Source organism: Phoenix dactylifera, chromosome 13 (genome assembly GCF_051530095.1).
Source record: "Phoenix dactylifera cultivar Ajwa chromosome 13, Ajwa_hap1_PhDact_Kaust_v1.1, whole genome shotgun sequence".
NCBI lineage: Eukaryota > Viridiplantae > Streptophyta > Magnoliopsida > Arecales > Arecaceae > Phoenix > Phoenix dactylifera.
The window spans coordinates 25,816,132-25,886,927 of NC_143202.1; the positions used below are offsets into that span (position 1 = coordinate 25,816,132).

The 70,796-nt window shown below is 41.2% G+C and overlaps 6 protein-coding genes across 9 annotated transcripts in view; all 6 read left to right on the forward strand.

Moving 5' to 3' along the window:
- The first annotated feature begins 5,726 nt into the window (after positions 1–5,726).
- Positions 5,727–7,421, forward strand: LOC120112129 (1-aminocyclopropane-1-carboxylate oxidase-like). Its single transcript, XM_088709953.2, has 3 exons — positions 5,727–5,938; positions 6,031–6,266; positions 6,350–7,421. Exons 1-3 carry the CDS (start codon positions 5,735–5,737, stop codon positions 6,930–6,932), a joined length of 1,023 nt encoding a protein of 340 aa, XP_088566079.1. The 5' UTR covers positions 5,727–5,734; the 3' UTR covers positions 6,933–7,421.
- An 11,460-nt stretch (positions 7,422–18,881) lies between these two features.
- Positions 18,882–26,395, forward strand: LOC120112251 (1-aminocyclopropane-1-carboxylate oxidase-like). The gene is made up of 5 exons (XM_089926944.1): positions 18,882–19,104; positions 19,677–19,766; positions 24,030–24,285; positions 24,418–24,653; positions 25,484–26,395. The coding sequence occupies exons 3-5, from the start codon at positions 24,184–24,186 to the stop codon at positions 26,064–26,066; spliced, it is 921 nt and encodes a 306-aa protein (XP_089783070.1). The 5' UTR covers positions 18,882–19,104; positions 19,677–19,766; positions 24,030–24,183; the 3' UTR covers positions 26,067–26,395.
- Positions 26,396–40,163: 13,768 nt separating this feature from the next.
- Positions 40,164–43,280, forward strand: LOC120112128 (uncharacterized). 2 transcript variants are annotated; one of them, XM_089927013.1, is made up of 5 exons: positions 40,164–41,762; positions 41,854–41,946; positions 42,175–42,283; positions 42,375–42,808; positions 42,953–43,280. In XM_089927013.1, exons 1-4 carry the CDS (start codon positions 41,634–41,636, stop codon positions 42,443–42,445), a joined length of 402 nt encoding a protein of 133 aa, XP_089783139.1. In that variant the 5' UTR covers positions 40,164–41,633; the 3' UTR covers positions 42,446–42,808; positions 42,953–43,280. The 2 variants fall into 2 exon arrangements, with proteins under 2 accessions (XP_089783139.1, XP_088564672.2); XM_088708546.2 differs by having other exon boundaries at positions 41,193–41,762; positions 42,175–42,279.
- A 1,033-nt stretch (positions 43,281–44,313) lies between these two features.
- On the forward strand, positions 44,314–46,008 carry LOC149751477 (1-aminocyclopropane-1-carboxylate oxidase-like). The gene is made up of 3 exons (XM_089926979.1): positions 44,314–44,525; positions 44,618–44,853; positions 44,937–46,008. The coding sequence occupies exons 1-3, from the start codon at positions 44,322–44,324 to the stop codon at positions 45,517–45,519; spliced, it is 1,023 nt and encodes a 340-aa protein (XP_089783105.1). The 5' UTR covers positions 44,314–44,321; the 3' UTR covers positions 45,520–46,008.
- Positions 46,009–53,593: 7,585 nt separating this feature from the next.
- LOC149751478 (1-aminocyclopropane-1-carboxylate oxidase-like) lies at positions 53,594–55,886 on the forward strand. Its single transcript, XM_089927000.1, has 3 exons — positions 53,594–53,776; positions 53,909–54,144; positions 54,975–55,886. Exons 1-3 carry the CDS (start codon positions 53,675–53,677, stop codon positions 55,555–55,557), a joined length of 921 nt encoding a protein of 306 aa, XP_089783126.1. The 5' UTR covers positions 53,594–53,674; the 3' UTR covers positions 55,558–55,886.
- Positions 55,887–69,455: 13,569 nt separating this feature from the next.
- LOC149751479 (uncharacterized) overlaps positions 69,456–70,796 on the forward strand; it is a 3,288-nt gene continuing 1,947 nt past the window's right edge. Inside the window, exons 1-2 of one of the 3 annotated variants that reach the window (XM_089927015.1) lie at positions 69,456–69,791; positions 70,781–70,796. The exon at positions 70,781–70,796 is cut by the window's right edge and continues 429 nt beyond it. The gene's annotated coding sequence lies outside the window, so the exon portion shown is untranslated. The other 2 variants (XM_089927016.1, XR_016398252.1) reach the window with 2 other exon arrangements.

Consider the following 70,796-nt stretch of genomic DNA (forward strand, 5'->3'; position numbering starts at 1 on the left):
ACACAGGACACTAGCACTCATGTTTCAGCACCCGGCACACCCACTAGCATACCTAATGGCACACTCAAAACCACCTCTCATCCTTCAATTCCTCTTTCACACTCTCCTACCATAATGCTGCCCACAAATTAGCCACCAATTCAACCTTATGATCAGCCTTCAAGCCAGATTCCTAGAAGGTCTTCTAGACTCAACATTTCATTAGTGCAACCAGCCATTCCTTCTCCCAATCAGCAAGTTAGAAAATCCTTTAGACTAAAACATCCTCCTACCTACCTCAAGGGGTACCATTGTAGTTTGGCATTGTCTACTTCCCACTCTCAATCATTTATTTAACAGCCCCATACAAAATCAAGAAAGGCTCATGACATCTCAGAATTTCTGAATTATGAAAGGCTCTCTTCACCACATCGGAGCTTTGCTTGTTCATTTCATCCTTAACTGATCCAAAAGGTTATGCTGAAGCCTCCATGTTCCCTGAATGGTGTGAAGCCATGGATGCTGAATTAAAGGCACTCATTGCCAATAACACTTGGACCATCACTGAATTACCAGAAGGAAAAGAGTCGGTTGATTGTAAATGGGTTTACAAGCAAAAATTCAAAGCTGATGGCACTAAAGAAAGGAAGAAAGCAAGGTTAGTTGCAAAGGGATATACTCAACAAGCTGGAATTGATTATCATGACATGTTCTCCCCAGTTGCCAAGTTAGTCACTGTGAAAACACTTTTAGCAATTGCAGCAGTTAAGAATTGACATTTGTACCAACTCGATTTTAACAATGCCTTTCTACATGGTGATTTGAAAGAGGAGGTTTACATGAATCTGCCTCCTGGTTATGAGCAGCAGGGGGAGAAAGGAAAGCGAATGGTTTGTCGACTAAATAAGTCCATATACAGATTAAAGCAAGCTTCAAGACAATAGTTTGCAAAATTATCCTCATTCATCACATCCCATGGTTTCACTTAGTCTAAAGCTGATTACTCTTTGTTTATAAAGAGAAATGGCTGCTCATACACTGCCATACTCGTGTATATGGATGACATAATAATTGACGGCAGTGACATTGTTTATACAAATCATCTTAAGCAGGTCCTTGATGCACAATTCAAACTCAAAGATTTGGGGACTTCAAAATTCTTCCTTGGACTTGAGATTGCTAGAAGCTCATATGGAATATCCATTTGTCAACGGAAGTATGCATTGGAAGTCTTAGAAGATGCAGGATACCTCGGTTCGAAACCAACAAGATGCCCAATGATGCAAAACTTGAAGTTGAGTCAGTTTGAAGGGGAATCGATTGAAGATCCTGCTGTTTATAGAAGATTGATAGGACGACTGTTATATCTCACCATAACAAGATCGGATTTGAATTATTCTGTGCAAGTATTGAGCCAATTTCTAGATTCACCTAAACAGCCACACTTAGAAGCTGCTTATCCTGTATTGAGATATTTAAAAGCCACACCGGGACAGTGGCTGTTCTTCCCATCAAAGTCTGAACTCTATTTAAAGGCATTCTGTGATGCAGATTGGGCAGCCTGCTCGGATACACGTAGGTCTGTCATAGGCTTCTGTGTCTTTCTTGGTGAATTGCTCATCTCATGGAGATCAAAGAAGCAACGCATAGTTTCAAGATCTCCAGCTGAAGCAGAGTATCGCTCCATGGCATCTACCTGCTATGAAATTACATGACTGTTGAATCTTCTCAAAGACTTGGATGTGGAACATATGAAGCCGGCGTTGATGTTTTGTGACAATCAAGTAGTGATCCATATAGCCGCCAATCCAGTGTTTCACGAGAGGACGAAGCACATTGAGATCGACTGCCATACTGAAAGGGATAAGTTTCAATTAGGAACAATTCAAACTTTTCATGTATCCGGCACAGTTCAACTTGCAGACCTACTTACAAAGCCACTTGGAGCTGCCAGATTCCACAACTTGATTCGCAAGATGGGTGTCCATAATTTGTATGCTCCATCTTGAGGGGGTGTGCTGTGACTCAAGCTTCAAAAATCAGCTAAGTTCATAACTCTGCTGAACTGAGCTTCGGCTGATAATTAACTGGGTTTTCTGATTTTAGTTAATACTATTCATCATAATTAGTTGGTTAGTAATTCCGTTATACGGTTGTAACAGAACGTCGTTATATATATTGTGACTGGTGTCATGTAAGGGGATTCATTCAAGCAGTAAAGAGTAGTCGGAAGTGTTTCTTCCGTTCTCCCCTAGTTCCAAGCGCTTTTCATCTGCCATTTTCTACAGTTGTGTAAGGTTAGTTATGATGACTAAACCACATCATCGAATGGCTTCAATCTATTGGGGCCTCTGGACCAAAATAGCTAATGCAGGTCTTGATCTTGGCTCCATATTGCTCATAGAAAGAAATGCCTAAAAATAATTTCGTTTTGTACTTTTCTTCGATAATGGAGATTATGTATGCTTGATTCTCTGTGAAGTAGCTGTAAAGAAATTTTTCTTCCATGGGGCAACCAATGGCAACCCAAGACAGCCACCACGCAAACCTGCTTTTAATTTAAGTGTGAAAGTGGATCGGGCAATATTTGTTTGGATCCATTTCTGTATCCAAATCTATCCAAATATAGATAGAAATTTGAGCATCTAAGTGATATAGATAAACAACTATCCGATCCACATCTAAATATCCGATTTCATTTATAATCTGATTTAATATTATATAGCACTCATAAACTTTTAAGGCAAATAAACAATTATATTAATATACTATTAACATGATGTATCATACATTTAGCAATATCTTTAACTATGTGACCATAAAGTTTAATTATCCAATTTATATCCGTATTTATATTTGTACTTTTAATATACGATTTATTTTTGTATCCATTTAAAACTGATATACACATGAATTTCAGCATCCGATTAATAACAGTATTTGTATTTGTATTTTTTTTTTGTTAAGACAGGTGGATCATACCAGACGAGTATGAACGCACCCAATAAAATATATAAACAAAATATCTCGGAGTGCCAGGGGCAACTTCTCATCTCTAGCCCATAGAGTACTATCTGAGTGACTGGCTAAATAAGCAGCCATCCAGTCTGTGGCCGCATTAGCTTTAGGGAAGATATGCTTGGCCTGGAAGGCTCCTCCATCCCTCACCATTGCCCAGATATCTTATAGCAAAGGGTGGACACAACCGTTACCCCTTGGACCTCCCGGATCCAAATCCGTATCTATATTTTCGTCAAATAAAATAAATATAAATATGAATATACTATTTTTTGTTCCGTATCCGATCCGATTTTAATTTTATTTTAATTATAAAAATCTGCTTTTATCCCACTTTCACATAGCATCAAAATGTAAATATGACACAAGAAAAACTAAGAAATCACATGCGAGTTGAACAGGACGTGGGGACGACGATCCTACCTCACAGATACGGACCACGTGGACATGTCGTGGATGTCGGCCATCCACTTTTTTCTCATGTCAATTGCTTCCCAAATTCACCCCGTCCAAAAGATGGCATTGTTCAAACTGGGGTTGTGGGTGGGAGAAACAAGCGACCACACAAATCTTCCTCGTGGACCGACAAGTTCTAGGACTCGTACAATATTTTGAACTTGGGGGGACCAAAACTTCTCACACCAGTTTTAACATAGTAGTTTATAGTAATTCTGGACATTATATATATCTCGGTTGAAATGGCTATTTGTCGCTGTCCAAGAAATCCTTAAATTAGTCATATGATAGAGAAGAAAGAGCTGCACAACCGTATTTTTCTCATGTTGAAGCTACTCAGACAGCAAAGTACACGCCATTATAATGCAAAACTATAGTTTTGCAACTAAATCATTTAACACTATAAACTTTTGCAAGAAAATAGCAATAGAATCAGTGGAAGGGATGCTGAGCACGTCTCTATATAGCCCACATGTATCAGATAACTTTGAGTGATCGATAATTACCTACTATCTCTAGTTATACTTATAGATAGTTTTTTAATAAAAAAAACTTGCGAGGTTTTAATCATCTGATAAGAGTTTCTTGCCTAGTCTATTTTTGAGCCTATGATATTCTATCAATTTTTTTGGCTTTTACGGATGCATAGGTTAGAAAGCCCCTTATTAAAATTTTATTGTGGATATGTTTTAATTAAATACTTGAACAATTATGGCTGGAGATATGCATCACCAATATTGTCGCTGCATAAAATTATTTTACTTAAGATAGTTTCTCATGTTGTGGTATCAGAGCATTCTTTTAACCTTATTGCGTGTTTAGTACTTAGATGATAACCGTTTGTGATGTTAACATCACATGAATAAGTTTTATATACCATATTTGTATGTTTATTCTCGCATAATAGAGATTTTACAAACAATGTTGAGGGATATCCTTCGAGTATGATTTTTGTTTTGGTTATATTAAAAGAAAAAAAAATGGGTAACGGACGATGGGGAGCCACCAATAATCTATCGTGTCCGCCCATCGATCTACCAGTCGGAGACTCACGGCTGGTTGCTTCGTATCCATTGATTATTTGAAATAATCAAATAAAAGTCTTTAGCCTACCTAATGCAGGGCAATTATTCTTCATCAACTACAATTATCCATATTATCTATATATGTATGTATGAGGCAATAATTTATTTGTTATCATATAACAAATCATGATTAACATAAGAAAAAAAGAGGGCTGCATTGCCCCATGCCCCAGCTCAGCTATTGGTGCATATTCTAGCTACCTGATAATTTTCTAGTTTTACCATACTAGCATTTTGGATATGATAGCGTCCAAAAACTTGCACTTCACGAAGAAAGACTCGAAACAGAAGTGTCCAAAAACTTGCACTTCACGAAGAAAGAAGTTAGCGTGAACAAAACAAACATAATGAAACCATGTCAGCCCAAGGGTGGAAAGCTTATCGACGCCTGGCAAGCTTCCTCAAAGTACAGTGGTCCACGTGTACAGGAGCGGGCAAGCGGTAGAAAAGTTTGACTGGGACCTTGTTACCATCCCTTTAGACCTGAAAAGGTTTATTCCAATTCCAATTTTGCCTCAGAGCATGTGTGACATCAGAAATGATCCCTCAGAAAATTTCATGATCTCAGAATATGATGTGATCAAAGATATTAAAAAGTCCCACCAAACATGTACATCTAATTTAAGTACATATAAGATATCCCATCATCCTCGCTTTACGATTATCATCAATTATTGATTAAGTCCAGCGTGGTGCAACAAAGATCTAGCAGAACTAGATAAGAACCCAGTAAAATTAGGCAACATATGCATGCATACACATAGAGATTGATATCTATATAGATAGATAGATAGATAGGCAGACAGGTAGGTAGGTAGATAAATATGGTCTAATTTTATTAACACATGGTAGTCTGTAAAATTAGACCATATATATATATATATATATATATATATATATATATATATATATATATATATATATATATATATATATATATATATTGGAAGGCATGGCCTACCTACATAGAATTTAAGATCATTCAGGTCAAACTTAATTAGCTTGGAAGTTGAAAAGAAGGCTCTTGCGTATCCCAGTCAATGGAAAGAAGGCTGCGGACAAAGCTGTCACCCAAGATGACCTTTGGACCAAGCTTAGCCACCAACACCTGATTAATGTGATTAATGTCATTAATTACTATCCTTCCTGTTTTCTTGTCTAAATACACCGAGACGGTGCATTATAAAAGGCCAACCATGCCACCAATTCCACTCACAGCAGAAGAGAGACTTCCGAAACTTGCCATAAAGCTTCTGAGTTCTCATCTTCCCTCTCTAGAACTACCTTTGCTATTAGACATGGCAATTCCGGTCATCGACTTCTCGAAGTTGGATGGCAAGGAAAGGGCCGAAACTTTGGCTAAGATCGCCAATGGATGCGAAGAGTGGGGATTCTTTCAGGTCAGTCAGTAACACTGCCGCAACCCATTTAGGCCATGAACATATTAAATGTTGTCATTTATTCTCAACGATCTTGTTGTTGCTGTTGTCAGCTGGTGAACCATGGGATTCCGGTGGAGCTTCTGGAGCGCGTGAAGAAGGTCAGCTCTGAATGCTACAAACTGAGAGCTGAAGCCTTCAAGAAATCCAACCCTGTCCAGTTGTTGAACAAATTGGAGGATAAAGAAGGCGAGAACAGTAACGTTCAGCGGTTGGACGACGTGGATTGGGAGGATGTGTTTGTTCTCCAAGACGACAATGAATGGCCATCCAACCCCCCAGAGTTCAAGTAAGATCCTACACTTCCCGGCCAGGTCAACCGAAGACATATACGGTTGCTTCATTAAAACCCTTCTCTTCCTTAACTTGCAGGGAAACCATGAAGGAATACAGGAGAGAGCTCAAGAAGCTGGCGGAGAAACTAATGGAAATAATGGATGAAAACTTGGGTTTACAGAAGGGCTGCATAAAGAATGCTTTCTCCGGCAATGGCGAACACGAGCCCTTCTTCGGGACCAAGGTGAGCCACTACCCGCCATGCCCTCGCCTAGACCTCGTTCAAGGCCTTCGTGCCCACACCGACGCCGGCGGCGTCATCCTGCTCTTCCAAGACGATCATGTAGGTGGACTCCAGATGCTTAAAGATGGCCAGTGGATCGACGTCCAGCCTGTAGCCAATGCCATCGTGATCAACACCGGAGATCAGATAGAGGTGCTCAGCAATGGGCGATACAAAAGCGTGTGGCACCGTGTGCTCGCCACCAGCAATGGCAACCGCCGCTCCATTGCGTCCTTCTACAACCCCTCCCCCAAGGCCACGATAGCTCCAGCAACCCCCGGAGAAGTGGCTCAACCTTTGTACCCCAAGTTTGTCTTCGGGGACTACATGGATGTGTATGTCAAGCAGAAGTTTCAGCCCAAGGAGCCTAGGTTTGAAGCGGTCGCAGCCATTTGAAGGCAAAACTGAAGCTAGAAATGATGAAAACGAGAAACAAGGTTACATGGATTCTTTTTTTTTTTTTAATGAAGAAGAATAAAATGAATGCAAGACGAGGACTTCCCAGGGGGTTCTTATGGTGCATTAGTGCTGGTATGATTGCACCCTAAAATAAGGTTACATAGATTTAGTTTTTGTTTCAACCAGTGTAAGTCAGAATGTTGAGACGTCCTACAATGAGTGGTCCTGTGTTGGTTAATTAATTTGCAAGAGTTGATTGTTTGTAACATGGTACTGGACGGACGGGTCATAAAATTTGGTGGTGTTGTTCAGTCAGTGTTCACTTAATTTATAGTTTGTAGGTGTTGTTGAGTCAGTGTTCACTTAATTTGTAGTTTGTACTCTTGAGATCATGGGCTAATTCAGTTGTGACTGCTGTAACTTATTTTACCATGTAATTCTTTTTACCATCAATGTGTGAGGCTATAAATAATTCTTTCTGCATTAAAGATGGACTCTTTTTACCATGTCACATTGCGTTGTCTTGTCTTTGATTGCTATCTTCATTCTTCTAGTCTGGGTACCCTAGCCTTTGGAATCTTTGGATTGCATTAACCAAGCAAGAAGACTCTAAGAGGTGTTAAATTATCATCTATCTTTCTGTAGCAAGAAATTAGGAGCGAGGAAAGTGAATCCAATCCCATTTCTTTTTTTTTTAAAAAAAAAGAGAGAGAGAAAAGAATGCAATCAAAAAGAAAGAAAGAATTTATCTCTAATGCAGAAAGAACTATTTATAGCCCCAAACTTAGATGGTAAAAGAATTATCTCCAACACAGGACCGTTCATTGTAGGACTCAGCATTCCCACTTACATAGGTTGAAACAAAAACTAAATCCATGTAACCTTGTTTCTCATGTTCATTTCTAGCTTCTGCTTTGCCTTCACATGGTTGCCACAGCTTCAAACCTTGGCTCCTTGGGCTGAAACTTTGTAACATGTGGTACTAACACACTATAGATTGGATTCTTAAATATTTTTTAATTTTGGTGATCCAATGGATACGAAGTCGCAAAGCTAAACTCGCGAGAGGGAAAAAAAAAGTCGGTGTAGGAAGTTGCAGGGCTACTCGAATTTGGAATGCATGGACTTGATCTGAGGAAACTACGCTCATTATGTCAGCGTTTCAGAACCGTTTGGAAATTAAATACTCAAAAATTAGTTGAATAAGGGAGTGTAGAGGGTAATTCCCAATGCTGCGATTCATTCTCAAATGAAGGATGAGCACAATGTCACAGTGATTGCAACACTTGGGAAAGATAAACCATCAGAACTGTCACGCCCCCGCCTCCGCGAGGCACGTGAGGCACCTAGTGCCCACGTGGGGGCCACATGAGGGGGGAACACGGGGCTCCCCTGCCAGATATTGTCCGGTTCTGGGGCTTCACGCAAACGTCCTTCACCCCTCCCCGGTTTTGTTTTCTTCCCAAAATGCGTCTGCAGGATTTGGAGACACCCGCCTCATATGCCCAGGCTCTGGAACGAGTCTTTCCGATGTGGGACTATTGGGCCTCACACCCTTCCCACCATCGGACAAGAGTCGTCCTCGGCTCTGATACCAAATGTCACGCCCCCGCCTCTGCGAGGCACGTGAGGCACCTAGTGCTCACGTGGGGGCCACATGAGGGGGGAACACGGGGCTCCCCTGCCAGATATTGTCCGATTCTGGGGCTTCACGCAAGCGTCCTTCACCCCTCCCCGGTTTTGTTTTCCTCCCAAAACGCGTCTGCAGGATTTGGAGACACCCGCCTCATATGCCCAGGCTCTGGAACGAGTCTTTCCGATGTGGGACTATTGGGCCTCACAAGAACAACATAAATTCAGGAGATCCCAATTAAGTGACAAAAAATGTAAAGATTGAAGAATCTTCAAGCTCCAATTCTTCTTTTTGCTTTTGGTTGAGTAAGCTTAGTTATGATGCCTAAACCACATCATCACATAGCTTCAATATGTTGGGGCCTCTGGATATCTGATTTGTATCTGCATCTGTTTAAAACAGATATATATGGATATAAATTTTTGCATCCGACTAACATCGGTATTCGTATCTGTATTCGTTAAATAAAATAAATATGCATATGGATATGTTAGTATCAGATCTGTAATCCGATTTTAACCTATTTTAATTACAAATATCTGTTTTTATCCCACTTTTATATAGCATCAAAAATATAAATATTACACAAGAAAAACTAAGAAATCACATCCGAGTTGAAGAGGAGGTGGGGACGACGATCCTACCTCACATGTCGGGGATGCCGGCCGCCCACTTTTTTCTCATGTCAATTGCTTCCTAAATTTACCCCGTCCAAAAGATGGCATTGTTCAAAGTGGGGATGTGTGTGGGGAGAAACAGGAAGCGACCACACAAATCTTTCTCGTGGGCCAACAAGTTCTAGGACTTGTGCAATATTTTGAGCTTGGGGGGACCAAAACTTCTCACACCAGTTTTAACATAGCATTATTATATTAATTCTGGAGATTATATCTTGCTTCTGGACACCAGTTTTAACATAGCATTATTATAGTAATTCTAGACATTATATATATGACAGAGAAAAAAGAGCTGCACAACCGTATTTTTCCCATACTGAAGCTATCCAAACAACAAAGTACACGCCATTATAATGCAAAACTTTAGTTTTGCAACTAAATCATTTAACACTATAAAGTTATGCAAGGAAGATGTTGGGCACGTCTCTACATAGCCCACATATATAGTTTAGTTTTCGGATAACTTTGAGTGATAGGTAATTACCTATTATCTCTGGTTATATTTGAAGATAGTTTTTTTTAATGGAAGAAAACTGATGAAGTTTTGATCATCTGATAAGAATTTCTAACCTAGCCTGTTTTTGAGCCTATGACATTCTATAATTTTATGGCTTTTACGGAGGCATAGGTTAGAAGACTCATTCTTCTTAAAGTTTTCTCATGAATAGGTTCTAATCAAATACTTGAATAATTATGACTAGAGGTATGCATCACTAAAATTATCGCTGCATGAAATTATTTTACTTGAGAGTCTCTCACGTTGTGGTATCAGAGCATCCTTTTAGCCTTATTGTTTAGCATTTAGATCATAGTCGTACATTTGTGTGTTATGAATCTTGTTTTATTAAACTCCTAATAAAAGCTACTACAAGTTATATTTCTAATAATGTGCAGAATTTTCTAAACCTAAGAAAACTAGTGGAAAGTGAATAAGATATCTATTCAGAAAGCTAGATGCGTTCACATGTGAAAACAGTGGAGACTTATAGATTAGTTTTAAAAACTGATTTTCAATTAGACCTTAAAACACCTTTTATGTTCCATCATTTTCAAGAAATTTGGTTTCTACTTCAAGCTTGATTTGTATTGGATTTAAATTCAATTTAATTTTCATGGTTCAGTTGTGAATCTTTTGAAAGATAAGAAAATTGTTGGTTTTGGAATTTTAATTGATAATTTATTTAAATTTTTTTATTAGACCCCACTTATGATCAGTTTAGTCTTTTAACCCTGCATGAGAATGAAGTTGGCATTAAATATGGTATTATTAATGAATTAATGCTTCTCTAAACTTTGGCACAAGAGATTGGGATATATCTCCATAGAGAGAATTAAAAAGTTAGTAGATGATGGAGTTTGAAAGGCTCTTAACATTATAGACTTTGGTACTTGTGTAGACTGCATAAATGAAAGGTAGACCAACAAGACCATTTTGGCTGCCAAAAGAAGTAGTGAGCTTCTAAAGATCATACACACATATATCTATGGATCATTTCTTACCCCACATCTAAATGGTCAGAAATATTTTATTTTATTTATTAATGCCCATTCAAGATATATGTATCTCTATCTCTGAATTGATAAAGCAAAAGCACTTGATGCCTTTAAAATTTTGAAGCAAAGGTGGAGAAACAAAAGGAAAAAAAAATAAAAACTGTAAAATTAGACAAGGATGGAGAATATTATGAAAGTTACATAGAAAAAGGACAAGTGTCGGGTCCATTTGCAAAGTTCCTTGAAAAAAAGGATATTACTGCCCAATACTCAATGCCCGGTACAACACAACAAAATGGTGTGGCTGAAAGGAGCAGCACGCTTATGTACATAGTTAGGAGCATCATAATTAATTCAAGTTTACCTTTATATTTATCGAGTGAAGCCTTAAAAATCGTTGTGTATATGTATCTTAAACAGGATTCCATCTAGGATGTTTCTAAAACACCTTTGAAATATGGAATAGATAAAAAGCAAGTTTAAGATATTTACACACATGGGGTTGTCTAGCTGAAATGAGAGTTTATAATTCACACCTAAAAGAATCGGATGCTAGGATAATAAATAGTTTTTTATTGGCTATGTAGTTAATTCCAAGAATATAGGTTTTATCATCTCTCGCATACTCGAAGAATTGTTGAGGCTAGAAATGCAAAATTTCTTGAGGATCATGAATTTAATGGGATTAAATTTCCTTGTTGGGTGAAATTTAAGGAAATAAGGGAACCACTTATGGTACCCTGAAATACACAAGAGTTGGTAGATTTTCCAAGTAATACTCTGATTTTTATTGAATAGCAACCAATTCAACAACAATCATATCAGGAGGAGCCACCTTATGAAAGAATTAGTAATATGGAAACCACTATTCAAGATATGCATGAAACAATGGAAGTAAGGAGATCCTCAAAAATTAGAAGACTAGCAATTTCTAGTGATTATATTGTATATCTTCAAGAGTTTGGCTATGATGTTGGATCTAAAGATGATCCGAATTTATTTTCACAAACCATTAGTGGAGAAATTTCCACACTTTAGCATGATGCTATGAAGGAAGATATAGAATCCATGGCTAAAAACGAAGTCCGAGATTACATTGAATTACTAGAAAGAGCATCAGTCATTGGATATAAATAATTCAACAAGACCAAACGAGACTCATCTTGTAATATTAAACAATATAAGGCTCAACTTGTAGCTAAGAGTTTCACTTAAAAAGAAGGCATTGGTTATCATGAAACTTTCTCTCCAATTTCAAAGAAGGATTCATTTAGAATTATCATGGCAATAGTAGCTCATTTTGATTTAGAACTACATCAAATGGACGTGAAAACAATATTTTTAAATGGGGATCTTGAAGAAGAGGCATACATGTATCAACCTGAAGATTTTTATAGTGAGAAGGGTAGTTACTTAGTTTGCAAACTAAAGAATTCTATATATGGATTAAAACAGGCTTTTTGTTAATGGTATATAAAGTTTCATAACATTGTTTCTTCATATGGTTTCATAGAAAACATTGTTAATCAATGTACATACCTTAATATAGTGGGAGAAAATATATTTTCTTAGTTTTATATGTAGATGATATTTTATTTGCAAGTAATAACTTGGGCTTATTGCATGAGACCAAATAATTTCTTATCTAGAACTTTCAAATAAAGAATATGGGTGAATCCTCTTATGTCATTAGTATAGAGATTCAAAAATGTAGAGTCAAAAGAACCTTAGGACTATCTCAAAAAGCTTACATTAAAAAAGTTCTAGAAAGGTTTAAGTTAAAGGATTGCTCATCTATTGCAGGACCATTATCAAAAGGGACAAATTCAATTTGAATCAATGTCCCCAAAATATATTGGAACGAGAATAGATAAAAAACATCCCTTATAGTTTTGCAGTAGCGAGTCTCATGTATGTGCAGGTCTGCACTAGATCTGATACTAGAAATGCAATAGAAATGTTAGGTAGATACAAAAGTAACCTAGATATAGAGTATTGAAAAGCAGCCAAAAGGGTTATAAGTGTAATAACCCCAAAAAATTTTTTTTTTTTAAAAAGGGATAGAATAGTCCTTTAAAATTGATATAAGGGGTAAAATTGGAAGGAATCAAAAGTTAATGGCATAACTGTAGATTCGTTGAAGTGGCAAGGGCAAAATGGAAATTTTTAGAGTTTGATTTGACTTAAATGGGGGTTGTCTGGCGGTGGGTTGGCTGAGAAGAGGAAATTGAGACAGAGAGGGAGAGGAGGTCTCAGGCGTGGAAACAGAGAGAGGGAAAAAGAGAAGAAGAAGAAAAAGAAGAAGAAGAAGAAGAAAGAGGGAGGGGATTCGAGGTGCAAGGAAGCTCCGGTTGCGCTGCCTGCTGAAGGAAAAAGTGTAGATCTCCTTCCCTTCTATGCAAGGACCCAAGTTTCACAAGAAGAAAAAGGTAAATACCCATCCCTACCTAGTATTCTAAAGAATTTATGCTATAGAAAGGGTAGATGATAGTTGTAAAAGGTGTTAAAAGGGGAAGAATCGGATTTCGACAAATTTTTCCGGCACTACGGAAAAATCGTGTCAAAGTCCCAACTTTGGCAAATTATTTAGGGGGTCAAACGGCCTCCGATAGTGATGCATGTTACCTTTTTGGAATCCCCTATGAGTGTAGAATGTTAGGTAAAAATTTCATCAAATTTAGAGTCTGGAAAGTGGATCAAACCCGGGATGAAGTAACCGGCTGTCGGTCCGGGTTACTGTTCATCCGGGTGGAAAATAGGGGATTTCATGCTATAATAGGGTATTAAGCCTAGATCAAGCTAAAAGGGACCTTGTACTCGTGCAAGGGAGTCCCTAATACACATAAATGATGAGTTAATTAATAGAAAAAGAAAAAGAAAAAGAAAAGAAAAGATTTAGGGAACGGGAGAGTTGAATCAATTAAAGTTTCCTATATTATAATTGGCACGTAGATTATAGCCCTTGATACAAAACTAAATGTATTGTAAATGCATGTCACAGTTGGGCAAGAAGCTAGGGAACAAGAGGAAGAAGTCCCCTGCTGCCTACTGTAAAATTCTAGAGGCGTATCGAGGCCGTGCCGGATTGGCAGGTGAGTGGGAGTCATGTACTTTGCACCATGAGCATTCCTTATTCATTTTCATGAATGTTGCCAAGTGTGACTTGATTCCACCTGAGCCTATTGATTAATTGTTGTTGTAGATTCCTCTATATTTTGTTCTCCATACTTGATTATTCTGTACATGCATTCGAGGGAACATTGAGAGGAATTACGATGGATCTGAATTGGGAAATGACATCTTTTGTAAAGTGATTTCATTTCATCTATTTCAAAGACTTGTGAGTGGGAGTCATGTACTTTGCACTATGAGCATCCTTAATTCATTTTCATGAATGTTGCCAAGTGTGACTTGATTCCACCTGAGCTTATTGATTAATTGTTGTAGTAGATTCCTCTATAATCTTGATTCTCTATCCTTGATTATTCTGTACATGCATTTGAGGGAACATTGAGAGGAATTACGAGGGGTTGATGAGTAATCAAATTGATTCCGAATTGTGAAATAACTTCTTTTGTAAATTGATTTCATTTTCTCTATTTCAAAGACTTGTAGAGCCCTTCTCATGGTATATTGAGTTGCATTGTACTCCCGTGATTCCTCACTCCCAACCCTGATGTTAGTTATAATTGGGTCGTGGCCGAGTGAGTGGTAGTCTTGACTATGCTCCTTTTTAGTAGAGTATTGGGAGGGTGCATTATGGCATTTATGCATGGCTTGGCAGTATCTGCAGGACACCTATAGTCGATGGGGTTGAACATCGGCCTTTGTGCACATAGTAGCCTTCTGGGTGGGCGGAGCCCAGTCCCTTCCTAGGGGGGACACGGCCCTAGGCGTAGGATCGGCCGGTCCTACGACTTATATTCTGCTTGCCGCCGGGCATAGTAAGACCCCGCGAGGTGCAGTATGGCTTTCCGCGGATGTAGAATTCCCGCGAGGTGCCGTTTAGTATGTAGATGTGAGATGGATTTCTGTTCTGGATACTGGCCAGCATTTATATGATCAGTGTGGTGTCTTATCCTGCATATGCATGTGACAGTAGGGAGTTGTTGCTGGTTCGCCTGGGGCGTAAAACCCACCTTCCGATAGCTGTCTAGCATTTATGTTATCGGTATGGTGTCTTATCCTGCATATGCATGTGACAGTAGGGAGTTGTTGCTGGTTCGCCTGGGGCGTAAAACCCACCTTCCGACAGCTGTCTAGTGATGATTTACATATTGGTGTGGTGTCATATTCGATGTATGCATATGGCAGTAGGGAGTTGTTGCTGGTTCGCCTGGGGCGTAAAACCCACCTCCCGATAGCTGTCTTGTTGATGATTCAGCCTATTGACACCTGATTTATATGATTCAGTACTATGACCTGTTGAACATATTCATGAGTAGCATATATGTTGACTTGATTATTCCATATATGCTTCAGATGAGTTGATATTGATTGTGGTGATATTGATGATTTACTCCATATTCTTTATGTTGAGTTCATGTTCATCTTGTTATTGATCTTGAGATTTTACCTCGAGCCATGATTATATCTTGTCTCATGTGCATAGTACTCTCTACTCCACTCACTGAGTATTTATATACTCACTCCCCAGTTTGATGTTTTTGATTGCAGGAAAGGTATTGTATAGAGAGGAGCAGGATTAGTGGTTGCCTGCTAGCTGTGCCGCTCCATAGTATAGTATAGTATAATGTAGATAGAGGTTTATCCCCTTTTGGTGTATTATAAACCTTCTATTATATATAGTGCATAGTTACAGTCATAGATCCTGTTGTGGATATGGGTTTGACCATGGATGGATTGGGAAGCAGGTATATATATGTGTGCAGATCAGTTGTGTGCCTGTGATAATGTATTGCTATATATTGTCCAGGTTTATATGTGACAGATTATGTGATTGCTGCTCTGACAGGTAGTGTGTTGTATGTATTGAGATAATCCTGACAGGTCACTATAGGAAAAGTGATCATTTTGTGCATGCATCATGCCAAATTTTTCAAGATTTATTGATGATTGATAGGTAGTAGGGTTCTACGCGGTGGCTGGTGGCCTTATGCCTACCCGCACCCTAGGACCGTCGCGGCGGCCCGCCGGGAACGGGGCGGGGGTCGTGACAAAGCTTGGTATCAGAGCAAAGGTTAAGAAGAGTCCTGTCGGAGCAATAGGGTGAGTCAGGATTAAGTATAGGATTATACTATGGAGCATAGAGTTTTTCTATATGTTATTTTATGAGTCATATACAATTCTGTAAAATATATTTGGGGATGAGACTTAAGAGTTCTTTTTGGCTCTACTTGAGAAAAATAATTGTATATCATTCAGTTTACAATCAAGATTTATATTTTGACAGAAAGTCAATTAATAAATTCGGAGGATATTGATCAGAGTTGTGTAGTGAAAGTATAGTGGATCGAATCAATTTAAATTGGTCAAAAATATTGACTGTGATGGGAGACTAGATTTTTCAATAATGAAGATTTGTGTTAATAAGAGAAGGTGAATATTGTAGATTCTCAGATTTATTATGATATGACTATGTGATCTCTTTGATGGTTTTTGCTATTTTACTATGTTAAGAGATAATTTATGTAAACTCATCATAAATTCTTGACTGCTAGGTAGCCGTAAGCAACATGGAGGATGAAAGAGAAATAAGGGCACCTTCTCCGGACCCTGATAGCCAATCAATTTCACAAACTACTCCACACTCCATAGCAACCCAGGCAGATTTAGCAGGAGTGTACCAGTTAATAGCACAACTGCTTGAGCAACAGCAGCAGATGCAGTTAGCTGCCCAACCTGTACAGCCGATAGAATCCTATTACGAGAGGTTCCGTAGGCTGAATCCACCGATGTTTAATGGTGGGTCCGATCCCATGATAGCTGAGGCCTGGATCCGGGAACTGGAGAAGATGTATGAGTTACTCCAATTTCCCGAGGAGGTAAAAGTCAAATTAGCTATCTCCATGCTAAGGGGGAGTGCTGACTCTTGGTGGACTGCTATGGAGACAGCATATGAGGTCAACGGAACGGCCTGGGGAGATTTTAAGAGAATATTTTATGCTAAGTACTTTTCGGACTCAGTTAGGCAAATGAAGCAGAATGAGTTTTTATCGCTGACTCAGTCCGAGCATATGACTGTTTCGGATTACGTCAATAGGTTCGATGAGCTGGGTCGATTCTGCCCCCAGTTTATGGAGGATGATATGAGTAGAGCCAACCGGTTCGAACAAGGGCTTAGACATGAGATCAGGTCCCGGACATCTTCACAGTTAATTACCAGCTATATGGATATTTTGGATAGAGCCTTGAGAGTAGAGGCTGAATTGAAAAGATCTGATAGAGAAAGGGCTGACCTGATGAGATCCAGATCAGATAGAAGTCAGAGTGGCAGGCCATGGGATTTCAGGGGCACTCCAATTCAAGAGAAGCCCAGGGTCCGCAATTACTCTAGCAGATCCCATAGTGGAATCATCAATATCACCATAGCAGATCCCAGAGCCCGCACTTACTCTAGCAGATCCCATAGTGGGCCCTATATGAGGAGAGCGAGGGCATGTTATAGTTGTGGGCGGACTGGACACCTGGTACGTGATTGCCCATACAAGAGGAGGAATGAGCTCAGACCTCCTGTACCTGGTGACCAGAGGCCAAGAGGTAATGCTCGAGTTTTACACTGACCTACCAAGATGCTAGTGCCAATGACCGGGTGGTAACAGGTATATTACCAGTCAGCTTGATTGATCCCTCTATTTTGTTCGATTCTGGCACTATGCATTCCTTTATTTCAGTTAGTTTATCTAGATAACTACACTGCATACTCGAGGAACTAGAAGAATCACTGTGTGTTCCTACACCCCTATAGAACAGTAATTGTTGACATTAGTGCAAGAATTGCATAATTCAAATAGGGGTAGGAGAGTTAGTGACAAATCTTATATAACTTGACATGCAAGATTTTGACATCATTTTGGGAATAGCTTGGAGGTCTCAGTACCACACTCATATTGACTACTACAGTAAAAGAGTGATATTCTGGATACCTGAAGAACCAGGGTTCTTCTTTCAAAGCGATGCACCCGTGTAATGTAATTCATCATAACATTAATTTCTGCCCTGAAAGCTAGGAAGGCATTAGAAAAGGAGTATAAGACTTATTTAGTCTGTGTAATGGATACCTGAAAGGAGACCAAATTAGAGGATATTCCAGTAATGAATGAACACCCTGATGTTTTTTTTTTTCAGAAGATCTTCCTGGTTTGCCACCAGAGAGAGAGATTGAATTTGCAATTGATTTGATTCCCACTACCATACCAATCTTCAAAAACCCCCTATAGAATGGCTCCAACTGAAATAAAAGAATTAAAGAAAAAGTTGCAAGAATCGCTTGATAAAGGCTTCATCCGACTTAGTGTGTCATCTTAGGGAACTCTAGTATTGTTTGTAAAGAAGGAAGATGGAAGTTTGAGGTTATGTATTGGTTATCAAGGATTGGACAAGGTAACAATACAGAACAAATATCTTCGGCCATGTATTAATGAATCTTGTAAGGTGTATACTGATCATAAGAGTTTAAAATACCTTCTTACCTAGAAGCTACTCAATATGAGACAGGAAAGATGATTGGAATTAATAAAAATCATGCCTTGTCTATACACTACTCTCTGGAAATAGATACACCGAGTTGAAAAACTTCTGGTAGTATTGCTGCTCTACTCACATCCGAGAAAAGCTAATGTTGTGGTAGATGCACTGATCAGAAAAGGTGTTAGTGATACAGGAAAGGTTGAGGACAGTGTTCAGTAGGCAGAAGAGCAAATACCCTCACCTCTTTGAGTAATCAGATAATTTACCCTTTTAAATTCGAGGACGAATTTTATATAAGGGGGGGAGGATGTAATAACCCCAAAAAATTTTTTTTTTTTAAAAAGGGATAGAATAGTCCTTTAAAATTGATATAAGGGGTAAAATTGGAAGGAATCAAAAGTTAATGGCATAACTGTAGATCCGTTGAAGTGGCAAGGGCAAAATGGGAATTTTTAGAGTTTGATTTGACTTAAATGGGGGTTGTCTGGCGGTGGGTTGGCTGAGAAGAGGAAATTGAGACAGAGAGGGAGAGGAGGTCTCAGGCGTGGAAACAGAGAGAGGGAAAAAGAGAAGAAGAAGAAAAAGAAGAAGAAGAAGAAGAAAGAGGGAGGGGATTCGAGGTGCAAGGAAGCTCCGGTTGCGCTGCCTGCTGAAGGAAAAAGTGTAGATCTCCTTCCCTTCTATGCAAGGACCCAAGTTTCACAAGAAGAAAAAGGTAAATACCCATCCCTACCTAGTATTCTAAAGAATTTATGCTATAGAAAGGGTAGATGATAGTTGTAAAAGGTGTTAAAAGGGGAAGAATCGGATTTCGACAAATTTTTCCGGCACTACGGAAAAATCGTGTCAAAGTCCCAACTTTGGCAAATTATTTAGGGGGTCAAACGGCCTCCGATAGTGATGCATGTTACCTTTTTGGAATCCCCTATGAGTGTAGAATGTTAGGTAAAAATTTCATCAAATTTGGAGTCTGGAAAGTGGATCAAACCCGGGATGAAGTAACCGGCTGTCGGTCCGAGTTACTGTTCATCCGGGTGGAAAATAGGGGATTTCATGCTATAATAGGGTATTAAGCCTAGATCAAGCTAAAAGGGACCTTGTACTCGTGCAAGGGAGTCCCTAATACACATAAATGATGAGTTAATTAATAGAAAAAGAAAAAGAGAAAGAAAAGAAAAGATTTAGGGAACGGGAGAGTTGAATCAATTAAAGTTTCCTATATTATAATTGGCACGTAGATTATAGCCCTTGATACAAAACTAAATGTATTGTAAATGCATGTCATAGTTGGGCAAGAAGCTAGGGAACAAGAGGAAGAAGTCCCTGCTGCCTACTGTAAAATTCTAGAGGCGTATCGAGGCCGTGCCGGATTGGCAGGTGAGTGGGAGTCATGTACTTTGCACCATGAGCATTCCTTATTCATTTTCATGAATGTTGCCAAGTGTGACTTGATTCCACCTGAGCCTATTGATTAATTGTTGTTGTAGATTCCTCTATATTTTGTTCTCCATACTTGATTATTCTGTACATGCATTCGAGGGAACATTGAGAGGAATTACGATGGATCTGAATTGGGAAATGACATCTTTTGTAAAGTGATTTCATTTCATCTATTTCAAAGACTTGTGAGTGGGAGTCATGTACTTTGCACTATGAGCATCCTTAATTCATTTTCATGAATGTTGCCAAGTGTGACTTGATTCCACCTGAGCTTATTGATTAATTGTTGTAGTAGATTCCTCTATAATCTTGATTCTCTATCCTTGATTATTCTGTACATGCATTTGAGGGAACATTGAGAGGAATTACGAGGGGTTGATGAGTAATCAAATTGATTCCGAATTGTGAAATAACTTCTTTTGTAAATTGATTTCATTTTCTCTATTTCAAAGACTTGTAGAGCCCTTCTCATGGTATATTGAGTTGCATTGTACTCCCGTGATTCCTCACTCCCAACCCTGATGTTAGTTATAATTGGGTCGTGGCCGAGTGAGTGGTAGTCTTGACTATGCTCCTTTTTAGTAGAGTATTGGGAGGGTGCATTATGGCATTTATGCATGGCTTGGCAGTATCTGCAGGACACCTATAGTCGATGGGGTTGAACATCGGCCTTTGTGCACATAGTAGCCTTCTGGGTGGGCGGAGCCCAGTCCCTTCCTAGGGGGGACACGGCCCTAGGCGTAGGATCGGCCGGTCCTACGACTTATATTCTGCTTGCCGCCGGGCATAGTAAGACCCCGCGAGGTGCAGTATGGCTTTCCGCGGATGTAGAATTCCCGCGAGGTGCCGTTTAGTATGTAGATGTGAGATGGATTTCTGTTCTGGATACTGGCCAGCATTTATATGATCAGTGTGGTGTCTTATCCTGCATATGCATGTGACAGTAGGGAGTTGTTGCTGGTTCGCCTGGGGCGTAAAACCCACCTCCCGATAGCTGTCTAGCATTTATGTTATCGGTATGGTGTCTTATCCTGCATATGCATGTGACAGTAGGGAGTTGTTGCTGGTTCGCCTGGGGCGTAAAACCCACCTTCCGACAGCTGTCTAGTGATGATTTACATATTGGTGTGGTGTCATATTCGATGTATGCATATGGCAGTAGGGAGTTGTTGCTGGTTCGCCTGGAGCGTAAAACCCACCTCCCGATAGCTGTCTTGTTGATGATTCAGCCTATTGACACCTGATTTATATGATTCAGTACTATGACCTGTTGAACATATTCATGAGTAGCATATATGTTGACTTGATTATTCCATATATGCTTCAGATGAGTTGATATTGATTGTGGTGATATTGATGATTTACTCCATATTCTTTATGTTGAGTTCATGTTCATCTTGTTATTGATCTTGAGATTTTACCTCGAGCCATGATTATATCTTGTCTCATGTGCATAGTACTCTCTACTCCACTCACTGAGTATTTATATACTCACTCCCCAGTTTGATGTTTTTGATTGCAGGAAAGGTATTGTATAGAGAGGAGCAGGATTAGTGGTTGCCTGCTAGCTGTGCCGCTCCATAGTATAGTATAGTATAATGTAGATAGAGGTTTATCCCCTTTTGGTGTATTATAAACCTTCTATTATATATAGTGCATAGTTACAGTCATAGATCCTGTTGTGGATATGGGTTTGACCATGGATGGATTGGGAAGCAGGTATATATATGTGTGCAGATCAGTTGTGTGCCTGTGATAATGTATTGCTATATATTGTCCAGGTTTATATGTGACAGATTATGTGATTGCTGCTCTGACAGGTAGTGTGTTGTATGTATTGAGATAATCCTGACAGGTCACTATAGGAAAAGTGATCATTTTGTGCATGCATCATGCCAAATTTTTCAAGATTTATTGATGATTGATAGGTAGTAGGGTTCTACGCGGTGGCTGGTGGCCTTATGCCTACCCGCACCCTAGGACCGTCGCGGCGGCCCGCCGGGAACGGGGCGGGGGTCGTGACAATAAGGTACTTACAAGGAACTAAGGACTTCAAGTTTGCACACATCTGGAAGTGATTGAATAGTCAAATTCGGATTTTGCTGGATACATAGATACAAAAAAGTCTACTTCATAATACATCTTTCTTCTTGCTGAAGGTGTTATATCTTAGAGAAGCACAAATCAAACTATTATTGCATCATCCACTGTGAAGACAGAATTTATCGCATGCTATGAAGCTATATCACATGCACTATGGTTGAAGAATTTTATATCTGGACTAAAGGTTGTCGATTCTATTACTAGGCCATTGAGAATTTTCTGCGATAATTAGGCTGTAGTTTTCTTCTCTAAAAATAATGAAAATGGAAGCTAAAGTAAGCATATCGACACAAAGTATTTGGTTGTTAGAGAAAATGTTGAAAAGCAAGAAGTGGCTATTAAACACATAAATACTGAGTTCATGGTTGCTGATCCTATGACTAAAGATTTGTCGGCAAAGTTGTTAAGTGATCATGTATTTCATATAAGACCTTTTGGCTCATTTTAATTTATTGCTTATAATTCTCTGACTGTTATGTATAATTATAAACATATTTGGTTAACTAATGACATGATGTCTATTGTACACATTAAGTAATTTGTTAAATACGAGATCATGATCCATTTAGATCAATAAAGTTGGACCTTAAATGATTTATAAGAGATCATTCATAAAGTATTATGAGGTACTCAATTAGAAAGTATCATACATTGTAATTCATGGAAGAAAATGCTCGCCTAGAGAGTAAGACCATCATGATTCGTGTATAGAGAATTTCTATTTGGGCAATAGTTACATACTAGTTGATTAGTTGAGTGACAATAAAGTAATTGTGGCAATACTATTGTGTTAACTATCACTTATGAGGATTGTCTAACTACATCATGTGGGCCAAGTGAGAGAATGTTGGACACATCTCTATATAGTCTATATACATGGTTTAGTTGTTGGATAACTTTAGGTGGTAGGTAACTACTCACTATCTTTAGTTATGCCTAAAGTAGTTTTCTTGATTGAAGAAAACTAATGAGGTTTTGGTTATTTGATAAGGGTTCCTAGCCTATCTTATTTTTGAGCCTGCGATATTCCATCTGTTATATGGTTTTTACGGAGGAATAGGTTCGAAGACTCCTTCTTAAAGTTTTCTTATAGATAGACTCTAATCAAATATTTAAATAATTATGGCTGGAGGTACGCATTACCAATATTATTGCTGCATGAAATTATTTTGCTTGAGATAGTTTGTCACAAGGGAAAACCACTTTTTGATCCCTTGCTTGCAGTTTTGACTTGTCGGAGAGATGCCCAATACCGTGGGCTGAATCTAGAGATTTCCTAATGATTGACTAAGTAATCTTTCATCATCATCTTAAATTTTATTTACGCATTATTATAAGAGTCATACCATCATGCTGTCATTCTCCTGATTTTTAAAATGCCAAAATATGTGATGACACCTCAAAATACAACAATTCACAACAAAGATAATAGGAAATGAGTAAGAAAAGTTGGAATTTGTTGGCAATACCGTATGCCGAGCCTTCAAGATTCATGCCCTTAGACATTGCTTCACAATTTTGCCTAAGATACAAGAATATGTATGACGCGAATGATCACAGAGAAGATTATTTGATCTCAGAGAATAGCGTGATGGATGATATGATATGCTCCAAGTATCGAAGTTCATTCAATGTATTCCCTGTTTGCCGACTCAACATGGAGTCTTCACCTATGGTTGTGAAACTAAGTACATATATACAATATCCCATCATCTTTTTTTTAATAGATAATTTTTTTTTTTAACAATGAAACTGAAACCAATTTGATTTACAACATTTCATAATCAACAACTCTCTCAAGAAAAGATTTGCGTCACTTCATATCGTGTTAAGACCCAACTGGTCCTATCCTCCCATTTGCACCCTTAGCCATCACCCTTCCACTGGGTCCTTAAATCCAGTAACCTGGATCACCTGACCAATTTGATTAATAATCATCTTAATTACTAGGTCAGAGAGCTTCACTTGTATCTGTTTCCTAGACTAAATACATTGATAAAGATTTCCCCTGATGGAAAAACTTGAGCTGTGGCCAGCCATGGCTGCACTCACCTTCGATTTTTATATCTTAGCAGATAACTGTTCTTATTGATTCAGATATACCTGAGATCAAACAAGATGTTGACATCTAATCTGTTGGACTATAAAAAGGACACCCTTGCCTCCAGTTCCAGTCAACCGCTGCAGCAGAAACACTTTCAGAGCTTGTCCTAAAGCTAAGCTCTCTCTAGAACTACATTTGCTGTTAGGTATGGCGATTCCAGTCATCGACTTCTCAAAGCTGGATGGCAAGGAAAGGGCCCAAACTATGGCTCAGATCGCCAATGGATGCGAAGAATGGGGATTCTTTCAGGTTAGCTGACAGTACTTACGAGTCCACAGGCTATGGATACTTTCTTATTATTTCTTTTTTCTTTCTCTTGTATTGTCTAATTAATGAGCTAAATGCCAACTTCCATCCATTCGATCTTGTTATCGCTTTTAGCTGGTGAACCATGGGATTCCAGTGGAGCTTCTCGAACGAGTTAAGAAGGTGAGCTCTGAATGCTACAAGCTGAGAGAAGAAGGCTTCAAGAAATCCAGCCCTGTCCAATTGTTGAACAAATTGGAGGACCAGGAAGTTGAGGAGGGTGCAATCAAGCGGTTGGATGATGTGGATTGGGAGGATGTGTTTTTCCTCCAGGATCAAAATGAATGGCCATCCAACCCCCCTGAGTTCAAGTAAGCCTTCCATTCTCTACCTTGATTAGAGGTTATGCGTGAATCATATAAGAAGAGATATATAACTATTATATTGCCACCTTCATGAGCGTATACCATGCATTTTTCTCTCTTTTTGTTATTACTCCAAAGGAAACTGGATTTTGTGTTGATTTGGTGAATCAGGTACTAAAGATTCTGCTAACCCCATTATAGCAAGACTTGACTACGTTTTACTACAAAATTTGACTTTCAGATTTTACCAACCTATTTAATCCACTAGTACGATGATAGTTTATTTATAATATCGACCACCTAATATTACTCTCAGTTTCAATGATAAATGATAATTCTTATGAAGAGATCGTGAATATTTCTTCTTGGATTTTTGTTCAGGAATTTCTAAACATAAAATCATAGGGATTAAAATACAGAAATATGAAAAGAAAGTAATGGAGGTAGATGGTACATAATCTACGTATGACTATAAATATAAGTATAATAACTCAACTGTAAGGGCCATATATTACTGCGAGCTATTCGGGAGAAAAAAGAATCATAGAAACTTGTCATATGGTTTTATCATACAGAAAATATGAATGCTTATTATCTTCCCCTTTAGATTCTGCTTATTACTGCATGCATATATAGTGGTTCTAGAATTTCACGTCAGGAAAACAAAAAAAAAAAAAACAAGTAAAACTATGCAGTTTTGCTAAATGATAAAATTGTCCTACAAATGCAGAGTGTCTACATAATATGCTAGCTAAACTTGCTCAAAAAACATAGTCTTTCTCTTTAACAACTCCTACATGGGGATGATGTTCTTTTTTTTCTGTTCACACTTTCAGGGAAACCATGAAGGAATACAGGAGAGAGCTCAAAAAGCTAGCTGAAAAGGTGATGGAAGTAATGGATGAGAACTTGAGCTTGGAGAAGGGCTACATAAAGAGTTTGTTCTCTGGCAATGGCGTGCATGAGCCCTTCTTTGGGACCAAGGTGAGCCACTACCCACCATGCCCACGCTTGGACCTTGTGAATGGCCTCCGTGCTCACACCGACGCCGGTGGTGTCATCCTCCTCTTCCAAGACGATCAAGTTGGCGGCCTCCAGATCCTTAAAGATGGCGAGTGGATTGACGTTCAGCCTATTGCCAATGCCATTGTGATCAACACCGGAGATCAGATAGAGGTGCTCAGCAATGGGCGATACAAGAGCGTGTGGCACCGCGTGCTCGCCACCAGCAATGGTAACCGCCGCTCCATTGCCTCCTTCTATAATCCTTCCCTCAAGGCCTCCATAGCTCCAGCAGCCACCAAAGAAGAGGCTGATGCTTTGTATCCTAAGTTTGTTTTTGGGGATTACATGGATGTGTATGTCAAGCAGAAGTTCCTTCCCAAGGAGCCAAGGTTTGAAGCAGTAGCAGCTATGTGAAGGAAGAGACGAAGATAGAAGTGAATAAGAGTGTGACCTCCTAGCTTTTCTGATAAGGGATAAAGTCATATGAGTAGTTTGTTCAGCCTATGCAAGGGTGGAAGTTGCGTCGTGTAGTTTGGGTGTGTTGTTTGCTAGAGATGCTTGCCTGCATCAGGCAATAGCACATATGGTATATTGAGTGTGCCGTTGAGTCAGTGCTTGTAGTGTCTATTGAATACAAAACTGAAAGTTTGTGGTGTCGAGTGAGTTCCTTAATTCTGTTGTCTACTAGAATATATTTGTCTCGTCTTTGATTGTTCATCTCTCAATATATATGGATGCTTGAATTTGGACTCGATTGGTTTGGAATATTTGGAATGCGCCTGGATTTGGCGATTGGGCCTCCTCCCGAGGGTCGCGTTGTTCCTCTGGAAGATGGTTTGGGACCGGCTCCCTGCGAGAGCTGTACTTGGTGGACGAGGAGTGAGGATCCCATTGGAGTGTGGGCTGTGTGGTGCGGTCGAGATGGTAGACCATGTCCTGTTTCGGTGCACATGGGCGAGGGATACTTGGCGCCTGGCAGGAGTCCCACAGTTGGTTTGGAGCTGTAGGGACCAGTTCTTACAGTCCATACATCCAGGCTCGGAGTCCCCGACGCTTAGTCAGGTGTTGGTTCGAGCGAGCTGTACCGCCTACCAGATCTGGTTGGCCAGGAACGCTCGTACATTCGGCGAACGACATATGTCGCCAAGATTTGTGGTCGAGAGTGCTCGCTGTCAGGCAGCAGAGCTGTGTCACATCACCCCCGTTGGAGGGACCTTAACAGCTCGGGACATCTGGAGCTCCCACTCTGCTTCGGCAGCTTTCCGCACGGTGTTTTTCACCTGGAAGCCCCCACCTCCGAGTTTCCTCAAGGTCAACTTTGATGGGTCAGTCTTGGATGGTGGCACTAGGGGAGGCGCGGGTTTCGTTATTCGGGACCCGTCTGCTAGGGTTGTGGCTGCTGGGAGTAGTCAGCTATTTGACACCTCGGTACCGAATGCGGAGCTGAGAGCTGCCTAGGCGGGCTTTTGTCATGCCCGGTGTGTGTTACAGGCCAGATCTATCATCCTGGAGGGTGATTCTGCTACCGTTATCAGTTGGATCCAGGGGGGACCTAGGGGTGACGGTAGCGACCATCCTTTACTCCGGGATATTTGGGCTATGGTGAGGGATGGAGGGGCCTTTCAGGCCAAGCATATTTACCGTGAAGCCAATGGTGCGGCGGATTGGGTTGCTGCGTATGTAGCTAGTCCTTCCGGAGGCACTTTGTGGACTGTAGATGAGGAGCTGCCTTTGGTACTCCGATGTATCCTATTTTTTGACTTTATTGGGTGTATCCGTACCCGTCAGGTATGATCCACCCGTATTAGCAAAAAAAAAAGTACAAAAAATGGATCCGATTCGAATCCGAATCCGACTCAGATCCGACTCGGATTCGACCCGACCTAATACGATCTTCAACCGGGTCGAATCTAGGTCCAAAATTAAAACTCGAACAAAAAATCGGATTGGATTAGATCGGAGTCACTCTGGACTCTACTCAATCTGATTTATTTACACTCCTAGTTAAACAGGACGTAGGGACGACGATCCTACCTCACAGACGGACCACGTGGACATGTCGAGGATGTCAGCCATCCACTTTTTTCTCATGTCAATTGCTTCCAAAATTCACCCCGTCCAAAAGATGGCATTGTTCAAAATGGGGATGTGCGTGGGGAGAAACAGGAAGTGACCACACAAATCTTTCTCGTGGGCCATCAAATTCTAGGACTTGTACAATATTTTGAGCTTGGGAGGACCAAAACTTCTCACACCAGTTTTAACATAGTATTTTATAGTAATTCTGGACATTTTATCTTGGTTGAAATGGCTATTTGTCGCTGTCCAAGAAATCCTTAAATTAGTCATATGATAGAGAAAAAAGAGCTGCACAACCGTATTTTTCTCATGTTGAAACTATCCAGACAACAAAGTACACGCCATTATAATGCAAAACTTTAGTTTTGCAACTAAATCATTAACACTATAAACTTATGCAAGAAAATAGCAATAGAATCAGTGGAAGGGATGCTGAGCACGTCTCTATATAGCCCACATGTATCAGATAACTTTGAGTGATCGATAATTACCTACTATCTCTAGTTATGCTTATAGATAGTTTTTTTAATAAAAAAACTGGCGAGGTTTTAATCGTCTGATAAGAATTTCTTGCCTAGTCTATTTTTGAGCCTATGATATTCTATCAATTTTTTTGGCTTTTAGAGAAGCATAGGTTAGAAAGCTCCTTCTTAAAATTTTATTGTGGATATGTTTTAATTTAATACTTGAACAATTATGGCTGGAGATATGCATCACCAATATTGTCGCTGCATAAAATTATTTTACTTAAGATAGTTTTCATGTTGTGGTATCAGAGCATTCTTTTAACCTTATTGCGTGTTTAGTACTTGGATGATAGTCGTTTGTGATATTAACATCACATGGATAAGTTTTATATACCATATTTGTATGTTTATTCTTGCATAATAGAGATTTTACAAACAATGTTGAGGGATATCCTTCGAGTATGATTTTTGTTTTGGTTATATTAAAAGAAAAAAAATGGATAATGAACGATGGGGAGCCACCAATAATCTATCGTGTCCGCCCATCGATCTACCAGTCGGAGACTCATGGCTGGTTGCTTCGTATCTATTGATTATTTGAAATAATCAAATAAAAGTCTTTAGCCTACCTAATGCATGGCAATTATTCTTCATCAACTACAATTATCCATATTATATTTATATATATATATATATATATATATATATATATATATATATATATATATATATATATATATATATATATATATATATATATATATATGTAAGTATGTATGAGGCGATAATTTAATAACAAATCATGATTAACATAAGATAATTTTCTAGTTTTACCATACTAGCATTTTGGATATGATAGCGTCCAAAAACTTACACTTTGTAAAAAGCCAAAAAAAAAAAAAAGGAAAGGGCGGACGGGCCGGCCCGAAAAGACCGGGCCCATCCCCCTTATTACGATCGTGCCCTACGCACGATCGTGGAAGAAGAGTGAAGGGGGGTGGCGGCGCTAGGGTCGATCGCCGGAGGAGATCCAGCGCCGGAGCCGAGAACCGGCCGGCCGTAGAGGAAGCCGGAAAGCTTTTCCTCCCTTCAAGAAGATCCCCACAAATCGGTGAAGAGATCTTGGACCTGTGCGTGAAAATCCGAGTTTTCTCTCCGATTTCGTCGCCGGAAAGGCCGCCGGAGCACCCCCACCGGACCGAGGTAAGCATGATCCTTTGTGTTTTATTTCCTGGATTTGGGGCGGCATGGGTGAAGATTTGGCCGGTGAGATCGTCAGAGAAGGATCCGAAACAGGGGTACCCTATTTTGGCTTCTCTTTTTGGATCTTGCCGCCGGCCGCCGGGTTGGCTGGGATTCATGGCGGTGGGGTTGGTCGGGGTATGCGATGGCCGGAGTTGGGTTCTAGGGCTTTGGTTGAAGATGGGAGATGGTGGATCCGGGGCCTTTTTCCTCGTGATCCCGTCCTCTCCTCCTCTTTCCCCCGTCGGTTGGCCACCGGTGACGACGACGGCGGCAGCGTGGGCCACCGTGGCTGCCGTCGGGTGGGGGGGAAGCCGAGCCACCATCACGGTGGCCTTTCCGTGGAAGAAATGGAGGAAGGGGGAGGGGACAGTGTCGGTTTTGGGGAAAGAAGAAGAAGAAGGAGAACTTTTTCTTCTCTCCCTCTCTTGGTCGGCCACCATCGCCGGTGACAGCAACAGCAGCGGCCGGCGATGGTCCGACCAATGGTGGCTGAGGGTTGGGCAGGTGGCGACTTCTGCCTTTGGGCCTAGAAATGGGGAAGGGGAGATGTACTCCCATCCGTGAAGAGAGAAGGGTCTTCTTCCCTTCTCTCTCATTCACCCTCCTTTTGTTCTTTTCACCGAGACCACAATCGCCGGCATGGCGGCGGCCATGGTTGGCAACAGCACAGGCCAGTGGTACAAGGTGGGGAGTCGGGCCTCCCCGACTGCCCCTAAATCTGGAGGGGTTGAGATGATTGGGGACCTGGTAATGGACCCCAAAGTATATGTAAGTTATGGTTCAGAATATTTTAATATTAAATAATTTAGTTCGTGATTTATAATTGATGTTGTAGGGGAAGAGTCAGGGGTGCGAGGAGATTTTGATCAGGGGACTCAGCACCCCAGCGCGTAGGTTGTGATTTGGATCTGTGTTTGAGTCAGTCTGCAATTCCTGTAAGAATCCCTACATCTGAGCACTTTTATTTATGCATATATTGGATTTATCGTTGGATATATTTTATCAATATGTTGATATTAATTTTATAAGCTTGTATGACACATATGAGGTGTGCATTTTGTTTATTATGAAGTATTGGAATAATTAAATTGGGAAGAATTATCATATTTTTGAGAATATGTGAAAATATGTGATGAGTGTGAAATGTGGTTAAAACATGTAAACTAGACATGTAAAATGGGTTGGACTAACCTTGTCATGAGATAGCCTCTACGAGCTTATGCGTAGGATAGCTGCCACGAGCTTATGCGTGGGATAGCTAGCCTCTACGAGCTTATGCGTAGGATAGCCTCCACGGGCTTACGCGTGGGATAGCCTCTACGAGCTTATACGTAGGATAGCCTCCACGGGCTTACGCGTGAGATAGCTGCCACGAGCTTATGCGTGGGATTTGTGCAGTCTTGGACTGGGTCATGAACTTGGTTAGTCCAAAGCCAGAAGTGAAAAATCAGAAAACTTGGGAATCAAAGTAATACGGGAATTGATCACATAATGTGAAAAAGGATTTATGAATATGAAATGGTTATATATATTTGTTGTTTGTTGAGCCTTTGAAATGATGAAATGACATTTATTTTGATGCTTTGATTATTTTATTATTATTATTGTGTGTGGCTGTTGGGATTCTTACTGGGCTGGAAAAGCTCATACTATACTTACATTTTTTTCAGAGGCACTGGATTCGTAGGATCTGTCGGGTGGGACAAGAAGTGAGATCGATATGGAGTCAAACTGCTAGATAGATAGAAGCAGCTTATCTTTTATTGATGAACATTTGAAAATCTTGTAATTGAACCGATTGTTTATTTGGACATGTCGGATTTGTCAATTTGAATTAATTAATTAGTTGTGGATTTATTGAATTGTTGTTTATCTTATGCCTTGCATGATCTTTAGGGCACTGCTCTAGGGCTCATGAGGCCGGTTACGTGCCGGACCTGGGTGATGGGTTTGGGGCTTGACAGATTTGGTATCAGAGCTTAAGGTTTAGGAATTCTAGGGTTTAGGCTCGAGTAAGCCTGAGTGGGGAAAATCACTAAACACGTAAGATATTAAAATGGTGTGATTAGCATATGAAGGATGCAAAATTTCCTCAATCTTATAATCTTGATGCTGGAAAAAATTGTGTAGGTGGATATGGTACGAGGGCGTGCCCGAAAGCCGACTTAATTTGCAGATGGCTCCACGGCTTGGGCACCCTCTGTACAGCAGGAAGGTACATCAGCCACGCCGACTCGGGATGTGCCACGGCAGGAGCACACTATTGACCCTACTGGCAGTACTCCAGAGATGGGAGCTCCGGAGATTGGGACATCCGAAGGACCAAGTATTCAGCTTGAGGAGACGATAAGTGCTTCACAGTTGATGCAAATGATGGTGCAACAGCAAGCTGCTGCCAGAGCAGACATGATGAGGATGGTAGAGGTGCAGCAACAGTTCTTGCAGCAACAGTTGCTGCAACAGCAAGCAATGTATCAACAACAACAGCAGCAGCAAGCAATGTATCAACAACAGCAGTTCCAAGGTACTACAGCTCAGCCGGAGCACCAAGTCAGTCTGTTGGATTTTCAGAGGTATGCACCCCCAGCATTTAAAGGTACGGCTGACCCGATGGAGGCTGAGAGCTGGCTGAAACAGATTGAGAAAGTCTTTCAAGCTCTAAGGTGCCCTGATGAGGAGAAAGTCCTTTTTGCCACCTTTATGTTACAAGGTGAGGCAGCTGACTGGTGGAAAATGGAGAAAGGGAAGCTTGGTCCGGGTGATGCCCCCTTCATTTGGGAGGAATTTAAAAAGGTTTTCCATGAGAAATATTTTTCCCAAGGTATCCGATTCCAGAAATATAGGGAGTTTGACCGACTAAAGTAGGGTGATATGACAGTTGCTCAGTATGCAGCAAAGTTTGAAGAGATATCCCGATATGCTCCAACCTTGATATCAGAGGATAGTGACCGAGCAAGAAAATTTGAAAATGGACTCAGGGGACGGATTCAACAACAAGTCGCTGCTTTTGAACTGTCTAGGTATAAAGATGTGGTTAACAAAGCCCTGGTGATAGAAAAAGGGTTTGACAATGCCCAGGCTGCCAGAGAAAAGAATATGAAGAAAAGGTTTCGATCTACTGATTCTCCGAGCCAAAATAGTAGACCCTTCAAGTCAAAGGATCAGAGACCGAATCAAGTTGTCACCAGAGACAGAGGTCAAGCCCGAGGTGCCATTAGATGCTACAGATGTGGAGGACCTCATCTTAAGCGAGGTTGCACTTGGATTGGAGGGACATATTTTTTTTGTGGTCAAGAAGGGCATAAGGTTGTTGTATGTCCTAGTGGAAAAGAACCGCAGAGGCGACAGGCACCTCAGTCTTCTCAGAGAGCCCCTATAAACCGAGCACCTCAGGAAGGACAGCAACAAGAGGGAGGGCAGCAGAGGCCTAGGACCCAGGGGCGGGTCTATGCACTCACAGAGCAGGATGCCAAGGCCTCTAATTCAGTGGTGATAGGTAATAAATCCATCCCTAATATTTTCTTTTGTTGGCATATCATAAATTTGGTTAGGTTATATATGTTGTGCATGTATGGATAAAGATTGTGATTAGGTGCCTTGTGACTATGTACAGGAATGATTAGGTTAATGTCATATGATGCAAATGTTTTATTTGACTTTGGTGCTACCCACTCATTCATATCGGCCAATTTTGTTAGAAAGAATATTGAAATATCACTGGTGCCATTAGAATTTGATCTTTGTGTCTCAACGCCAAGTGAAGATGTTATATTAGTTAATTCAGTTTGCAAGAACTGTATTTTGGGCGTTGAGGACAGGGAAATGAATGCAGACTTGTTGGTCTTAGAGATGAATGACTTTGATTTGATTCTTGGAATGGACTGGTTGGCAGCATACCATACTACTGTTGATTGTTTTGAGAAAACGATCAAGTTTCAGATCCCTGGTCAGCCAGTGTTTGGGTTGGTGGGTAGCAAGTCACCTCATCAAATGAAATTAATCTCAGCTCTACAGGCTAAGAAGCTTCTTGCAAAAGGTTGTGAAGGATTCTTAGCTGCTGTGTTAGACACACAGAAAGAGGAGCCCAAGTTAGAGGATATTCCGGTGGTGACAGAGTTTCTAGATGTGTTTCCAGATGAATTGCCAGAATTACCCCCTGATAGGGAGATTGAGTTCTCCATCGACTTAATTTCTAGCATTGGTCCAATATCAAAAGCTCCATATCGAATGGCTCCAGCTAAATTGAAAGAGCTAAAGGAACAACTACAGGAGTTACTGGATAAAGGTTTTATCAGGCCTAGTGTTTCTCCTTGGGGCGCTCCTGTATTATTTGTGAAAAAGAAAGACGGTAGCCTCTGACTCTGTATAGACTACCGGAAACTAACTAGGGTGACAGTACGGAATAAATACCCACTACCAAGGATTGATGATTTGTTTGATCAGCTGCAAGGGGCTCAGGTTTTCTCAAAAAATGATCTTCGTTCTGGTTACCACCAATTAAAAATAAAGGCAGAGGATGTACCCAAGACAGCTTTCAGGACCAGATACGGGCATTATGAATTTTTGGTCATGCCTTTTGGTTTGACAAATGCACCGGCTGCCTTTATGGATCTTATGAATCGCATATATTTAAACCTTATCTGGATCAATTTGTAGTAGTGTTCATTGATGATATTTTGGTGTATTCAAAGAGCCCACAGGAACATGAAGAACATCTAAGGGTTGTATTACAAATTCTTAGAGAAAATAAGTTGTATGCTAAGCTATCAAAGTGTGAATTCTGGTTGGATAGCATTTCTTTTCTTGGGCTTGTGATCTCCAAAGAAGGTGTCTCTGTTGATCCAATGAAAGTGGAGGCGGTAGTTGGGTGGTGTAGACCTATCAATGTAACTGAAGTGCGCAGCTTCTTAGGATTGGCCGGATATTACAGAAGATTTGTTGAGGGGTTCTCCCGTATTGCCATGCCTCTAAGTCGCTTGACTCGGAAGCAAGTAAAGTTTGAATGGACAGATGACTGTGAACAGAGTTTTCAAGAGCTGAAAAAGCGTCTGGTGACAGCCCCAGTGCTAGCTATTCCATCTGGAACAGAAGGCTTCACCATCTACAGTAATGCATCTCGTAAAGGACTTGGGTGTGTTCTGATGCAGAATGGGAAGGTAATAGCTTATGCCTCTAGACAGTTAAAGTCATATGAACAGAATTATCCTACACATGATTTGGAGTTGGCAGCGGTAGTTTTTGCTCTGAAGATATGGAGGCATTACTTGTATGGAGAACACTGTAAGGTTTTCACAGATCATAAGAGTTTGAAGTATATCTTCACACAGAAGGAGCTGAATTTGAGGCAAAGAAGATGGCTAGAACTACTGAAGGATTATGACCTGCTATCAGTTACCATCCGGGGAAAGCAAATGTAGTGGCTGATGCTTTGAGCAGAAAATTCTTAAGTGGGCTGGCAGCATTAATCACTACACAGAAGCATATTTTATTAGATTTGGAGAGATCAGGGATTGAGATACGGCTACATGATCCTAAGTTACATTTGGCTACCCTCACAGTGCAGCCTACTCTAATTGAAAAGATCAAGATGTCTCATAGAGAGGATCCAGAGTTACAGAAGATCAGAGAAACAGTAGAGTCAGGTGTGCAGTCAGAATTCCGAGTGCATGAAGATGGCTCTTTAAGATTCGGGAACATGGTATGTGTGCCAAAAGTACTAGAAATGAAGAAAGAGATTCTTGATGAGGCCCATAACTCAGCTTATACAGTGCACCCAGGAGGTACTAAAATGTACCGAGACTTGAAGAAAAATTTTTGGTGGAGTGGCATGAAGCGAGATATAGCTCAGTATGTTGTACAGTGCTTAGTGTGTCAGCAAGTGAAAGCTGAGCATCAGAGGCCTGCTGGACCATTACAGTCTCTTCTTATTCCTCAGTGGAAGTGGGAGCATATCACCATGGATTTTGTGACTGCCTTGCCTAAGACCCCTCGGGGTAATGATGCAGTTTGGGTAATTGTTGACCGACTGACCAAGTCAGCACATTTCTTGCCGTTTAGAGTTGGCTTTCCTCTGGAGAAATTGGCAAGTTTGTACATAGAGCAAATTGTGAGGCTGCACGGGATTCCGGTTTTAATTGTGTCGGACATAGATACTAGATTTGTGTCACAGTTTTGGAAGAGCCTTCATAAAGCTCTTGGTACAAGACTGGACTTCAGTACAGCTTTTCATCCACAAATTGAAGGACAGTCGGAGCGCACTATTCAGATCTTGGAGGATATGTTAAAGGCTTGTGTCATGGATTTGGGTGGTGCATGGGATAGTCATTTGTCGCTGGTTGAGTTTGCCTACAACAACAGTTATCAGGCCAGCATTCAGATTGCTCCTTTTGAGGCATTGTATGGCAGGAAATGCCGATCTCCAATTTGTTGGGATGATGTGGGAGAAAGAAAAGTATTGGGTCCAGAGATAGTACAACAAACTGTGGATAAGATACAGGTGATCAGAGAACGGCTCCTTATAGCTCAGAGTAGACAAAAGAGTTATGCTGACAATAGGAGAAGAGAACTAGAGTTCCAGATTGGTGATTATGTTTTCTTGAAAATATCTCCTACTAAAGGTGTGATGAGGTTCGGGATTCGTGGCAAATTGAGCCCTAGATATGTTGGTCCGTTCGAGATCCTGGACAGAGTTGGAGAAGTGGCATATCGTTTGGCTCTACCACTAGTTTTATCAAGTGTGCATAATGTATTTCATGTTTCAATGCTAAGGAAATATATTCCGGACCCGAACCATGTGGTAGATTTTGAGCCTATAAGTCTGCAGAAGGATCTAACTTATGAAGAGTACCCGGTACGGATTGTGGATAGAAAGGATCAAGTATTGCGAAGTCGGACCATTCCTTATGTAAAGATGCAATGGAGCAACCACTCCGAAAGAGAGGCCACTTGGGAGCTCGAAGAAAAAATAAAAGCCAAACACCCTCAGCTCTTTGGTATTCCAGGTACGTTAATTTCGCGGACGAAATTTTTTTTAGGAGGGGGAATGTAAAAACCCAAAAAAGAAGGAAAGGGTGGACGGGCCGGCCCGAAAAGACCGGGCCCATCCCCCTTATTACGATCGTGCCCTGGGCACGATCTTGGAAGAAGAAGGGTGAAGGGGGGTGGCGGCGCTAGGGTTGATCGCCGGAGGAGATCCAGCGCCGGAGCCGAGAACCGGCCGGCCGTGGAGGAAGCCGAAAAACTTTTCCTCCCTTCAAGAAGATCCCCACAAATCGGTGAAGTGATCTTGGACCCGTGCGTGAAAATCCGAGTTTTCTCTCCGATTTCGTCGCCGGAAAGGCCGCCGGAGCACCCCCACCGGACCGAGGTAAGCATGGTCCTTTGTGTTTTATTTCATGGATTTGGGGCGGCATGGGTGAAGATTTGGCCGGTGAGATCGTCAGAGAAGGATCCGAAACATGGGTACCCTGTTTTGGCTTCTCTTTTTGGATCTTGCCGCCGGCCGCCGGCCGCCGGGTTGGCTGGGATTCATGGCGGTGGGGTTGGTCGGGGTATGCGATGGCCGGAGTTGGGTTCTAGGGCTTTAGTTGGAGATGGGAGATGGCGGATCCGAGGCCTTCTTCCTCGTGATCCCGTCCTCTCCTCCTCTTTCCCCCGTCGGTTGGCCACCGGTGACGACGACGGCGGCGGCGTGGGCCACCGTGACTGCCGTCGGGTGGGGGGGGAAGCCGAGCCACCATCACGGTGGCCTTTCCGTGGAAGAAATAGAGGAAGGGGGAGGGGACAGTGTCGGTTTTGGGGGAAGAAGAAGAAGAAGGAGAACTTTTTCTTCTCTCCCTCTCTTGGTCGGCCACCATCGCCGGTGACAGCAACAGTAGCGGCCGGCGACGGTCCGACCAGTGGTGGCTGAGGGTTGGGCAGGTGGCGACTGCTGCCCTTGGGCCAAGAAATGGGGAAGGGGAGATGTACTCCCATCCGTGAAGAGAGAAGGGTCTTCTTCCCTTCTCTCTCATTCACCCTCCTTTTGTTCTTTTCACCGAGACCACAATCGCCGGCATGGCGGCAGCCATGGTTGGCAACAGCACAGGCCAGTGGTACAAGGTGGGGAGTCGGGCCTCCCCGACTGCCCCTAAATCTGGAGGGGTTGAGATAATTGGGGACCTGGTAATGGGCCCCAAAGTATATGTAAGTTATGGTTCAGAATATTTTAATATTAAATAATTTAGTTCGTGATTTATAATTGATGTTGTAGGGAAAGAGTCAGCGGTGCCAGGAGATTTTGATCAGGAAACTCAGCACCCCAGCGCGTAGGTTGTGATTTAGATCTGTGTTTGAGTCAGTCTGCAATTCCTGTAAGAATCCCTACATCTGAGCACTTTTATTTATGCATATATTGGATTTATCGTTGGATATATTTTATCAATATGTTGATATTAATTTTATGAGCTTGTATGACACATATGAGGTGTGCATTTTGTTTATTATGAAATATTGGAATAATTAAATTGGGAAGAATTATCATATTTTTGAGAATATGTGAAAATATGTGATGAGTGTGAAATATGGTTAAAACATATAAACTAGACATGTAAAATGGGTTGGACTAACCTTGTCATGAGATAGCCTCTACGAGCTTATGCGTAGGATAGCCGCCACGAGCTTATGCGTGGGATAGCCTCTACGAGCTTATGCGTAGGATAGCCTCCACGGGCTTACGCGTGGGATAGCCTCTACGAGCTTATGCGTCGGATAGCCTCCACGGGCCTACGCGTGAGATAGCTGCCACGAGCTTATGCGTGGGATTTGTGCAGTCTTGGACTGGGTCATAAACTTGGTTAGTCCAAAGCCAGAAGTGAAAAATCTGAAAACTTGGGAATCAGAGTAATACGGAAATTGATCACATAATGTGAAAAAGGATTTATGAATATGAAATGGTTATATATATTTGTTGTTTGTTGAGCCTTTGAAATGATGAAATGACATTTATTTTGATGCTTTGATTATTTATTATTATTATTGTGTGTGGCTGTTGGGATTCTTACTGGGCTGGAAAAGCTCATACTACACTTACATTTTTTTCAGAGGCACTGGATTCGTAGGATCTGTCAGGTGGGACAAGAAGTGAGATCGATCTGGAGTCAGATTGCTAGATAGATAGAAGCAGCTTATCTTTTATTGATGAACATTTGAAAATCTTGTAATTGAACCGATTGTTTATTTGGACATGTCGAATTTGTCAATTTGAATTAATTTATTAGTTGTGGATTTATTGAATTATTGTTTATCTTAGGCCTTGCATGATCTTTAGGGCACTGCTCTAGGGCTCATGCGGCCGGTCACGTGCCGGACCCGGATGATGGGTTTGAGGCGTGACTCACTTCACGAAGAAAGAAGTTAGCGTGAACAAAACAAGCATAATGAAACCATGTCAGCCCAAGGGTGGAAAGCTTATCGACGCCTGGCAAGCTTCCTCAAAGTACAGCGGTCCACGTGTAGAGGAGCGGGCAAGCGGTAGAAAAGTTTGACTGGGACCTTGTTACCATCCCTTGAGACCGGAAAAGGTTTATTCCAATACCAATTTTGCCTCAGAGCATGTGTGACGTCAGAAATGATCCCTCAGAAAATTTCATGATCTCAGAATATGATGTGATCAAAGATATTAAAAAGTCCCACCAAACATGTCACTACAAGAAAATACACTTTCAGCGACCACTTTCGGCGACTACATGAATCGTGGTCGCGGCAAATAAGGCTATTTGCGACCAACATCCTTATTAGTTACTGAATGGTTATCCTACACCGACGAAATGGATATTTGGTCGCGGAAAAGCAAAACCAAGTTGGCGGGGTGGAGGTAAACGTTTGGCGACTAACGTTTCGTCGCGGATAATAAGGCTATCTGCGACCACCATCCTTGTTAGTTACGGAATAATTATCCTACACCGACGAACTGCATATTTGGTCGCGGAAAAGCAAAACCAAGTTGGCGGGTGGCGGTAAAACTTTGGGCGACTAACGTTTGGTCACGGAAAAGAAGGCTATCGGCGACTAACATCCTTGTTAGTGACGGAATAAATATCCTACACCGACGAAATGCATATTTAGTCGCGGAAAAGCAATACTAAGTTGGCACGAGTCCAATATTTCGCGCGGGCTGGAGGTAAAACTAACGATGTTGTGCTAGCCCCTGTAAAATGCTAATTTCTAAGTTCAAAAAAAGAAAAAACTACTTATTTTCAAACGGTGCCATTTGACATCTTAATTCACTTAGGCATGCATATTCTTGTCTCTTCGGCTAAATCTCAATCCCACAACTTTTCTTCATACTTAAATTCTTTTTTTTTTTATTATTATAATATAATTTTAAAAGCTCGAGCTCGATGCTTGACTCCTTATCAAATAAATATATGGATCGACAGGATACGCGACATGAGGACGTGGCAGGAACGAAAATTCGCTTAAAAATATATAGAATTTTTGGACATCCTACGGGCAGGATCGAAAATTCGCTCCGAAATAAATTTGCATGCATCCTTTTTAGTTACTGAATGATTGTTTTACATCAATTAAATGCATATTTGATCGTAGAAAATCAAAATCAAGTTGGCGCGAGTCCAGTATTTCGCGCGGGCTGGAGGTAAAAGTTTTAGCGACTAAATTTTGGTTCCTAAAGGTTCATATGTAGCGACTAAACCAATTTAGTCGCGAAAAGTATGAATGCAGGGAAACCAAATAAAAAAAAACCTAATTCCCTATTCTTCTCCTTTTCACCCGCACGTCGCCTTCACCCCGCCTTCACCCTGCCTTCACCCGCACGTCTGCACGTCGGCATCGCCCGTTCGCCGGTTCGCCCGTTCGGTCATCCCTTCGGCGTCGGCGTCCCAAGGTACGTTCTCTTCTCGATTTTAATTTAGCAGAGGCCGGGAGGGAGAGGGAGAGGGAGAGGGAGAGGGAGAGGTGGCCGGAGGTCGTCGGGAAATTAGGAGGCCAGCCGGGAGAGGATTGATAAGCTGGGAGAGAAACAGAGGCCGGGAGGGAGAGGGAGAGGGAGAGGTGGCCGGGGGTCGTCGGGGGTCGTCGGGAACCAGTGGAGGCGAGCCGGGAGAAGAAGAAACCCTTTTATTTTGCAGAGGCCGGGAGGGAGAGGGAGAGGGAGAGGGAGCGGTGGCCGGGGGTCCTCGGGGGTTCTCCTCCTTCGCCGCCGCCGCCGCCACCGGGGAATTTGGAGGCGAGGCGAGAGAAGAAGAAACCGACGAGGGCTTCTCCTCCTTCGCCGCCGCCGCATCCACCGCGGAAGGCTTCTCCTCCTTCGCCGCCGCCGCCGCCACCGGGGAGGAGATTTGGGGCTAGGTCCTTTTCCTAGGCCGGCAGGGAGAGAGAGCGAGGAGGGATTTGGGGACGGTGGTTTTGTTTTGGGTGGAGAGAAACAGAGGATGTTTTGGTCTTGGTTTTCCTTCCCTCACGTTACTCCGATCCAGCTGGGCCATCGGGAAGAAAGATAGGGGGATTGGAGAGGGTGGAGATTTTTTTAATTTTTTCTTCCCATTTCTATTTGGGTTGAATGGTTGCCGTGGTATCGAAGGGGAGATGGGAGATGGAATTTTTTTTAAACTAAATATATTTTCATGCTCCTATTCAAGAATTATATTAAACTGAAGAGGCTTTTTTATCTTTGTTAGATTCATGCATCTTTGTTGAAATAGTATACTTGACAGCTATCTATTTTCATATCATTTTTTAACTATTTTGTACTTATTAAAATTTAGTATTATTATAATAATAAAAAAAAAAGAAATGTCTCATTCACTGAATTTGTCTTAGGCCTCCAAATGTATTGGGCCGTCTCTGATTTTCTGCTGCAACTTTTTTTTGCAGGATACAAAAATAAATCTATAAACTAATCAATCTAACTTGATGAAGTACTTTGTAGGTCAGTTAAAATGGACAAGAGTTGGATGACAATAAAAAATAGAATGAAGAGTAAAGAGTATAGAGAAGGGGTGAAGTCCTTTATTGAATTTGCGGTGGCAAATTTAGGCTCAGCAAATGATATTTGGTGTCCTTGTGTCGAGTGCATGAATGACAAAAAACAAAGGATTCAAGTTGTCAAGATTCATTTAATGTTAAAAGGAATCTCGCCTTCTTACAAGACTTGGGTGCAACATGGAGAATATGCAATTGAAGGCACAATATGAAATTGCATTACAAGCATGTTAAGAACGTCTTACATGTGGATCCTTATAGTCATCCATACGAACATGTGACTCAAGAGGATTGGCGCCACTTAATTGACGATGTGTGGAAAAGCAAAGAACACAAGGTAACTTACATATTTAGTGCTTCAGAGTTTATAAGTAAAATATTTGATCATAATGTTTTCTTTAGATTTTTGATTTGTATTTTTTTTGAAGGTGAGATCAAAAGCTGGCAAAAAGATTAGGAAAAAGCTTGAGTACAATCATTGTTCAGGATCTCGGTCATTTGTTGCAACAATGACTATACAGGTAATATATTTTTGAGTATGTACTGGCTATATTTTTAGTGAATTGCCTGTGAAACAGTCTATGGGATAGTTTTGGCTATTGTAAAATAGATAATTTGCTGCAAGTAGATTTTTTATTCTAGTTTGCTGCATGTATATTTTTGGAATCATTTATGCAAGTAGATCTGACAGTTATTCTAGTTTTTTTATTATATAGTGGCTATATGCTAATCTAAATTACACTTTGCAGCCGGAGTTTAATGGTTCTGAAAACCTTGAATTTCCAGAATTCTATAAGAAAACTCATACCAAGAAGAACAATGAGTGGATTGATCCTATTTGCGCCGTGAAACATGTAGGTATCTAAAATCTCAATAATAATTTAAATCACTTTATGCTTTTGCAAGATTATATATACATTTAATTCTGTTGTTACCTTTGCATTGACAGTCAAAGATGTTGAGCTTGCGAGAAGAATCTTCCTAATCCGGTGTGCAATTAACATCAGAGGAGATGTCTAGGCAGGCACTTGGAAAAAGGAAGAGATACATTCTTGGATTTGGGGATGGGCCGAAGCCCTCTTCATCTTCTTCCACACCTAGTCGTGTGTCACAAGACCATGTTGGGGAGTTACAGAAACTTAAAGCTGAGATGGAGGAGATGAAGATGGAGCGTGAGATGGAGCGTGAGGAGCTGCGGAGGCAATTGGAACAGGAGAGGAGAGAGCGTGAGGAGGAAAAGAAAGAGCGAGAGGAAGAACAGAAGCAAATTGCACATCTTACAAGTTTGGTGACAGAGTTCTTAAAGGAAAAGACTCAAACGCATAAGTCGTCTATCCATCATGATGGGGCCATGTCATCAACTGGTGGCACAAATACTCGTTGGTATGTATTCTCATTTATATTACGTAGGTTATTTAGAGATTTAGACCAAATTAAGTGAAATATCATTGTGAACTTATACTTGAATTTTAGTTTATTATTTTTCACATGTGGTTATTGATTGTGTATTCTTTTTTGCTTTCTCAGATACATGGTGGAGTTATGAGCATGTGAATCTAGTTTTTGGTACATGGATAGCTTTTGTTCAGATGATCATGGTGGAGTTGTCTACAAGCAGAAATCAGTTTTTTGTTTATTCATATTTTTATCTACATGATGGTTGTTTGGATGAATTGCAAGATCAGATATTTTGGGATTTTTAATTTACATTTTGATGTGTTTGGTGATGATTATCACCTTAACATATGGTATGGATGAAACATTTTGATGAATGGTTAATAGGTTTGCTTGACTTTAGACTTATAGATGATGATATTTATAATGAATGATTATGGATTCTCCAACATTGTGTATACTTCTATTTGGATGAGCAAATGTATTGTGCAATATGGATAATGGATAGGCTGTGTTGGTTGTACAGGATTTGGAACGAGCCCAAAAATAAATATTAAGCTTATAATTTGAATTATTAATTAAATACAGGTTAATACTTTCTGCCACCAAAAAATGTTTGTTGCCAATGCATTCCAATACATTCTACGACCAAACTATTGGTGGGGGAAGATAGACATTCAGTGACCATATTTTTGGTAGCGGAAGACAAACATTCCACGACCAACTATTTGGTCGGCGTGGGAATTAGCGACAACAAATTTGGTCGCTGAAAAGTTGCTTTGGCAACCAAACGTTGGTCGTTGTTGGTGTACCTTAGGTGACCACACAATATTGGTCGCCAAAACCTTTCAGTGACTAGGGTTCGGCGACGAAGAGTATTCTAGTCGCGAAAAGGTTTCGGCGACCAAATATGGTTATTCGGCAACTCAAATCTTAGTCGCTGAATATGTATTTTCTTGTAGTGTGTACATCTAATTTAAGTACATATAAGATATCCCATCATCCTCGCTTTACGATTATCATCAATTATTGATTAAGTCCAGCGTGGTGCAACAAAGATCTAGCAGAACTAGATAAGAACCCAGTAAAATTAGGCAACATATGCATGCATACACATAGAGATTGATATCTATATAGATAGATAGATAGAGAGGCAGACAGGTAGGTAGGTAGATAAATATGGTCTACTTTTATTAACACATGGTAGTCTGTAAAATTAGACCATATATATATATATATATATATATATTGGAAGGCATGGCCTACCTACATAGAATTTAAGATCATTCAGGTCAAACTTAATTAGCTTGGAAGTTGAAAAGAAGGCTCTTGCGTATCCCAGTCAATGGAAAGAAGGCTGCGGACAAAGCTGTCACCCAAGATGACCTTTGGACCAAGCTTAGCCACCAACACCTGATTAATGTGATTAATGTCATTAATTACTATCCTTCCTGTTTTCTTGTCTAAATACACCGAGACGGTGCATTATAAAAGGCCAACCATGCCACCAATTCCACTCACAGCAGAAGAGAGACTTCCGAAACTTGCCATAAAGCTTCTGAGTTCTCATCTTCCCTCTCTAGAACTACCTTTGCTATTAGACATGGCAATTCCGGTCATCGACTTCTCGAAGTTGGATGGCAAGGAAAGGGCCGAAACTTTGGCTAAGATCGCCAATGGATGCGAAGAGTGGGGATTCTTTCAGGTCAGTCAGTAACACTGCCGCAACCCATTTAGGCCATGAACATATTAAATGTTGTCATTTATTCTCAACGATCTTGTTGTTGCTGTTGTCAGCTGGTGAACCATGGGATTCCGGTGGAGCTTCTGGAGCGCGTGAAGAAGGTCAGCTCTGAATGCTACAAACTGAGAGCTGAAGCCTTCAAGAAATCCAACCCTGTCCAGTTGTTGAACAAATTGGAGGATAAAGAAGGCGAGAACAGTAACGTTCAGCGGTTGGACGACGTGGATTGGGAGGATGTGTTTGTTCTCCAAGACGACAATGAATGGCCATCCAACCCCCCAGAGTTCAAGTAAGATCCTACACTTCCCGGCCAGGTCAACCGAAGACATATACGGTTGCTTCATTAAAACCCTTCTCTTCCTTAACTTGCAGGGAAACCATGAAGGAATACAGGAGAGAGCTCAAGAAGCTGGCGGAGAAACTAATGGAAATAATGGATGAAAACTTGGGTTTACAGAAGGGCTGCATAAAGAATGCTTTCTCCGGCAATGGCGAACACGAGCCCTTCTTCGGGACCAAGGTGAGCCACTACCCGCCATGCCCTCGCCTAGACCTCGTTCAAGGCCTTCGTGCCCACACCGACGCCGGCGGCGTCATCCTGCTCTTCCAAGACGATCATGTAGGTGGACTCCAGATGCTTAAAGATGGCCAGTGGATCGACGTCCAGCCTGTAGCCAATGCCATCGTGATCAACACCGGAGATCAGATAGAGGTGCTCAGCAATGGGCGATACAAAAGCGTGTGGCACCGTGTGCTCGCCACCAGCAATGGCAACCGCCGCTCCATTGCGTCCTTCTACAACCCCTCCCCCAAGGCCACGATAGCTCCAGCAACCCCCGGAGAAGTGGCTCAACCTTTGTACCCCAAGTTTGTCTTCGGGGACTACATGGATGTGTATGTCAAGCAGAAGTTTCAGCCCAAGGAGCCTAGGTTTGAAGCGGTCGCAGCCATTTGAAGGCAAAACTGAAGCTAGAAATGATGAAAACGAGAAACAAGGTTACATGGATTCTTTTTTTTTTTTTAATGAAGAAGAATAAAATGAATGCAAGACGAGGACTTCCCAGGGGGTTCTTATGGTGCATTAGTGCTGGTATGATTGCACCCTAAAATAAGGTTACATAGATTTAGTTTTTGTTTCAACCAGTGTAAGTCAGAATGTTGAGACGTCCTACAATGAGTGGTCCTGTGTTGGTTAATTAATTTGCAAGAGTTGATTGTTTGTAACATGGTACTGGACGGACGGGTCATAAAATTTGGTGGTGTTGTTCAGTCAGTGTTCACTTAATTTATAGTTTGTAGGTGTTGTTGAGTCAGTGTTCACTTAATTTGTAGTTTGTACTCTTGAGATCATGGGCTAATTCAGTTGTGACTGCTGTAACTTATTTTACCATGTAATTCTTTTTACCATCAATGTGTGAGGCTATAAATAATTCTTTCTGCATTAAAGATGGACTCTTTTTACCATGTCACATTGCGTTGTCTTGTCTTTGATTGCTATCTTCATTCTTCTAGTCTGGGTACCCTAGCCTTTGGAATCTTTGGATTGCATTAACCAAGCAAGAAGACTCTAAGAGGTGTTAAATTATCATCTATCTTTCTGTAGCAAGAAATTAGGAGCGAGGAAAGTGAATCCAATCCCATTTCTTTTTTTTTTAAAAAAAAAGAGAGAGAGAAAAGAATGCAATCAAAAAGAAAGAAAGAATTTATCTCTAATGCAGAAAGAACTATTTATAGCCTCAAACTTAGATGGTAAAAGAATTATCTCCAACACAGGACCGTTCATTGTAGGACTCAGCATTCCCACTTACATAGGTTGAAACAAAAACTAAATCCATGTAACCTTGTTTCTCATGTTCATTTCTAGCTTCTGCTTTGCCTTCACATGGTTGCCACAGCTTCAAACCTTGGCTCCTTGGGCTGAAACTTTGTAACATGTGGTACTAACACACTATAGATTGGATTCTTAAATATTTTTTAATTTTGGTGATCCAATGGATACGAAGTCGCAAAGCTAAACTCGCGAGAGGGAAAAAAAAAGTCGGTGTAGGAAGTTGCAGGGCTACTCGAATTTGGAATGCATGGACTTGATCTGAGGAAACTACGCTCATTATGTCAGCGTTTCAGAACCGTTTGGAAATTAAATACTCAAAAATTAGTTGAATAAGGGAGTGTAGAGGGTAATTCCCAATGCTGCGATTCATTCTCAAATGAAGGATGAGCACAATGTCACAGTGATTGCAACACTTGGGAAAGATAAACCATCAGAACTGTCACGCCCCCGCCTCCGCGAGGCACGTGAGGCACCTAGTGCCCACGTGGGGGCCACATGAGGGGGGAACACGGGGCTCCCCTGCCAGATATTGTCCGGTTCTGGGGCTTCACGCAAACGTCCTTCACCCCTCCCCGGTTTTGTTTTCTTCCCAAAATGCGTCTGCAGGATTTGGAGACACCCGCCTCATATGCCCAGGCTCTGGAACGAGTCTTTCCGATGTGGGACTATTGGGCCTCACACCCTTTCCACCATCGGACAAGAGCCGTCCTCGGCTCTGATACCAAATGTCACGCCCCCGCCTCTGCGAGGCACGTGAGGCACCTAGTGCTTACGTGGGGGCCACATGAGGGGGGGAACACGGGGCTCCCCTGCCAGATATTGTCCGGTTCTGGGGCTTCACGCAAGCGTCCTTCACCCCTCCCCGGTTTTGTTTTCCTCCCAAAATGCGTCTGCAGGATTTGGAGACACCCGCCTCATATGCCCAGGCTCTGGAACGAGTCTTTCCGATGTGGGACTATTGGGCCTCACAAGAACAACATAAATTCAGGAGATCCCAATTAAGTGACAAAAAATGTAAAGATTGAAGAATCTTCAAGCTCCAATTCTTCTTTTTGCTTTTGGTTGAGTAAGCTTAGTTATGATGCCTAAACCACATCATCACATAGCTTCAATATGTTGGGGCCTCTGGATATCTGATTTGTATCTGCATCTGTTTAAAACAGATATATATGGATATAAATTTTTGCATCCGACTAACATCGGTATTCGTATCTGTATTCGTTAAATAAAATAAATATGCATATGGATATGTTAGTATCAGATCTGTAATCCGATTTTAACCTATTTTAATTACAAATATCTGTTTTTATCCCACTTTTATATAGCATCAAAAATATAAATATTACACAAGAAAAACTAAGAAATCACATCCGAGTTGAAGAGGAGGTGGGGACGACGATCCTACCTCACATGTCGGGGATGCCGGCCGCCCACTTTTTTCTCATGTCAATTGCTTCCTAAATTTACCCCGTCCAAAAGATGGCATTGTTCAAAGTGGGGATGTGTGTGGGGAGAAACAGGAAGCGACCACACAAATCTTTCTCGTGGGCCAACAAGTTCTAGGACTTGTGCAATATTTTGAGCTTGGGGGGACCAAAACTTCTCACACCAGTTTTAACATAGCATTATTATATTAATTCTGGAGATTATATCTTGCTTCTGGACACCAGTTTTAACATAGCATTATTATAGTAATTCTAGACATTATATATATGACAGAGAAAAAAGAGCTGCACAACCGTATTTTTCCCATACTGAAGCTATCCAAACAACAAAGTACACGCCATTATAATGCAAAACTTTAGTTTTGCAACTAAATCATTTAACACTATAAAGTTATGCAAGGAAGATGTTGGGCACGTCTCTACATAGCCCACATATATAGTTTAGTTTTCGGATAACTTTGAGTGATAGGTAATTACCTATTATCTCTGGTTATATTTGAAGATAGTTTTTTTTAATGGAAGAAAACTGATGAAGTTTTGATCATCTGATAAGAATTTCTAACCTAGCCTGTTTTTGAGCCTATGACATTCTATAATTTTATGGCTTTTACGGAGGCATAGGTTAGAAGACTCATTCTTCTTAAAGTTTTCTCATGAATAGGTTCTAATCAAATACTTGAATAATTATGACTAGAGGTATGCATCACTAAAATTATCGCTGCATGAAATTATTTTACTTGAGAGTCTCTCACGTTGTGGTATCAGAGCATCCTTTTAGCCTTATTGTTTAGCATTTAGATCATAGTCGTACATTTGTGTGTTATGAATCTTGTTTTATTAAACTCCTAATAAAAGCTACTACAAGTTATATTTCTAATAATGTGCAGAATTTTCTAAACCTAAGAAAACTAGTGGAAAGTGAATAAGATATCTATTCAGAAAGCTAGATGCGTTCACATGTGAAAACAGTGGAGACTTATAGATTAGTTTTAAAAACTGATTTTCAATTAGACCTTAAAACACCTTTTATGTTCCATCATTTTCAAGAAATTTGGTTTCTACTTCAAGCTTGATTTGTATTGGATTTAAATTCAATTTAATTTTCATGGTTCAGTTGTGAATCTTTTGAAAGATAAGAAAATTGTTGGTTTTGGAATTTTAATTGATAATTTATTTAAATTTTTTTATTAGACCCCACTTATGATCAGTTTAGTCTTTTAACCCTGCATGAGAATGAAGTTGGCATTAAATATGGTATTATTAATGAATTAATGCTTCTCTAAACTTTGGCACAAGAGATTGGGATATATCTCCATAGAGAGAATTAAAAAGTTAGTAGATGATGGAGTTTGAAAGGCTCTTAACATTATAGACTTTGGTACTTGTGTAGACTGCATAAATGAAAGGTAGACCAACAAGACCATTTTGGCTGCCAAAAGAAGTAGTGAGCTTCTAGAGATCATACACACATATATCTATGGATCATTTCTTACCCCACATCTAAATGGTCAGAAATATTTTATTTTATTTATTAATGCCCATTCAAGATATATGTATCTCTATCTCTGAATTGATAAAGCAAAAGCACTTGATGCCTTTAAAATTTTGAAGCAAAGGTGGAGAAACAAAAGGAAAAAAAAATAAAAACTGTAAAATTAGACAAGGATGGAGAATATTATGAAAGTTACATAGAAAAAGGACAAGTGTCGGGTCCATTTGCAAAGTTCCTTGAAAAAAAGGATATTACTGCCCAATACTCAATGCCCGGTACAACACAACAAAATGGTGTGGCTGAAAGGAGCAGCACGCTTATGTACATAGTTAGGAGCATCATAATTAATTCAAGTTTACCTTTATATTTATCGAGTGAAGCCTTAAAAATCGTTGTGTATATGTATCTTAAACAGGATTCCATCTAGGATGTTTCTAAAACACCTTTGAAATATGGAATAGATAAAAAGCAAGTTTAAGATATTTACACACATGGGGTTGTCTAGCTGAAATGAGAGTTTATAATTCACACCTAAAAGAATCGGATGCTAGGATAATAAATAGTTTTTTATTGGCTATGTAGTTAATTCCAAGAATATAGGTTTTATCATCTCTCGCATACTCGAAGAATTGTTGAGGCTAGAAATGCAAAATTTCTTGAGGATCATGAATTTAATGGGATTAAATTTCCTTGTTGGGTGAAATTTAAGGAAATAAGGGAACCACTTATGGTACCCTGAAATACACAAGAGTTGGTAGATTTTCCAAGTAATACTCTGATTTTTATTGAATAGCAACCAATTCAACAACAATCATATCAGGAGGAGCCACCTTATGAAAGAATTAGTAATATGGAAACCACTATTCAAGATATGCATGAAACAATGGAAGTAAGGAGATCCTCAAAAATTAGAAGACTAGCAATTTCTAGTGATTATATTGTATATCTTCAAGAGTTTGGCTATGATGTTGGATCTAAAGATGATCCGAATTTATTTTCACAAACCATTAGTGGAGAAATTTCCACACTTTAGCATGATGCTATGAAGGAAGATATAGAATCCATGGCTAAAAACAAAGTCCGAGATTATATTGAATTACTAGAAAGAGCATCAGTCATTGGATATAAATAATTCAACAAGACCAAACGAGACTCATCTTGTAATATTAAACAATATAAGGCTCAACTTGTAGCTAAGAGTTTCACTTAAAAAGAAGGCATTGGTTATCATGAAACTTTCTCTCCAATTTCAAAGAAGGATTCATTTAGAATTATCATGGCAATAGTAGCTCATTTTGATTTAGAACTACATCAAATGGACGTGAAAACAATATTTTTAAATGGGGATCTTGAAGAAGAGGCATACATGTATCAACCTGAAGATTTTTATAGTGAGAAGGGTAGTTACTTAGTTTGCAAACTAAAGAATTCTATATATGGATTAAAACAGGCTTTTTGTTAATGGTATATAAAGTTTCATAACATTGTTTCTTCATATGGTTTCATAGAAAACATTGTTAATCAATGTACATACCTTAATATAGTGGGAGAAAATATATTTTCTTAGTTTTATATGTAGATGATATTTTATTTGCAAGTAATAACTTGGGCTTATTGCATGAGACCAAATAATTTCTTATCTAGAACTTTCAAATAAAGAATATGGGTGAATCCTCTTATGTCATTAGTATAGAGATTCAAAAATGTAGAGTCAAAAGAACCTTAGGACTATCTCAAAAAGCTTACATTAAAAAAGTTCTAGAAAGGTTTAAGTTAAAGGATTGCTCATCTATTGCAGGACCATTATCAAAAGGGACAAATTCAATTTGAATCAATGTCCCCAAAATATATTGGAACGAGAATAGATAAAAAACATCCCTTATAGTTTTGCAGTAGCGAGTCTCATGTATGTGCAGGTCTGCACTAGATCTGATACTAGAAATGCAATAGAAATGTTAGGTAGATACAAAAGTAACCTAGATATAGAGTATTGAAAAGCAGCCAAAAGGGTTATAAGGTACTTACAAGGAACTAAGGACTTCAAGTTTGCACACATCTGGAAGTGATTGAATAGTCAAATTCGGATTTTGCTGGATACATAGATACAAAAAAGTCTACTTCATAATACATCTTTCTTCTTGCTGAAGGTGTTATATCTTAGAGAAGCACAAATCAAACTATTATTGCATCATCCACTGTGAAGACAGAATTTATCGCATGCTATGAAGCTATATCACATGCACTATGGTTGAAGAATTTTATATCTGGACTAAAGGTTGTCGATTCTATTACTAGGCCATTGAGAATTTTCTGCGATAATTAGGCTGTAGTTTTCTTCTCTAAAAATAATGAAAATGGAAGCTAAAGTAAGCATATCGACACAAAGTATTTGGTTGTTAGAGAAAATGTTGAAAAGCAAGAAGTGGCTATTAAACACATAAATACTGAGTTCATGGTTGCTGATCCTATGACTAAAGATTTGTCGGCAAAGTTGTTAAGTGATCATGTATTTCATATAAGACCTTTTGGCTCATTTTAATTTATTGCTTATAATTCTCTGACTGTTATGTATAATTATAAACATATTTGGTTAACTAATGACATGATGTCTATTGTACACATTAAGTAATTTGTTAAATACGAGATCATGATCCATTTAGATCAATAAAGTTGGACCTTAAATGATTTATAAGAGATCATTCATAAAGTATTATGAGGTACTCAATTAGAAAGTATCATACATTGTAATTCATGGAAGGAAATGCTCGCCTAGAGAGTAAGACCATCATGATTCGTGTATAGAGAATTTCTATTTGGGCAATAGTTACATACTAGTTGATTAGTTGAGTGACAATAAAGTAATTGTGGCAATACTATTGTGTTAACTATCACTTATGAGGATTGTCTAACTACATCATGTGGGCCAAGTGAGAGAATGTTGGACACATCTCTATATAGTCTATATACATGGTTTAGTTGTTGGATAACTTTAGGTGGTAGGTAACTACTCACTATCTTTAGTTATGCCTAAAGTAGTTTTCTTGATTGAAGAAAACTAATGAGGTTTTGGTTATTTGATAAGGGTTCCTAGCCTATCTTATTTTTGAGCCTGCGATATTCCATCTGTTATATGGTTTTTACGGAGGAATAGGTTCGAAGACTCCTTCTTAAAGTTTTCTTATAGATAGACTCTAATCAAATATTTAAATAATTATGGCTGGAGGTACGCATTACCAATATTATTGCTGCATGAAATTATTTTGCTTGAGATAGTTTGTCACAAGGGAAAACCACTTTTTGATCCCTTGCTTGCAGTTTTGACTTGTCGGAGAGATGCCCAATACCGTGGGCTGAATCTAGAGATTTCCTAATGATTGACTAAGTAATCTTTCATCATCATCTTAAATTTTATTTACGCATTATTATAAGAGTCATACCATCATGCTGTCATTCTCCTGATTTTTAAAATGCCAAAATATGTGATGACACCTCAAAATACAACAATTCACAACAAAGATAATAGGAAATGAGTAAGAAAAGTTGGAATTTGTTGGCAATACCGTATGCCGAGCCTTCAAGATTCATGCCCTTAGACATTGCTTCACAATTTTGCCTAAGATACAAGAATATGTATGACGCGAATGATCACAGAGAAGATTATTTGATCTCAGAGAATAGCGTGATGGATGATATGATATGCTCCAAGTATCGAAGTTCATTCAATGTATTCCCTGTTTGCCGACTCAACATGGAGTCTTCACCTATGGTTGTGAAACTAAGTACATATATACAATATCCCATCATCTTTTTTTTAATAGATAATTTTTTTTTTTAACAATGAAACTGAAACCAATTTGATTTACAACATTTCATAATCAACAACTCTCTCAAGAAAAGATTTGCGTCACTTCATATCGTGTTAAGACCCAACTGGTCCTATCCTCCCATTTGCACCCTTAGCCATCACCCTTCCACTGGGTCCTTAAATCCAGTAACCTGGATCACCTGACCAATTTGATTAATAATCATCTTAATTACTAGGTCAGAGAGCTTCACTTGTATCTGTTTCCTAGACTAAATACATTGATAAAGATTTCCCCTGATGGAAAAACTTGAGCTGTGGCCAGCCATGGCTGCACTCACCTTCGATTTTTATATCTTAGCAGATAACTGTTCTTATTGATTCAGATATACCTGAGATCAAACAAGATGTTGACATCTAATCTGTTGGACTATAAAAAGGACACCCTTGCCTCCAGTTCCAGTCAACCGCTGCAGCAGAAACACTTTCAGAGCTTGTCCTAAAGCTAAGCTCTCTCTAGAACTACATTTGCTGTTAGGTATGGCGATTCCAGTCATCGACTTCTCAAAGCTGGATGGCAAGGAAAGGGCCCAAACTATGGCTCAGATCGCCAATGGATGCGAAGAATGGGGATTCTTTCAGGTTAGCTGACAGTACTTACGAGTCCACAGGCTATGGATACTTTCTTATTATTTCTTTTTTCTTTCTCTTGTATTGTCTAATTAATGAGCTAAATGCCAACTTCCATCCATTCGATCTTGTTATCGCTTTTAGCTGGTGAACCATGGGATTCCAGTGGAGCTTCTCGAACGAGTTAAGAAGGTGAGCTCTGAATGCTACAAGCTGAGAGAAGAAGGCTTCAAGAAATCCAGCCCTGTCCAATTGTTGAACAAATTGGAGGACCAGGAAGTTGAGGAGGGTGCAATCAAGCGGTTGGATGATGTGGATTGGGAGGATGTGTTTTTCCTCCAGGATCAAAATGAATGGCCATCCAACCCCCCTGAGTTCAAGTAAGCCTTCCATTCTCTACCTTGATTAGAGGTTATGCGTGAATCATATAAGAAGAGATATATAACTATTATATTGCCACCTTCATGAGCGTATACCATGCATTTTTCTCTCTTTTTGTTATTACTCCAAAGGAAACTGGATTTTGTGTTGATTTGGTGAATCAGGTACTAAAGATTCTGCTAACCCCATTATAGCAAGACTTGACTACGTTTTACTACAAAATTTGACTTTCAGATTTTACCAACCTATTTAATCCACTAGTACGATGATAGTTTATTTATAATATCGACCACCTAATATTACTCTCAGTTTCAATGATAAATGATAATTCTTATGAAGAGATCGTGAATATTTCTTCTTGGATTTTTGTTCAGGAATTTCTAAACATAAAATCATAGGGATTAAAATACAGAAATATGAAAAGAAAGTAATGGAGGTAGATGGTACATAATCTACGTATGACTATAAATATAAGTATAATAACTCAACTGTAAGGGCCATATATTACTGCGAGCTATTCGGGAGAAAAAAGAATCATAGAAACTTGTCGTATGGTTTTATCATACAGAAAATATGAATGCTTATTATCTTCCCCTTTAGATTCTGCTTATTACTGCATGCATATATAGTGGTTCTAGAATTTCACGTCAGGAAAACAAAAAAAAAAAAAACAAGTAAAACTATGCAGTTTTGCTAAATGATAAAATTGTCCTACAAATGCAGAGTGTCTACATAATATGCTAGCTAAACTTGCTCAAAAAACATAGTCTTTCTCTTTAACAACTCCTACATGGGGATGATGTTCTTTTTTTTCTGTTCACACTTTCAGGGAAACCATGAAGGAATACAGGAGAGAGCTCAAAAAGCTAGCTGAAAAGGTGATGGAAGTAATGGATGAGAACTTGAGCTTGGAGAAGGGCTACATAAAGAGTTTGTTCTCTGGCAATGGCGTGCATGAGCCCTTCTTTGGGACCAAGGTGAGCCACTACCCACCATGCCCACGCTTGGACCTTGTGAATGGCCTCCGTGCTCACACCGACGCCGGTGGTGTCATCCTCCTCTTCCAAGACGATCAAGTTGGCGGCCTCCAGATCCTTAAAGATGGCGAGTGGATTGACGTTCAGCCTATTGCCAATGCCATTGTGATCAACACCGGAGATCAGATAGAGGTGCTCAGCAATGGGCGATACAAGAGCGTGTGGCACCGCGTGCTCGCCACCAGCAATGGTAACCGCCGCTCCATTGCCTCCTTCTATAATCCTTCCCTCAAGGCCTCCATAGCTCCAGCAGCCACCAAAGAAGAGGCTGATGCTTTGTATCCTAAGTTTGTTTTTGGGGATTACATGGATGTGTATGTCAAGCAGAAGTTCCTTCCCAAGGAGCCAAGGTTTGAAGCAGTAGCAGCTATGTGAAGGAAGAGACGAAGATAGAAGTGAATAAGAGTGTGACCTCCTAGCTTTTCTGATAAGGGATAAAGTCATATGAGTAGTTTGTTCAGCCTATGCAAGGGTGGAAGTTGCGTCGTGTAGTTTGGGTGTGTTGTTTGCTAGAGATGCTTGCCTGCATCAGGCAATAGCACATATGGTATATTGAGTGTGCCGTTGAGTCAGTGCTTGTAGTGTCTATTGAATACAAAACTGAAAGTTTGTGGTGTCGAGTGAGTTCCTTAATTCTGTTGTCTACTAGAATATATTTGTCTCGTCTTTGATTGTTCATCTCTCAATATATATGGATGCTTGAATTTGGACTCGATTGGTTTGGAATATTTGGAATGCGCCTGGATTTGGCGATTGGGCCTCCTCCCGAGGGTCGCGTTGTTCCTCTGGAAGATGGTTTGGGACCGGCTCCCTGCGAGAGCTGTACTTGGTGGACGAGGAGTGAGGATCCCATTGGAGTGTGGGCTGTGTGGTGCGGTCGAGATGGTAGACCATGTCCTGTTTCGGTGCACATGGGCGAGGGATACTTGGCGCCTGGCAGGAGTCCCACAGTTGGTTTGGAGCTGTAGGGACCAGTTCTTACAGTCCATGCATCCAGGCTCGGAGTCCCCGACGCTTAGTCAGGTGTTGGTTCGAGCGAGCTGTACCGCCTACCAGATCTGGTTGGCCAGGAACGCTCGTACATTCGGCGAACGACATATGTCGCCAAGATTTGTGGTCGAGAGTGCTCGCTGTCAGGCAGCAGAGCTGTGTCACATCACCCCCGTTGGAGGGACCTTAACAGCTCGGGACATCTGGAGCTCCCACTCTGCTTCGGCAGCTTTCCGCACGGTGTTTTTCACCTGGAAGCCCCCACCTCCGAGTTTCCTCAAGGTCAACTTTGATGGGTCAGTCTTGGATGGTGGCACTAGGGGAGGCGCGGGTTTCGTTATTCGGGACCCGTCTGCTAGGGTTGTGGCTGCTGGGAGTAGTCAGCTATTTGACACCTCGGTACCGAATGCGGAGCTGAGAGCTGCCTAGGCGGGCTTTTGTCATGCCCGGTGTGTGTTACAGGCCAGATCTATCATCCTGGAGGGTGATTCTGCTACCGTTATCAGTTGGATCCAGGGGGGACCTAGGGGTGACGGTAGCGACCATCCTTTACTCCGGGATATTTGGGCTATGGTGAGGGATGGAGGGGCCTTTCAGGCCAAGCATATTTACCGTGAAGCCAATGGTGCGGCGGATTGGGTTGCTGCGTATGTAGCTAGTCCTTCCGGAGGCACTTTGTGGACTGTAGATGAGGAGCTGCCTTTGGTACTCCGATGTATCCTATTTTTTGACTTTATTGGGTGTATCCGTACCCGTCAGGTATGATCCACCCGTATTAGCAAAAAAAAAAGTACAAAAAATGGATCCGATTCGAATCCGAATCCGACTCAGATCCGACTCGGATTCGACCCGACCTAATACGATCTTCAACCGGGTCGAATCTAGGTCCAAAATTAAAACTCGAACAAAAAATCGGATTGGATTAGATCGGAGTCACTCTGGACTCTACTCAATCTGATTTATTTACACTCCTAGTTAAACAGGACGTAGGGACGACGATCCTACCTCACAGACGGACCACGTGGACATGTCGAGGATGTCAGCCATCCACTTTTTTCTCATGTCAATTGCTTCCAAAATTCACCCCGTCCAAAAGATGGCATTGTTCAAAATGGGGATGTGCGTGGGGAGAAACAGGAAGTGACCACACAAATCTTTCTCGTGGGCCATCAAATTCTAGGACTTGTACAATATTTTGAGCTTGGGAGGACCAAAACTTCTCACACCAGTTTTAACATAGTATTTTATAGTAATTCTGGACATTTTATCTTGGTTGAAATGGCTATTTGTCGCTGTCCAAGAAATCCTTAAATTAGTCATATGATAGAGAAAAAAGAGCTGCACAACCGTATTTTTCTCATGTTGAAACTATCCAGACAACAAAGTACACGCCATTATAATGCAAAACTTTAGTTTTGCAACTAAATCATTAACACTATAAACTTATGCAAGAAAATAGCAATAGAATCAGTGGAAGGGATGCTGAGCACGTCTCTATATAGCCCACATGTATCAGATAACTTTGAGTGATCGATAATTACCTACTATCTCTAGTTATGCTTATAGATAGTTTTTTTAATAAAAAAACTGGCGAGGTTTTAATCGTCTGATAAGAATTTCTTGCCTAGTCTATTTTTGAGCCTATGATATTCTATCAATTTTTTTGGCTTTTAGAGAAGCATAGGTTAGAAAGCTCCTTCTTAAAATTTTATTGTGGATATGTTTTAATTTAATACTTGAACAATTATGGCTGGAGATATGCATCACCAATATTGTCGCTGCATAAAATTATTTTACTTAAGATAGTTTTCATGTTGTGGTATCAGAGCATTCTTTTAACCTTATTGCGTGTTTAGTACTTGGATGATAGTCGTTTGTGATATTAACATCACATGGATAAGTTTTATATACCATATTTGTATGTTTATTCTTGCATAATAGAGATTTTACAAACAATGTTGAGGGATATCCTTCGAGTATGATTTTTGTTTTGGTTATATTAAAAGAAAAAAAATGGATAATGAACGATGGGGAGCCACCAATAATCTATCGTGTCCGCCCATCGATCTACCAGTCGGAGACTCATGGCTGGTTGCTTCGTATCTATTGATTATTTGAAATAATCAAATAAAAGTCTTTAGCCTACCTAATGCATGGCAATTATTCTTCATCAACTACAATTATCCATATTATATATATATATATATATATATATATATATATATATATATATATATATATATATATATATATATATATATATATATATGTAAGTATGTATGAGGCGATAATTTAATAACAAATCATGATTAACATAAGATAATTTTCTAGTTTTACCATACTAGCATTTTGGATATGATAGCGTCCAAAAACTTACACTTTGTAAAAAGCCAAAAAAAAAAAAAAGGAAAGGGCGGACGGGCCGGCCCGAAAAGACCGGGCCCATCCCCCTTATTACGATCGTGCCCTACGCACGATCGTGGAAGAAGAGTGAAGGGGGGTGGCGGCGCTAGGGTCGATCGCCGGAGGAGATCCAGCGCCGGAGCCGAGAACCGGCCGGCCGTAGAGGAAGCCGGAAAGCTTTTCCTCCCTTCAAGAAGATCCCCACAAATCGGTGAAGAGATCTTGGACCTGTGCGTGAAAATCCGAGTTTTCTCTCCGATTTCGTCGCCGGAAAGGCCGCCGGAGCACCCCCACCGGACCGAGGTAAGCATGATCCTTTGTGTTTTATTTCCTGGATTTGGGGCGGCATGGGTGAAGATTTGGCCGGTGAGATCGTCAGAGAAGGATCCGAAACAGGGGTACCCTATTTTGGCTTCTCTTTTTGGATCTTGCCGCCGGCCGCCGGGTTGGCTGGGATTCATGGCGGTGGGGTTGGTCGGGGTATGCGATGGCCGGAGTTGGGTTCTAGGGCTTTGGTTGAAGATGGGAGATGGTGGATCCGGGGCCTTTTTCCTCGTGATCCCGTCCTCTCCTCCTCTTTCCCCCGTCGGTTGGCCACCGGTGACGACGACGGCGGCAGCGTGGGCCACCGTGGCTGCCGTCGGGTGGGGGGGAAGCCGAGCCACCATCACGGTGGCCTTTCCGTGGAAGAAATGGAGGAAGGGGGAGGGGACAGTGTCGGTTTTGGGGAAAGAAGAAGAAGAAGGAGAACTTTTTCTTCTCTCCCTCTCTTGGTCGGCCACCATCGCCGGTGACAGCAACAGCAGCGGCCGGCGATGGTCCGACCAATGGTGGCTGAGGGTTGGGCAGGTGGCGACTTCTGCCTTTGGGCCTAGAAATGGGGAAGGGGAGATGTACTCCCATCCGTGAAGAGAGAAGGGTCTTCTTCCCTTCTCTCTCATTCACCCTCCTTTTGTTCTTTTCACCGAGACCACAATCGCCGGCATGGCGGCGGCCATGGTTGGCAACAGCACAGGCCAGTGGTACAAGGTGGGGAGTCGGGCCTCCCCGACTGCCCCTAAATCTGGAGGGGTTGAGATGATTGGGGACCTGGTAATGGACCCCAAAGTATATGTAAGTTATGGTTCAGAATATTTTAATATTAAATAATTTAGTTCGTGATTTATAATTGATGTTGTAGGGGAAGAGTCAGGGGTGCGAGGAGATTTTGATCAGGGGACTCAGCACCCCAGCGCGTAGGTTGTGATTTGGATCTGTGTTTGAGTCAGTCTGCAATTCCTGTAAGAATCCCTACATCTGAGCACTTTTATTTATGCATATATTGGATTTATCGTTGGATATATTTTATCAATATGTTGATATTAATTTTATAAGCTTGTATGACACATATGAGGTGTGCATTTTGTTTATTATGAAGTATTGGAATAATTAAATTGGGAAGAATTATCATATTTTTGAGAATATGTGAAAATATGTGATGAGTGTGAAATGTGGTTAAAACATGTAAACTAGACATGTAAAATGGGTTGGACTAACCTTGTCATGAGATAGCCTCTACGAGCTTATGCGTAGGATAGCTGCCACGAGCTTATGCGTGGGATAGCTAGCCTCTACGAGCTTATGCGTAGGATAGCCTCCACGGGCTTACGCGTGGGATAGCCTCTACGAGCTTATACGTAGGATAGCCTCCACGGGCTTACGCGTGAGATAGCTGCCACGAGCTTATGCGTGAGATTTGTGCAGTCTTGGACTGGGTCATGAACTTGGTTAGTCCAAAGCCAGAAGTGAAAAATCAGAAAACTTGGGAATCAAAGTAATACGGGAATTGATCACATAATGTGAAAAAGGATTTATGAATATGAAATGGTTATATATATTTGTTGTTTGTTGAGCCTTTGAAATGATGAAATGACATTTATTTTGATGCTTTGATTATTTTATTATTATTATTGTGTGTGGCTGTTGGGATTCTTACTGGGCTGGAAAAGCTCATACTACACTTACATTTTTTCCAGAGGCACTGGATTCGTAGGATCTGTCGGGTGGGACAAGAAGTGAGATCGATATGGAGTCAAACTGCTAGATAGATAGAAGCAGCTTATCTTTTATTGATGAACATTTGAAAATCTTGTAATTGAACCGATTGTTTATTTGGACATGTCGGATTTGTCAATTTGAATTAATTAATTAGTTGTGGATTTATTGAATTGTTGTTTATCTTATGCCTTGCATGATCTTTAGGGCACTGCTCTAGGGCTCATGAGGCCGGTTACGTGCCGGACCTGGGTGATGGGTTTGGGGCTTGACAGATTTGGTATCAGAGCTTAAGGTTTAGGAATTCTAGGGTTTAGGCTCGAGTAAGCCTGAGTGGGGAAAATCACTAAACACGTAAGATATTAAAATGGTGTGATTAGCATATGAAGGATGCAAAATTTCCTCAATCTTATAATCTTGATGCTGGAAAAAATTGTGTAGGTGGATATGGTACGAGGGCGTGCCCGAAAGCCGACTTAATTTGCAGATGGCTCCACGGCTTGGGCACCCTCTGTACAGCAGGAAGGTACATCAGCCACGCCGACTCGGGATGTGCCACGGCAGGAGCACACTATTGACCCTACTGGCAGTACTCCAGAGATGGGAGCTCCGGAGATTGGGACATCCGAAGGACCAAGTATTCAGCTTGAGGAGACGATAAGTGCTTCACAGTTGATGCAAATGATGGTGCAACAGCAAGCTGCTGCCAGAGCAGACATGATGAGGATGGTAGAGGTGCAGCAACAGTTCTTGCAGCAACAGTTGCTGCAACAGCAAGCAATGTATCAACAACAACAGCAGCAGCAAGCAATGTATCAACAACAGCAGTTCCAAGGTACTACAGCTCAGCCGGAGCACCAAGTCAGTCTGTTGGATTTTCAGAGGTATGCACCCCCAGCATTTAAAGGTACGGCTGACCCGATGGAGGCTGAGAGCTGGCTGAAACAGATTGAGAAAGTCTTTCAAGCTCTAAGGTGCCCTGATGAGGAGAAAGTCCTTTTTGCCACCTTTATGTTACAAGGTGAGGCAGCTGACTGGTGGAAAATGGAGAAAGGGAAGCTTGGTCCGGGTGATGCCCCCTTCATTTGGGAGGAATTTAAAAAGGTTTTCCATGAGAAATATTTTTCCCAAGGTATCCGATTCCAGAAATATAGGGAGTTTGACCGACTAAAGTAGGGTGATATGACAGTTGCTCAGTATGCAGCAAAGTTTGAAGAGATATCCCGATATGCTCCAACCTTGATATCAGAGGATAGTGACCGAGCAAGAAAATTTGAAAATGGACTCAGGGGACGGATTCAACAACAAGTCGCTGCTTTTGAACTGTCTAGGTATAAAGATGTGGTTAACAAAGCCCTGGTGATAGAAAAAGGGTTTGACAATGCCCAGGCTGCCAGAGAAAAGAATATGAAGAAAAGGTTTCGATCTACTGATTCTCCGAGCCAAAATAGTAGACCCTTCAAGTCAAAGGATCAGAGACCGAATCAAGTTGTCACCAGAGACAGAGGTCAAGCCCGAGGTGCCATTAGATGCTACAGATGTGGAGGACCTCATCTTAAGCGAGGTTGCACTTGGATTGGAGGGACATATTTTTTTTGTGGTCAAGAAGGGCATAAGGTTGTTGTATGTCCTAGTGGAAAAGAACCGCAGAGGCGACAGGCACCTCAGTCTTCTCAGAGAGCCCCTATAAACCGAGCACCTCAGGAAGGACAGCAACAAGAGGGAGGGCAGCAGAGGCCTAGGACCCAGGGGCGGGTCTATGCACTCACAGAGCAGGATGCCAAGGCCTCTAATTCAGTGGTGATAGGTAATAAATCCATCCCTAATATTTTCTTTTGTTGGCATATCATAAATTTGGTTAGGTTATATATGTTGTGCATGTATGGATAAAGATTGTGATTAGGTGCCTTGTGACTATGTACAGGAATGATTAGGTTAATGTCATATGATGCAAATGTTTTATTTGACTTTGGTGCTACCCACTCATTCATATCGGCCAATTTTGTTAGAAAGAATATTGAAATATCACTGGTGCCATTAGAATTTGATCTTTGTGTCTCAACGCCAAGTGAAGATGTTATATTAGTTAATTCAGTTTGCAAGAACTGTATTTTGGGCGTTGAGGACAGGAAAATGAATGCAGACTTGTTGGTCTTAGAGATGAATGACTTTGATTTGATTCTTGGAATGGACTGGTTGGCAGCATACCATACTACTGTTGATTGTTTTGAGAAAACGATCAAGTTTCAGATCCCTGGTCAGCCAGTGTTTGGGTTGGTGGGTAGCAAGTCACCTCATCAAATGAAATTAATCTCAGCTCTACAGGCTAAGAAGCTTCTTGCAAAAGGTTGTGAAGGATTCTTAGCTGCTGTGTTAGACACACAGAAAGAGGAGCCCAAGTTAGAGGATATTCCGGTGGTGACAGAGTTTCTAGATGTGTTTCCAGATGAATTGCCAGAATTACCCCCTGATAGGGAGATTGAGTTCTCCATCGACTTAATTTCTAGCATTGGTCCAATATCAAAAGCTCCATATCGAATGGCTCCAGCTAAATTGAAAGAGCTAAAGGAACAACTACAGGAGTTACTGGATAAAGGTTTTATCAGGCCTAGTGTTTCTCCTTGGGGCGCTCCTGTATTATTTGTGAAAAAGAAAGACGGTAGCCTCTGACTCTGTATAGACTACCGGGAACTAACTAGGGTGACAGTACGGAATAAATACCCACTACCAAGGATTGATGATTTGTTTGATCAGCTGCAAGGGGCTCAGGTTTTCTCAAAAAATGATCTTCGTTCTGGTTACCACCAATTAAAAATAAAGGCAGAGGATGTACCCAAGACAGCTTTCAGGACCAGATACGGGCATTATGAATTTTTGGTCATGCCTTTTGGTTTGACAAATGCACCGGCTGCCTTTATGGATCTTATGAATCGCATATATTTAAACCTTATCTGGATCAATTTGTAGTAGTGTTCATTGATGATATTTTGGTGTATTCAAAGAGCCCACAGGAACATGAAGAACATCTAAGGGTTGTATTACAAATTCTTAGAGAAAATAAGTTGTATGCTAAGCTATCAAAGTGTGAATTCTGGTTGGATAGCATTTCTTTTCTTGGGCTTGTGATCTCCAAAGAAGGTGTCTCTGTTGATCCAATGAAAGTGGAGGCGGTAGTTGGGTGGTGTAGACCTATCAATGTAACTGAAGTGCGCAGCTTCTTAGGATTGGCCGGATATTACAGAAGATTTGTTGAGGGGTTCTCCCGTATTGCCATGCCTCTAAGTCGCTTGACTCGGAAGCAAGTAAAGTTTGAATGGACAGATGACTGTGAACAGAGTTTTCAAGAGCTGAAAAAGCGTCTGGTGACAGCCCCAGTGCTAGCTATTCCATCTGGAACAGAAGGCTTCACCATCTACAGTAATGCATCTCGTAAAGGACTTGGGTGTGTTCTGATGCAGAATGGGAAGGTAATAGCTTATGCCTCTAGACAGTTAAAGTCATATGAACAGAATTATCCTACACATGATTTGGAGTTGGCAGCGGTAGTTTTTGCTCTGAAGATATGGAGGCATTACTTGTATGGAGAACACTGTAAGGTTTTCACAGATCATAAGAGTTTGAAGTATATCTTCACACAGAAGGAGCTGAATTTGAGGCAAAGAAGATGGCTAGAACTACTGAAGGATTATGACCTGCTATCAGTTACCATCCGGGGAAAGCAAATGTAGTGGCTGATGCTTTGAGCAGAAAATTCTTAAGTGGGCTGGCAGCATTAATCACTACACAGAAGCATATTTTATTAGATTTGGAGAGATCAGGGATTGAGATACGGCTACATGATCCTAAGTTACATTTGGCTACCCTCACAGTGCAGCCTACTCTAATTGAAAAGATCAAGATGTCTCATAGAGAGGATCCAGAGTTACAGAAGATCAGAGAAACAGTAGAGTCAGGTGTGCAGTCAGAATTCCGAGTGCATGAAGATGGCTCTTTAAGATTCGGGAACATGGTATGTGTGCCAAAAGTACTAGAAATGAAGAAAGAGATTCTTGATGAGGCCCATAACTCAGCTTATACAGTGCACCCAGGAGGTACTAAAATGTACCGAGACTTGAAGAAAAATTTTTGGTGGAGTGGCATGAAGCGAGATATAGCTCAGTATGTTGTACAGTGCTTAGTGTGTCAGCAAGTGAAAGCTGAGCATCAGAGGCCTGCTGGACCATTACAGTCTCTTCTTATTCCTCAGTGGAAGTGGGAGCATATCACCATGGATTTTGTGACTGCCTTGCCTAAGACCCCTCGGGGTAATGATGCAGTTTGGGTAATTGTTGACCGACTGACCAAGTCAGCACATTTCTTGCCGTTTAGAGTTGGCTTTCCTCTGGAGAAATTGGCAAGTTTGTACATAGAGCAAATTGTGAGGCTGCACGGGATTCCGGTTTTAATTGTGTCGGACATAGATACTAGATTTGTGTCACAGTTTTGGAAGAGCCTTCATAAAGCTCTTGGTACAAGACTGGACTTCAGTACAGCTTTTCATCCACAAATTGAAGGACAGTCGGAGCGCACTATTCAGATCTTGGAGGATATGTTAAAGGCTTGTGTCATGGATTTGGGTGGTGCATGGGATAGTCATTTGTCGCTGGTTGAGTTTGCCTACAACAACAGTTATCAGGCCAGCATTCAGATTGCTCCTTTTGAGGCATTGTATGGCAGGAAATGCCGATCTCCAATTTGTTGGGATGATGTGGGAGAAAGAAAAGTATTGGGTCCAGAGATAGTACAACAAACTGTGGATAAGATACAGGTGATCAGAGAACGGCTCCTTATAGCTCAGAGTAGACAAAAGAGTTATGCTGACAATAGGAGAAGAGAACTAGAGTTCCAGATTGGTGATCATGTTTTCTTGAAAATATCTCCTACTAAAGGTGTGATGAGGTTCGGGATTCGTGGCAAATTGAGCCCTAGATATGTTGGTCCGTTCGAGATCCTGGACAGAGTTGGAGAAGTGGCATATCGTTTGGCTCTACCACTAGTTTTATCAAGTGTGCATAATGTATTTCATGTTTCAATGCTAAGGAAATATATTCCGGACCCGAACCATGTGGTAGATTTTGAGCCTATAAGTCTGCAGAAGGATCTAACTTATGAAGAGTACCCGGTACGGATTGTGGATAGAAAGGATCAAGTATTGCGAAGTCGGACCATTCCTTATGTAAAGATGCAATGGAGCAACCACTCCGAAAGAGAGGCCACTTGGGAGCTCGAAGAAAAAATAAAAGCCAAACACCCTCAGCTCTTTGGTATTCCAGGTACGTTAATTTCGCGGACGAAATTTTTTTTAGGAGGGGGAATGTAAAAACCCAAAAAAGAAGGAAAGGGTGGACGGGCCGGCCCGAAAAGACCGGGCCCATCCCCCTTATTACGATCGTGCCCTGGGCACGATCTTGGAAGAAGAAGGGTGAAGGGGGGTGGCGGCGCTAGGGTTGATCGCCGGAGGAGATCCAGCGCCGGAGCCGAGAACCGGCCGGCCGTGGAGGAAGCCGAAAAACTTTTCCTCCCTTCAAGAAGATCCCCACAAATCGGTGAAGTGATCTTGGACCCGTGCGTGAAAATCCGAGTTTTCTCTCCGATTTCGTCGCCGGAAAGGCCGCCGGAGCACCCCCACCGGACCGAGGTAAGCATGGTCCTTTGTGTTTTATTTCATGGATTTGGGGCGGCATGGGTGAAGATTTGGCCGGTGAGATCGTCAGAGAAGGATCCGAAACATGGGTACCCTGTTTTGGCTTCTCTTTTTGGATCTTGCCGCCGGCCGCCGGCCGCCGGGTTGGCTGGGATTCATGGCGGTGGGGTTGGTCGAGGTATGCGATGGCCGGAGTTGGGTTCTAGGGCTTTAGTTGGAGATGGGAGATGGCGGATCCGAGGCCTTCTTCCTCGTGATCCCGTCCTCTCCTCCTCTTTCCCCCGTCGGTTGGCCACCGGTGACGACGACGGCGGCGGCGTGGGCCACCGTGACTGCCGTCGGGTGGGGGGGGAAGCTGAGCCACCATCACGGTGGCCTTTCCGTGGAAGAAATGGAGGAAGGGGGAGGGGACAGTGTCGGTTTTGGGGGAAGAAGAAGAAGAAGGAGAACTTTTTCTTCTCTCCCTCTCTTGGTCGGCCACCATCGCCGGTGACAGCAACAGTAGCGGCCGGCGACGGTCCGACCAGTGGTGGCTGAGGGTTGGGCAGGTGGCGACTGCTGCCCTTGGGCCAAGAAATGGGGAAGGGGAGATGTACTCCCATCCGTGAAGAGAGAAGGGTCTTCTTCCCTTCTCTCTCATTCACCCTCCTTTTGTTCTTTTCACCGAGACCACAATCGCCGGCATGGCGGCAGCCATGGTTGGCAACAGCACAGGCCAGTGGTACAAGGTGGGGAGTCGGGCCTCCCCGACTGCCCCTAAATCTGGAGGGGTTGAGATAATTGGGGACCTGGTAATGGGCCCCAAAGTATATGTAAGTTATGGTTCAGAATATTTTAATATTAAATAATTTAGTTCGTGATTTATAATTGATGTTGTAGGGAAAGAGTCAGCGGTGCCAGGAGATTTTGATCAGGAAACTCAGCACCCCAGCGCGTAGGTTGTGATTTAGATCTGTGTTTGAGTCAGTCTGCAATTCCTGTAAGAATCCCTACATCTGAGCACTTTTATTTATGCATATATTGGATTTATCGTTGGATATATTTTATCAATATGTTGATATTAATTTTATGAGCTTGTATGACACATATGAGGTGTGCATTTTGTTTATTATGAAATATTGGAATAATTAAATTGGGAAGAATTATCATATTTTTGAGAATATGTGAAAATATGTGATGAGTGTGAAATATGGTTAAAACATATAAACTAGACATGTAAAATGGGTTGGACTAACCTTGTCATGAGATAGCCTCTACGAGCTTATGCGTAGGATAGCCGCCACGAGCTTATGCGTGGGATAGCCTCTACGAGCTTATGCGTAGGATAGCCTCCACGGGCTTACGCGTGGGATAGCCTCTACGAGCTTATGCGTCGGATAGCCTCCACGGGCCTACGCGTGAGATAGCTGCCACGAGCTTATGCGTGGGATTTGTGCAGTCTTGGACTGGGTCATGAACTTGGTTAGTCCAAAGCCAGAAGTGAAAAATCTGAAAACTTGGGAATCAGAGTAATACGGAAATTGATCACATAATGTGAAAAAGGATTTATGAATATGAAATGGTTATATATATTTGTTGTTTGTTGAGCCTTTGAAATGATGAAATGACATTTATTTTGATGCTTTGATTATTTATTATTATTATTGTGTGTGGCTGTTGGGATTCTTACTGGGCTGGAAAAGCTCATACTACACTTACATTTTTTTCAGAGGCACTGGATTCGTAGGATCTGTCAGGTGGGACAAGAAGTGAGATCGATCTGGAGTCAGATTGCTAGATAGATAGAAGCAGCTTATCTTTTATTGATGAACATTTGAAAATCTTGTAATTGAACCGATTGTTTATTTGGACATGTCGAATTTGTCAATTTGAATTAATTTATTAGTTGTGGATTTATTGAATTATTGTTTATCTTAGGCCTTGCATGATCTTTAGGGCACTGCTCTAGGGCTCATGCGGCCGGTCACGTGCCGGACCCGGATGATGGGTTTGAGGCGTGACTCACTTCACGAAGAAAGAAGTTAGCGTGAACAAAACAAGCATAATGAAACCATGTCAGCCCAAGGGTGGAAAGCTTATCGACGCCTGGCAAGCAGCGGTCCACGTGTAGAGGAGCGGGCAAGCGGTAGAAAAGTTTGACTGGGACCTTGTTACCATCCCTTGAGACCGGAAAAGGTTTATTCCAATACCAATTTTGCCTCAGAGCATGTGTGACGTCAGAAATGATCCCTCAGAAAATTTCATGATCTCAGAATATGATGTGATCAAAGATATTAAAAAGTCCCACCAAACATGTCACTACAAGAAAATACACTTTCAGCGACCACTTTCGGCGACTACATGAATCGTGGTCGCGGCAAATAAGGCTATTTGCGACCAACATCCTTATTAGTTACTGAATGGTTATCCTACACCGACGAAATGGATATTTGGTCGCGGAAAAGCAAAACCAAGTTGGCGGGGTGGAGGTAAACGTTTGGCGACTAACGTTTCGTCGCGGATAATAAGGCTATCTGCGACCACCATCCTTGTTAGTTACGGAATAATTATCCTACACCGATGAACTGCATATTTGGTCGCGGAAAAGCAAAACCAAGTTGGCGGGTGGCGGTAAAACTTTGGGCGACTAACGTTTGGTCACGGAAAAGAAGGCTATCGGCGACTAACATCCTTGTTAGTGACGGAATAAATATCCTACACCGACGAAATGCATATTTAGTCGCGGAAAAGCAATACTAAGTTGGCACGAGTCCAATATTTCGCGCGGGCTGGAGGTAAAACTAACGATGTTGTGCTAGCCCCTGTAAAATGCTAATTTCTAAGTTCAAAAAAAGAAAAAACTACTTATTTTCAAACGGTGCCATTTGACATCTTAATTCACTTAGGCATGCATATTCTTGTCTCTTCGGCTAAATCTCAATCCCACAACTTTTCTTCATACTTAAATTCTTTTTTTTTTATTATTATAATATAATTTTAAAAGCTCGAGCTCGATGCTTGACTCCTTATCAAATAAATATATGGATCGACAGGATACGCGACATGAGGACGTGGCAGGAACGAAAATTCGCTTAAAAATATATAGAATTTTTGGACATCCTACGGGCAGGATCGAAAATTCGCTCCGAAATAAATTTGCTTGCATCCTTTTTAGTTACTGAATGATTGTTTTACATCAATTAAATGCATATTTGATCGTAGAAAATCAAAATCAAGTTGGCGCGAGTCCAGTATTTCGCGCGGGCTGGAGGTAAAAGTTTTAGCGACTAAATTTTGGTTCCTAAAGGTTCATATGTAGCGACTAAACCAATTTAGTCGCGAAAAGTATGAATGCAGGGAAACCAAATAAAAAAAAACCTAATTCCCTATTCTTCTCCTTTTCACCCGCACGTCGCCTTCACCCCGCCTTCACCCTGCCTTCACCCGCACGTCTGCACGTCGGCATCGCCCGTTCGCCGGTTCGCCCGTTCGGTCATCCCTTCGGCGTCGGCGTCCCAAGGTACGTTCTCTTCTCGATTTTAATTTAGCAGAGGCCGGGAGGGAGAGGGAGAGGGAGAGGGAGAGGGAGAGGTGGCCGGAGGTCGTCGGGAAATTAGGAGGCCAGCCGGGAGAGGATTGATAAGCTGGGAGAGAAACAGAGGCCGGGAGGGAGAGGGAGAGGGAGAGGTGGCCGGGGGTCGTCGGGGGTCGTCGGGAACCAGTGGAGGCGAGCCGGGAGAAGAAGAAACCCTTTTATTTTGCAGAGGCCGGGAGGGAGAGGGAGAGGGAGAGGGAGCGGTGGCCGGGGGTCCTCGGGGGTTCTCCTCCTTCGCCGCCGCCGCCGCCACCGGGGAATTTGGAGGCGAGGCGAGAGAAGAAGAAACCGACGAGGGCTTCTCCTCCTTCGCCGCCGCCGCATCCACCGCGGAAGGCTTCTCCTCCTTCGCCGCCGCCGCCGCCACCGGGGAGGAGATTTGGGGCTAGGTCCTTTTCCTAGGCCGGCAGGGAGAGAGAGCGAGGAGGGATTTGGGGACGGTGGTTTTGTTTTGGGTGGAGAGAAACAGAGGATGTTTTGGTCTTGGTTTTCCTTCCCTCACGTTACTCCGATCCAGCTGGGCCATCGGGAAGAAAGATAGGGGGATTGGAGAGGGTGGAGATTTTTTTAATTTTTTCTTCCCATTTCTATTTGGGTTGAATGGTTGCCGTGGTATCGAAGGGGAGATGGGAGATGGAATTTTTTTTAAACTAAATATATTTTCATGCTCCTATTCAAGAATTATATTAAACTGAAGAGGCTTTTTTATCTTTGTTAGATTCATGCATCTTTGTTGAAATAGTATACTTGACAGCTATCTATTTTCATATCATTTTTTAACTATTTTGTACTTATTAAAATTTAGTATTATTATAATAATAAAAAAAAAAGAAATGTCTCATTCACTGAATTTGTCTTAGGCCTCCAAATGTATTGGGCCGTCTCTGATTTTCTGCTGCAACTTTTTTTTGCAGGATACAAAAATAAATC

Excerpts from the sequence above, each read along its gene's own strand:
- LOC120112129 (XM_088709953.2), top strand. The coding sequence starts at position 5,735 with ATGCCACCAATTCCACTCACAGCAGAAGAGAGACTTCCGAAACTTGCC. Across the intron at positions 5,939-6,030 it reads AAGAGTGGGGATTCTTTCAG|CTGGTGAACCATGGGATTCC; the intron begins GTCAGTCAGTAA and ends TGCTGTTGTCAG. Across the intron at positions 6,267-6,349 it reads TCCAACCCCCCAGAGTTCAA|GGAAACCATGAAGGAATACA; the intron begins GTAAGATCCTAC and ends CTTAACTTGCAG.
- LOC120112251 (XM_089926944.1), top strand. The coding sequence starts at position 24,184 with ATGGCGATTCCAGTCATCGACTTCTCAAAGCTGGATGGCAAGGAAAGG. Across the intron at positions 24,286-24,417 it reads AAGAATGGGGATTCTTTCAG|CTGGTGAACCATGGGATTCC; the intron begins GTTAGCTGACAG and ends TATCGCTTTTAG. Across the intron at positions 24,654-25,483 it reads TCCAACCCCCCTGAGTTCAA|GGAAACCATGAAGGAATACA; the intron begins GTAAGCCTTCCA and ends TCACACTTTCAG.
- LOC120112128 (XM_089927013.1), top strand. The coding sequence starts at position 41,634 with ATGAAATTGCATTACAAGCATGTTAAGAACGTCTTACATGTGGATCCT. Across the intron at positions 41,763-41,853 it reads GGAAAAGCAAAGAACACAAG|GTGAGATCAAAAGCTGGCAA; the intron begins GTAACTTACATA and ends TTTTTTTTGAAG. Across the intron at positions 41,947-42,174 it reads TTGCAACAATGACTATACAG|CCGGAGTTTAATGGTTCTGA; the intron begins GTAATATATTTT and ends TACACTTTGCAG.
- LOC149751477 (XM_089926979.1), top strand. The coding sequence starts at position 44,322 with ATGCCACCAATTCCACTCACAGCAGAAGAGAGACTTCCGAAACTTGCC. Across the intron at positions 44,526-44,617 it reads AAGAGTGGGGATTCTTTCAG|CTGGTGAACCATGGGATTCC; the intron begins GTCAGTCAGTAA and ends TGCTGTTGTCAG. Across the intron at positions 44,854-44,936 it reads TCCAACCCCCCAGAGTTCAA|GGAAACCATGAAGGAATACA; the intron begins GTAAGATCCTAC and ends CTTAACTTGCAG.
- LOC149751478 (XM_089927000.1), top strand. The coding sequence starts at position 53,675 with ATGGCGATTCCAGTCATCGACTTCTCAAAGCTGGATGGCAAGGAAAGG. Across the intron at positions 53,777-53,908 it reads AAGAATGGGGATTCTTTCAG|CTGGTGAACCATGGGATTCC; the intron begins GTTAGCTGACAG and ends TATCGCTTTTAG. Across the intron at positions 54,145-54,974 it reads TCCAACCCCCCTGAGTTCAA|GGAAACCATGAAGGAATACA; the intron begins GTAAGCCTTCCA and ends TCACACTTTCAG.